The sequence below is a fragment of the Hordeum vulgare genome, chromosome 7H (assembly GCF_904849725.1).
Source record: "Hordeum vulgare subsp. vulgare chromosome 7H, MorexV3_pseudomolecules_assembly, whole genome shotgun sequence".
Classification (NCBI taxonomy): Eukaryota; Viridiplantae; Streptophyta; class Magnoliopsida; order Poales; family Poaceae; genus Hordeum; species Hordeum vulgare.
This window is the reverse complement of record NC_058524.1, coordinates 604,890,098-604,961,397: the sequence shown is the minus strand read 5'-3', so window position 1 is coordinate 604,961,397 and position 71,300 is coordinate 604,890,098. Positions and strand designations below refer to the sequence as shown.

General features: G+C 46.5%; 4 protein-coding genes and 1 non-coding gene across 6 annotated transcripts; 4 read left to right on the top strand and 1 right to left on the bottom strand.

Moving 5' to 3' along the window:
- The first annotated feature begins 10,721 nt into the window (after positions 1-10,721).
- On the top strand, positions 10,722-16,205 carry LOC123409469. The gene is made up of 10 exons (XM_045102361.1): positions 10,722-10,998; positions 12,171-12,220; positions 12,328-12,440; positions 13,690-13,972; positions 14,085-14,214; positions 14,372-14,508; positions 14,623-14,719; positions 14,843-14,912; positions 15,554-15,822; positions 15,912-16,205. The coding sequence occupies exons 1-9, from the start codon at positions 10,722-10,724 to the stop codon at positions 15,786-15,788; spliced, it is 1,392 nt and encodes a 463-aa protein (XP_044958296.1). The 3' UTR covers positions 15,789-15,822; positions 15,912-16,205.
- Positions 16,206-16,300: 95 nt separating this feature from the next.
- Positions 16,301-19,246, top strand: LOC123409613 (pentatricopeptide repeat-containing protein 10, chloroplastic). Its single transcript, XM_045102466.1, has one exon. The coding sequence runs from the start codon at positions 16,588-16,590 to the stop codon at positions 19,003-19,005; it is 2,418 nt and encodes an 805-aa protein (XP_044958401.1). The 5' UTR covers positions 16,301-16,587; the 3' UTR covers positions 19,006-19,246.
- A 19,625-nt stretch (positions 19,247-38,871) lies between these two features.
- On the top strand, positions 38,872-39,300 carry LOC123411986 (vicilin-like seed storage protein At2g18540). Its single transcript, XM_045104945.1, has one exon. The coding sequence runs from the start codon at positions 38,872-38,874 to the stop codon at positions 39,298-39,300; it is 429 nt and encodes a 142-aa protein (XP_044960880.1).
- A 5,757-nt stretch (positions 39,301-45,057) lies between these two features.
- On the top strand, positions 45,058-50,111 carry LOC123410571 (probable homogentisate phytyltransferase 1, chloroplastic). 2 transcript variants are annotated; one of them, XM_045103516.1, is made up of 12 exons: positions 45,058-45,218; positions 46,124-46,410; positions 46,545-46,628; positions 46,705-46,779; positions 46,891-46,974; positions 47,468-47,557; positions 48,278-48,379; positions 48,543-48,638; positions 48,839-48,910; positions 48,988-49,083; positions 49,495-49,599; positions 49,764-50,111. In XM_045103516.1, the coding sequence occupies exons 1-12, from the start codon at positions 45,158-45,160 to the stop codon at positions 49,803-49,805; spliced, it is 1,194 nt and encodes a 397-aa protein (XP_044959451.1). In that variant the 5' UTR covers positions 45,058-45,157; the 3' UTR covers positions 49,806-50,111. The 2 variants fall into 2 exon arrangements, with proteins under 2 accessions (XP_044959451.1, XP_044959450.1); XM_045103515.1 differs by lacking the exon at positions 45,058-45,218 and adding an exon at positions 45,465-45,546.
- A 748-nt stretch (positions 50,112-50,859) lies between these two features.
- TRNAP-CGG lies at positions 50,860-50,931 on the bottom strand. Its single transcript has one exon. It is a non-coding gene; the product is annotated as a tRNA-Pro (tRNA).
- Between the last annotated feature and the right edge of the window lie 20,369 nt (positions 50,932-71,300).

The window sequence follows — 71,300 nt, the reverse complement described above, 5'->3', positions numbered from 1 at the left end:
CTTTAACCACCTCCATAATCGAGAAAAAAATCCTTAGTGCATTAGTTACTAAGGATAACTTTGACCGTGATCAATGATTCAATCCTGGATCATTCTGTGTACCTCTTAACAGACTTGTAGCAAGGCACACATCAGGTGCGGTACTCAGCATGGCATACTTTACAGTCTACGGCTAAGGTATAGAAGACGACCTTCGCCTATTCTCTTTATTCTGCCGGGGTCGGGTTTTGAGTCTTACTCAAATTCACACCTTACAACAGAGTCAAGAACTCCTTCTTTGTTGATCTATTTTGAACTCCTTCAAAAACTTGTCAAGGCATGCATCTTGTTGAAACTTCTATTAAGCGTTTCGATCTATCTCCATAGATCTTGATGCTCAACGTTCAAGTAGCGCAATCCAGGTATTCCTTTGAAAAACTCCTTTCAAACAACCTTTTATGCTTTACAGAAATTCTACATTACTTCTGATCCACAATATGTCAACCACATATACTTATCAGAAATTCTATAGTGCTCCCACTCACTTCTTTGGAAATACAAGTTTCTCACAAACCTTGTATAAACCCAAATCTTTGATCATCTCATCAAAGTGTATATTCCAACTCCAATATGCTTGCACCAGTCCATTGAAGGATCGCTGGAGCTTGCATACTTGTTAGTATCCTTAGGATCGACAAAACCTTCTGATTGTATCACATACAATCTTTCCTCAAGGAAACCGTCGAGGAAACAATGTTTTTGACTTCCTATGTGCAATATTTCACAAATAATGCAGCAACTACTAACATAACTCCAACGGACTTTTAACATCGCTACGAGTGAGAAAGTCACATCATAGTCAACTCTTTGATCTTGTCCAAAACATCTTTGCGACAAGTCGAGCTTTTCTTAATAGTGACTTATCACCATCATCGTCTGTCTTCCTTTTAAAGATCCATCTTTACTTGATAGTCTTACTACCATCAAGTAGTTCTTCCAAAGTCGACACTTTGTTTTATACATGGATCCTCTCTTGGATTTCATGGCCTCCAGCCATTTGTCAGAATCCGGGCCCACCATTGCTTCTTCATAACTCGTAGGTTCATTGTTGTTTCAACAACATGACCTCCAAGACAGGGTTACTGTACCACCCCGTAGTAGTACGCGGCCTTTGTCGACCTACAAGGTTTGTAGTAACTTGATCCGAAGCTCTAATGATCACTTATCATCAGCTTCCACTTCAATTGGTGTAGGCACCACAGGAACAACTTCCTGCGCCCTGCTACACTCTGGTTGAAGTGAAGGTTCAATAACCTCATCAAGTTCCACCACTCTCCCACTCAATTCTTTTGAGAGAAACCTTTCCTCGAGAAAGGATCCGTTTCTAGAAACAAACACTTTGCTTCCGGATCTGAGATAGGAGATGTACCCAACTATTTTGGATGAAGATGCATTTATCCGCTTTGGGTTCGAGATTATCAGACTGAAAGTTTTTCACATAAGTGTCGCAGCCCCAAACTTTCAAGAAACGACAACTTATATTTCTCTAAACCTCAGTCTATAATGTGTCATCTCAACGGAATTACGCGGTGCCCTATTTAAAGTGAATGCGGTTGTCTCTAATGCATAACCCATAAATGATAGTGGTAATTCGATAAGAGACATCATAGTATGCACCATATCAAATAGGGCATGGCTATGACGTTCAGACACATCATCACACTATGGTGTTCCAGGCGGCATGAACTGCGAAACAATTTTCACTTTGTCTTAACTGCGTACCAAAAAATCGTAACTCAGACATTCATCTCTATGATCACATTGTAGACAGGTTATCCTCTTGTCACGACGATCTTCACTCTGAAATTGCTTTGAACTTTTCAATATTTCAGACTTGTGATTCATCAAGTAAATACTCCTGTATCTACTCAAATCGTCAGTGAAGTAAGAACATAATGATATCCACTGCGTGCCTCAACACTCATTGGACTGCACACATCAAAAATGCATTACTCCCAACAAGTTACTCTCTTGTTTCATGTGGCATGTTTTGCATGTCTCAAGTGATTCAAAATCAAGCGAGTCCAAACGATCCATCTCTATGGAGTTTCTTCATGCATTTATACCAACAGGTACGGTTTGCATGTCTCAAACGTTTCAAAAATGAGTGAGTACAAAGATCCATCAGCATGGAGCTTCTTCATGCAGTTTACACCAACATGACTCAAGTGGCAGTGCCACAACTAAGTGGTACTGTCATTATTACTTTGTATCTTTTGGCACTAATATTATGAATATGTGTAACACTACGATCGAGTTTCAATAAACCATTGAGGGTAATTATTCAAGCAAATAGAATAACTATTATTCTCTTTAAATGAATAATCGTATTGCAATAAACACGATCCAATCATGTTCATGCTCAATGCAAACACCAAATAACAATTATTTAGGTTTTACCACCAATCCCGATGATAGAGGGAGCGTGCGACGTTTGATCATATCAACCTTAGAAACACTTCCAACACGTATCGTCACCTCGCCTTTAGCTAGTCTTCGTTTATTCCGTAGCTTTCATTTCGTGTTACTAGTCACTTAGCAACCGAACCGGTATACAATACCCTTGTGCTACTAGGAGTACTAGTAAAGTACACATCAACATCATGTATATCAAATATACTACTTTCGACTTTGCCAGCCTTCTTATCTACCAGGCATCTAGGGTAGCTCCGCCTCAGTGACCGTTCCCCTCATAACAGAAGCACTTAGTCTCGGGTTTGGGTTTAATCTTGGGTCTCTTCATTAGTGCAACAACTGTTTTGCCGTTTCACGAAGTATCCCTTTCAGCCCTTGCCTTTCTTGAAACTTAGTGGTTTTACTAACCATCAACTATTGATGCTCCTTCTTGACTTCTACTTTCGCAGTGTCAAACATCGCGAATCGCTCAAGGATCATTGTATCTATCCTTGACATGTTATAGTTCATCACGAAGCTCTCACAGCTTTGGTGGCAGTGACTTTGGAGAACCATCGATATCTCATCTGGAAGATTAACTCCCACTTGATTCAAGCGATTGTCGTACTCACACAATCTGAGCACACGCTCAACGATTGAGTTTTTCTCCTTTACTTTGTGGACAAAGAATCTTGTCGGAGGTCTCATACCTCTTAATCAAGGGCACAAGCATGAAATCACAATTTCATTTCTTTAGAACATCTCTTATGTTCCGTGATGTTTCAAAACGTCTTCGGCGCCTTGCTTCTAAGCCATTAAGTATTTTGCACTGAACTATCGCGTAGTCATCAGAAACGTGTATGTCGGATGTTCACAACATCCACAGACGACGCTCGAGGTGCAGCACACCGAGTGGTGCATTAAGGACATAAGCCTTCTGCGCAGCAACGAGGACAATCCTCAGTTTTACAGACTCAGTCCGCAAAGTTGCTACTATCAACTTTCAACTATAATTTTCTCTAGGAACATATAAAAATAGTAGAGCTATAACGCAAGCTACAACGTAATTCGTAAAGACCATTAGACTATGTTCATGACAATTAGTTCAATTAATCATATTACTTAAGAACTCCCACTCAAAAAGTACATCTCTCTAGTCATTTGAGTGGTACATGATCCAAATCCACTATCTCAAGTCCGATCATCACGTGAGTCGAGAATAGTTTTAGTGGTAAGCACCTCTATGCTAATCATATCAACTATACGATTCATGCTCGACCTTTCGGTCTCATGTGTTCCGAGGCCATGTCTGCACATGCTAGGCTCCTCAAGTTTAACCCGAGTGTTCCGCACGTGCAACTGTTTTGCACCCGTTGTACGTGAACGTTGAGTCTATCACACCCGATCATCACGTGGTGTCTCGAAACGACGAACTGTCGCAACGGTGCACAGTCGGGGAGAACACAATTTGAGCTTGAAATTTTAGTGAGAGATCACCTCATAATGCTACCGTTGTTCTAAGCATAATAAGGTGCATAAAGGATTAACATCACATGCAATTCATAAGTGACATGATATGGCCATCATCATGTGCTTCTTGATCTCCATCACCAAAGCACCGACACGATCTTCTTGTCACCGGCGTCACACCATGATCTCCATCAACGTGTCGCCATCGGGGTTGTCGTGCTACTCATGCTATTACTACTAATGCTATGTCCTAGCAATATAGTAAACGCATCTGCAAGCACAAACGCTAGTTTAAAGACAACCCTATGGCTCCTGCCGGTTGCCGTACCATCGACGTGCAAGTCGATATTAACTATTACAACATGATCATCTCATACATCCAATATATCACATCACGTCGTTGGCCATATCACATCACAATCATACCCTGCAAAAACAAGTTAGATGTCCTCTAATTGTTGTTGCATGTTTTACGTGGTGACCATGGTTATCTAGTAGGATCGCATCTTACTTACGCAAACACCACAACGGAGATATATGAATTGCTATTTAACCTCATCCAAGGACCTCCTCGGTCAAATCCGATTCAACTAAAGTTGGAGAACCGACACTCGCCAGTCATCTTTGAGCAACGGGGTTGCTCGTAGCGATGAAACCAGTCTCTCGTAAGCGTACGAATAATGTCGGTCCGAGCCGCTTCGATCCAACAATACCGCGGAATCAAGAAAAGACTAAGGAGGGCAGCAAATCGCACATCACCGTCCACAAAAACTTTGGTGTTCTACTCGAGATAACATCTACGCATGAACCTAGCTCATGATGCCACTGAAGGGGAACGTCGCATGGGAAACAAAAAAATTCCTACACATACGCAATTCCTATCATGGTGATGTTCATCTACGAGAGGAGATTTCTGATCTACGTACCCTTGTAGATCGCACAGCAGAAGCGTTAATAAACGCGGTTGATGTAGTGGAACGTCCTCACGTCCCTCGATCCGCCCCGTGAACCGTCCCGCGATCCGTCCCACGATCCGCTCCGATCTAGTGCCGAACGGACGGCACCTCCACGTTCAGCACACGTACAGCTCGACGATGATCTCGGCCTTCTTGATCCAGCAAGAGAGACGGAGAGGTAGATGAGTTCTCCGGCAGCGTGACGGTGCTCCGGAGGTTGGTGGTGATCTAATCTCAGCAGGGCTCCGCCCGAGCTCCGTAGAAACGCGATCTAGAGGAAAAACCGTGGAGGTATGTGGTCGGGCTGCCGTGGCAAAGTTGTCTCAAATCAGCCATAATACCTCCGTATATATAGGTGGGAGGGGAGGGGCCTTGCCTTGAGGCTCAAGGAGCCCCAAGGGGGTCGGCCGAAGGGGGGGAGGAGGAATCCTCCTCCAATCCTAGTCCAACTAGGATTGGAAGGTGGAGTCCTTTCTTCCTTCCCACTTCCCCTTCTTTTTTTCTCTCTTTGATTTTCTCGTATCCTGCGCAGTGGCCTTCTTGGGCTTGCCCACCATCCCACTAAGGGCTGGTGCGGCACCCCTAAGGCCTATGGGCTTCCCCGGGGTGGGCTGCCCCCCCGGTGAACATCCGGAACCCATTCGTCATTCCCGGTACATTCCCGGTAATTCCGAAAACCTTCCGATAATCAAATGAGGTCATCCTATATATCAATCTTCATCTACGTACCAATCCGTAAACCCTCTTGACGTCCGTGATCTCATCGGGGACTCCGAACAACATTCGGTAACCAACCATATAACTCAAATACGCATAAAACAACGTCGAACCTTAAGTGTGCAGACCCTGCGGGTTCGAGAACTATGTAGACATGACCCGATGGACTCATCGGTCAATATCCAATAGCGGGACCTGGATGCCCATATTGGATCCTACATATTCTATGAAGATCTTATCGTTTGAACCTCAGTGCCAAGGATTCATATAATCCTGTATGTCATTCCCTTTGTCCTTCGGTAGGTTACTTGACCGAGATTCGATCGTCAGTATCCGCATACCTATTTCAATCTCGTTTACCGGCAAGTCTCTTTACTCGTTCCGTAATACAAGATCCCGTGAATTACACTAAGTCACATTGCTTGCAAGGCTTGTGTGTGATGTTGTATTACCGAGTGGGCCCCGAGATACCTCTCCGTCACACGGAGTGACAAATCCCAGTCTTGATCTATACTAACTCAACTGACACCTTCGGAGATACCTGTAGAGCATCTTTATAGTCACCCAGTTACATTGCGACGTTTGATGCACACAAGGTATTCCTCCGGTGCCAGTGAGTTATATGATCTCATGGTCATAGGAATAAATACTTGACACGATCAACATGCTGCGTTCATTAGTTTGGGTCTAGTCCATCACATGATTCTCCTAATGATGTGATCCCGTTATCAAGTGACAACACTTGCCTATGGTGAGTAAACCTTGACCATGTTTGATCAACGAGCTAGTCAACTAGAGGCTTACTAGGAAAGTGTTTTGTCTATGTATCCACACAAGTATTGTGTTTCCAATCAATACAATTATAGCATGGATAATAAACGATTATCATGAACAAAGAAATATAATAATAACTAATTTATTATTGCCTCTAGGGCATATTTTCAACATCAACGCCCCCTAGAGCAGTGAACCAAAAAGTTACCTCGCATAGCTTCTTCGCGCCTGAGGGGCGCCTCGTGAGGCCCGGCCCTTGGCGCCCACACGAGCACCGTAGTCGCCTCGGGCAAGCCGCACCACTTGTGTCTCGTTGCTTTGTCTGACTCGTCCTCCTCAGGCCGGGGACCCGGTCCTTCGCAGTTCCTCCGTGGGGGCGGCGGCTGGCATCATGCCCCGCGACTTGGGGGCGGCTCCCTGTCCGCGCCTCTTGGGCCCAGTGCTTCGCCGTCACAGCCCTAGGCCACGGCTCAAGGGGGACCCCCGGAGCTTTCCTTACTCCCAAGGGGGACTGGCGCCTGGGGTGGACGCGTGAGGCTCTTCCTCGTCGGGAGGATCAAGTGGTGTTACCTAGCACGGTACGTAAGGCTCCGCATAGGTGTTCGATCGACCTCCAAAGCCGTTCAGCAGCGCGACGGTGGCGGGGGGAGCCCCCCGGGTCGCGTTGCCCGAAATTCTTCTTGGGACGGGCCTCTGCACGAAGTCGCTTGTTCCCGTTGCCTTCATTGGGTTGTCGTGGCATTGCTCGGTGCCGACTCCTCCCTTGGTACCCTGGCGTGTCTCCATTGCCGTGATTCGCCCACGCCACCGCCTCCGCCGCGCCGCTGCTAGCTACGCCTGAGGGAGCGCTCCTGCCTGGCTGCCCCGGGTTGTCGGGGGCCGACCTGGTCTTGGTGATGCGCGCCGGTGCGAGCATCAAACGTCCTGCCGCTCCCACCTCGCCTCTGGTGGTTGCCGGCATGCTGCACCTCGAGGCCGGCCACCGGAATCTGGAGGAGGTGGTTTCCTCATGGCCTTGTTGCACCAGAATGGAAACCTTTGGAAAATGTCTTGGGAACCCGTGTACTTCCTTGCCCTCTTTGCACTAAAGGGGAAACTGCTCCGTCCTACTATCCGCTGCTCGCCTGTCCTTTCCCGCGTCATCCTTGACTCCTGAGGCTGGGTCTTGCCTTGGAATATCCGCCGTTCCGGAGGGGTCATGAGGAGGCCCCCTGCGGGTCTTGAAGTTGTTCCTCCTCGCGAGGCTTGGCCCCCTCGCGAGGGCCTTGCCTCGAGCGGTGCCGGGCCTGTTGGTTTTGGTCGATGAAGTGGGCCAACCCTGGGCCGCACGCAGGCAGGTGAGGGTACCCCCATTTCCAGAACGCCGTCAGGGTTCAATCTGGCGGTGCTCTATATCCGAGCGACAGAAAGGGACTAGACACGTCTTTGTATTGTTGTCACTAAGGATAAAACAATGGGGTCAATTCATATTGATTGAATCTCTTCGTATATATCATGTCATTGTTTTCCAACCATTATTCTGTTTTACTTAATACTCTAGATGCATGCTAGATAGCGGTCGATGGATGGAGTAATAGTAATAGTTGCAGGCAAAAGTCGGTCTATTTGCTTATGGACATGATGCCTATATACACATGATCATTGTATGCGTTTTTATCAATTGCCCAACAGTAATTTGTTTACCCATCATATGCTTATTTTATGAGAGATATCACTAGGGAAAATTATGCCCCCGAGTCTATTCACTAATATCTTTACAAATGCTACAATTATCTCGCTGCCTTATTTTACTTTTGATATATTTTCCAATTATTAACTATCATCTACACAATTCACTTGCTTGCAAACAACGAGTTTAAGGGGATTGACAACCCTCTTGTCCGTGTTGGGTGCAAGTGTTTGTTTATTTGTGTGTAGCCGCTGAACACGGGGGTTGCGTGTTACTCCTATTGGTTCGATAACATTGGTTCTCACTGAAGCAAATACTTATCCATACTGTAATGCATCACACGTTTCTTTTCACAAAAAACCCAACACAGATCACAACTTTCAATGAAGCAAAAGCAGGACAATGTCGTCTGTCAGATGAAGGGCCTCATCGTCCTCTCGGACTCCAATTCCGACGACGGCGACAAAGGAACCTCGTCCTCCGACCCTTCTCCAGCCACGGATGGCTGCAGCTGCGCCTGCGATCAGAAGGTTCGACGAGGAAGCGGTGATCTTCCCCCACTCCCCCACGCAATGTTTATATAGTTTTTAGTAGTAATTTAAGAAGTATGCCCGTTGGCTGATGTTTGATGGCCGTTTGAAGTCAGTTTTGTGTTTATGTGCTTTCAATTTTGTTGTCCGGTGTTTGATCACGTAGAGTAGGTGAAGCCTTGCATGAGTAGTATGGATATAGGACGCCGGATATAAGATACACGGGTGTGGAAAGAAAAATATGAGATGCATTCGGTCAGACGGGTTGGCGGGTGTTTGAGATGCCGGATTTGCAAGTCATCCGCTGTAGATGGACTAAATGACAACGTTCGAAACACATACTTTCTTCGTTACTAAATATAAGTCTATTTAGAGATTTCTACATACGAAGCAAAATGAATGTAATCTACACTTTAAAGTATGTCTATATACATCCATATGTATTTCCCTAATACAAACTCTAAAAAGACTTATACAGTACCCCCTCCGTAAATTAATATAAGAATGTTTAGATTATTAAAATAATGTTCTAAATGTTTTTATATAATTTACGGAGGAAGTATTTAGAAAGGGAATCGTTTCCCACCCGCGCGCCGGCCGAACCGACGCGCCAGTCAACCCCTGGCGCGCGCGGGCCCTTGCAACATTTTTTCCATCCGCGCGCTTCTTTGGTCAATGGATGCAACATTTTTCGTCTAAATATGTTGCAACCTGCGTCATTTTTGTTGCAAGCGTTTTTTAACTATATTTTATCTCAGTAAAAAAGCTGCATATAAGTTTGGTTGCAAGTCTAGTTCGTCGGATTTTTGTTACAATCGATGTTTTTTTTTACTTTTTGCTACAACCGTGTTAATTTTTGTACAACCGGCATCATGTTTTGCTGCAACCGTTCACTAAAAAGTTACATACACGCCACGTAAATTTTTGTTACAACCGGCGTTTGACTTTTGCTACCACGTACCATCAGCTTCGTTTTTTGCTACTATCACGTAGATATTTTTTTGCTACAAATTTTTGTTGTTGCAACCGTTGAAAAAATTGTTGCATGGCATCGAAATTTTGCTGCATAGGGAGAAAAATGTTGCATGCGGATCCAACGGTGCGGACGACGCGGGGTTGGTGGATCCTGCGGCCCGCGCGCGGCCGACCGAAAATCTGGGCCGGCGCGCCGGCGCAGATCACCCCCCATTTAGAAACGGAGGAAGTACATAGTTTAATCAAAGGGAATCGTTTCTGGGCGGCGCGCCGGTCGTCCCTCGCGCACGCAGGCCCATGCAACATTTTTCTCGCCTGCGCGCTTCGCTGGTCAATGGATGCAACATTTTTCGTCTAAATTTGTTGCAACCAGCGTCATTTTTTCTGCAAGCATTTTTTATTTCAATTTGTCCCAGTATAAAATGTGCATATACGTTTGGTTGCAACTCCAGTTCGTTGGATTTTTCATTACAATCGATGTTTTTTACTTTTGTTACAACCGTGTTAATTTTTGCTACAACCGACATCATGTTTTGTTGCAACCGTCCACTAAAAAAGTTGCATACACATCACGTAAATATTTGTTACAACCGACGTTTGACTTTTGCTACCACGTACCATCAGCTTCGTTTTTTTGCTACGATCACGTAGATATTTTTTTTGCTACAAATTTTGTTTTTTATTGCAACCGTTAAAAAAATTGTTGCATCGCATCGAAATTTTGCTGCATAGGAAAAAAAATGTTGCATGCGGATCAAACGGTGCGGATACGCGGGTTGATGGATCGTGCGGCCCGCGCGGGGCCGGCGGAAAGTTTGGGCCGGCGCAGATCACTCCCCTTAATCAAACGCCGGAGAATGCGTGGGCATGGCTCGGCGCAGGCCTCGTCGTTCGGGAATCGGATAGAGCCGCGTACCCAGCGGAACAGCGGCATCATCGGCGACGGCCACAACCATCTCCACCGCCGCTCCCACATAAAACACGCCCACTGTCACGTGGGCCCCCGAAGAGAAAACGTTGGCACATGGCGATAGCGTTTCCGAAACCGCACCGCCCCGAATCCGCCACACACACACACCAAACGGACGTGCGGCGCGGCCCGAAACCGCCGGCCCGGTATATTCTCGGGCCCCAGTTTCTATTTTCCCACCCTCCCTCCACTCCCCCCCGCCCCCGCGCCCTCCTCGCTCGCCTCCCATGGAGTCCTCCGCCGCGGGCGGCGACCCGCGCCCGTCGCCGTCCGGGGGCGCCTCCCCTCCGCCCCCGCCCCCGCCCCCGCCTCCCCGCGGGTGGCTCGCGGGCCTCGTCTCCGGCGCCGGCCGCCTCCTCGCCTCCGTGCTCGGCCCCGACCCCACCTCCTCCTCCCCGCGGGGCTCCGCCTCCGCCGCGTCGGGCGGGTCCGCCTCCTCCTCCCCGACCTCGCTCCGGCCTCCCCGCGCCCGCCGCGAGGGCCTCCACGGCGGCGCCGACGCTGGTACGCGAACCCGAACCCGACCCCCCTCCTCCTCGAATCACGAACCCCGTGTCGTCGCCGCGGTTACCGTGCCGCATTGGTTTCCGTCCGAGTTTTCCGCGTGGACCGATGCCTCGGCGCACTTTCTCGCCGTGATCTCGCAGGCGTTGCTGGCGCATTTTCCAACCCTCTTCGAGTGTCCCCTATGGCGAACCGCCCTCCTCAATCAAATTACGAATTCCGAGTTGGCGCCCTCGGCCGGGGCCGTGGACGCAGTGCCGCATCAATTTCCGTCCAAATTTTCTGCGTACCTCCGTGTTTGGTCTAGTTTCCGTCGTGATCCCACAGAAATCGCGACGAATTACGACTGAAACCAAATGATTTCACATTTCCAGTCATTAATTTCTTACACGATATTTTCGTGGAGCCTTCCACACTGCAACGAGTAAATGCTCCATCATTCAGTCGTTTCGCCTTTCGGCAGTGCTACTGCATTTTGAACTCCGTTTGCAATGCTCCCTGATAGAAGTCAATCAGTGTTCACTACTATAAAAAATGGCGTCGGGTCGTGAGCCTAAGTGCACTGGCACTAAGTCACTAATTAACTGGTTTAGAGGGCCAGTTTATATAACCCGTAGATTCCTGTGCTAAGCGTTTATTTGGATGCATGTATTTTTTGGAGGCCATCCAATGTTTGCCAATAACTTGGCCCTCAAAGGCCATACCAGGCTACCAGCATTCATAGTGCTAATCCAAAATACTACTTGCATAATGTTGAAGCCATCAAATGTCATCATCTATCGCATTGTTTTGAAGCCTCTCAGTTTCCCCATATTTATTGCACAATCTTCTAGCACTCTGTTCTCAATTATGATGAAAATTAAAAAATGTGGTTGAAAAGAGAATTACCTAAATGAGTGAGCACTCAGATTGTTTCTCCTTCATTTTCTATTTTCTGAAGATACACTTTATTTTCCCCCTTTGGTGCTTATTACTTTCTCAGCTCTGAACAACATATTTTCGCACTTGCATGTTTTGTTTTCCGTAAGATTTTCAGGCAAATTCCCAAGTGCTCTGTGCTAGTTATTTTTCCTGTAAATAAAATAATCCCTAACTTAGTTGGCATTACATTCAGCAACTCGTGTGAATAAATTATTTGATGTGCCTACCTGGCGATTTCTTGTATTTCACAGATTTTGATGATTCTATGCGTGTTCCATCGAAAAATAACATGTTAAACCAGGTATCCCACATCCCTTTTTCTTAACATCCATTTCTCACTTCTAGGAGTGATTCCTCAGTTATCTAAGGACTTCCTATGGTGTCATCTTTTTTTTTTGCTTTCTCTAGAGTGGGAAGGAGACTGTCCTGAAAGACTATACGCAGGGATCCCTAGCAATTGTATCAGAAATTGAGCCAAAAGATGCCATAATGCAGTTGCTTATGCAGGAAACCTACTCAAGGTATTATATATCTTGTTTACTTCCATTGATGCCCACCTGGAAAGTACCCCCTCCGTTCCTAAATATAAGGTGTATTAGTTTTTCAAAAAGTCAAAGGGTGTCTCTGTTTGACCAACGTTGTAGCAAAATATATAAATATTTACAATACTCAATATATCAAATATAAAAGCATATTTCATGGTGAAACGGTGAAAATGATTTGGTATTCTAGACATTAATATTTTTGTCCATAAACTTGGTCAAAGTTAGGGAAGTTTGACTTTTTGAAAAAATAATACACCTTATATTTAGGAACGGAGGGAGTACTGTTTAATTTGCATTTTTCTTTGTGGTGCCAGCACATGGCTATTCTTATCTCTGGACATATATTTAAACATGGGGCTTTATTTGGACTATGTTTCACACTGATGAAACAAAATGAAGTGCAGTCTTTTTTTTAGTTAACGCACTCTGCATTTTTTGTGCTACAATATGAAAATTTGGCCTATGCAAAAGGATTATTTGGTTTGACCATTGTGAATTGACTATGCAACTCTAATTAACCTCCTAATTTGAACAGTGGAATGCGTTGGTGCATCACTAGCTCATCCTTCATAAGCATAAGTGAAGGATTGTGTCACCCAACGATGAATGAGCTGATTCCTCGATCCAAGCAATCCCAGTGTTTCTAGAGTAACTCTTTTCTCTTGTCTTGGCATTCGTGTAAACAATAGATCCAAGACTATCTGTGCCTAGCTCTCAAAACTTGTATGTATATTGATTACGCATGCACAATCTGTAGTTCTGTACATCATTAATAATGCTTCAGGGCAAAGCAATTAGCGCATGAAACATTATTTACATACACATATTCTATATTTCATTTTGGGAAATGGGGATGAATATCAGGACACATGTCGAATTGTGATCTACAATCGAATTGGTGTTAATTTTTTCCTTAGTTTCATGATTATCTTGACTTTTTCTCTCATCAATGCACCAATAAACAAAGCTTTTGTGTTTTCTCGAAAAATAATGATTCTCTAGCTATTTTAGAAGTTGCTGGATTGTTTACCCTCAAGAATCAATTATGCGATGTTAAACTGTTAGTCCAGCTTGCATCCTGTATAATAGCAACCAAAAGTTGTGACTGAAGATTCCTTTATCGTATAACATATACCTCTATTCTGGACAAACTAACGTCTATTCATTGCTGAAGATTTAAATTACACTACTGATACATTATTTCGATCCTTAATTTTAATGTTAGGTCTGAGTGCAGTACACTAATAAAGATAATTCAAGATCGGGTTGTGGATCCAGATTCAGGTGGAATTGCTGATGGTGAGATTGCTCTTCCGATCAGTTGGAAGGCTGACAAACAACCAACCCTTGGATATTCTTCATTTAGTCCAAATGTGTCCTCACCTTCAACATCAAGCTTTCAAATCCATGGCCATGGTGTTGATAATAGTGCTGCTGCCGACACAGTTCCAATATTAACTCCTGCCAGTCGTAGCCTTTTCAATGATCAAGCTGACAATATTCAGTCTGTGAGTGATCTTGCTTGTACAAAAAATAATTTTCATGTGTATGGTATCTCAACTTTCAAGCCCATATGGTTGTATGCCACCCCTGTTTGTCTAAGGGAACACTGGACTGCAGGCTTTCAAACGAAGATACTCTGTTGTGCGGGATACTCCCGAGGACCTTCGAAGAGTCAGGACAAAGCCTGATGGAAATCCGATACACATCACAAAATTTAAGAAAGTTGATGTTGTTAGAAATCGTCCAGGTATAGATTACAAAAGAGCTTCTGCAATTCTCTGAGAATTGCCATTAAGTTTTTGTCTTACTAACCATCTGCAATTATCTATGCACATATTTCTTCATCAGCTACAAGTTCTTGCGAAATTTTTAATTCCAATAATATGTACTCGAAGTTTTTTCAGGAGAAGCCAATAAGCTGTTATCAGATGTTTCCCTTCTTGGGGCAAACAACTTGGCACATTCTAAGAGTGTCTCGAAAGTTGAAAGAGCTAATGAAAAGTTGGATGTCCCAAGCAAACCTCCGGCAGTGCCAAATAAGGTACTAGAACCCCTCTAAACAATTGATATTTTGGTTATCTTTCTATTGTGTCAGTCAAATAACAACTGTAGTAATGTGTGCTGACATGAAAGATAATGTCAACCTTTATGATAGGATCTGAAGAACGGCCTTCCTTTGAAGGTGGAAACTTTGGATGGTCTTATTCCTCTTGAGCAGAAGATGATGGACTTGTCGCACCAAAAGCATAAGGGTTTGTGATCTTCGATTTGCTATGTTTGCTGATTTGTAATGAGCATGATTCCTAATTTCTGATGCTGCTGATTGGTAATGAGCATGATGCCTCATATCCGATGCTGTTGTTGCTGTTGCGCAGATGCTGCATATGATGATTCAGGTTCTGTTTCAAAATTAATGTTCATGGGGGATATTGAGGCCACACCTAGGTACGCCATATCGCGCCCCACCCATTTCATTATTGTTGTGACTGTTCTTTGTCATTAAAACCTGGTATTTTCATCTAGATCATTCTACTATTTGCCGGATCGAAATTTATGCTTGCTGTTGCTATCACGCAAAGTTGTCAGCTGATATGGTGCTTATTAGGATAGCCGATATCATCACCATCTTTTTTACTCCCTCCGTTACTAAATACTACCTCTGTCCGGAAATACTTGTCCTAGAGATGAATGTATCTAGACTTATTTTAATTGTAGATACATCCATTATATGCATTTTTAGGACAAGTATTTCCGGATGGAGGGAGTATTTGTCTTTTTAAAGATTCAACTACGGACTACATACGGAGCAAAATGAATGAACTTACACTCTAAATTATGTCTATATACATCCGTATGTAGTCCGTAGTGAAATCTCTAGAAAGACAAATATTTAGGAACGAAGGGAGTACTCTATATCAGGAATACAGCAATGCCTCACTCATAAGGAGCTACCTCATTGATCACTTTTTTAACTACAATTTATAGTTAAAATATGACAGTACGCTGACTACTATTAGCTCCCGTTTGGTGTATGTGATGTTAAGAGGTTACTAGGGAAGTAAAGTTAATATGACTGTCCATTTCAGCTTGCAGCTACAAAACGGGTCCAAGAACCGCAGAAGAAAACAATCCAACTCTCCGAGGACAACCCCGAGAACCACGGACTCGCCCGCCATGGTTACGCGCCGCAGAATCAGCGACGCCACGGTCAAAGCAGAGATCGACCTGCTAGAGCACACGACGCCGGTAACGATCGACAAGGAAGATCCAGACTATGTCCCGGAGAGGAGGCCTCTGGGGAGGCCGAGGAAGGCGAGGTGAACGCGAGGCGACTTGTCCTGGATCCTGTTCATGGGTACACACCTCTCTGTAAACCACCTTTACGCGGGAGGAGGACCTTGTTACCATTGATCCTCACCGAGCATATTTCTCGCTGCCATTCAGGCTTGCCGCCGCGCGTCTGGAGGTGAAAGGATTCGGGAAATCTGCGGTATGGGAGGATGATGAACTGACAGGCCACAACACTGCCATGGAATTATTGCAATGCTTTTAGTCTTGTAGAGACATGCGTGTTGGACATGCGTGATTAGGTGCCTGCCATGTCACTAGTATAACCAAGTGGTTTAGTAAACTAATTCTGCTACATACGTACATCATGGCATGGCCTAGGGTGCGCTGTAAATCGTAGGAATTCAGTTCCATGTTATTCTTGTGTGAAAGACTCGCTTGGTTCAGTTCTCTGACACTGTCATCTCATAGGCTGTTTTTAGCTTGGATTTGCTCTGTCATCTGATACTACCGATAGAATAACCAGACCACAGGAGTGGTAGTTCAGATTCAGATCAGGTGGCGGTCAGGCGCGGGTGGGGTGGACATTCCGAGCGAAACGGCAGGCGGGAGGGCGTGCGAGTGCGACGCTGCAGGCAGGCAGTGGCGGATCAGATGGCGCTGGTGTCCTCGTCATCCTTTGCCGCCAATCCCCGTCCACCCGCTGCCGCCACCGTATCCCCAAAACCCCATCTCCCCTCACCGACACGCTGCACGGTCCACGCCCCGTCCGTACGGCCGCTTCTTCCTGAGCTCGCCGCAGCTGACTGCCACCCACCCAGCGGCGCCGGCGATGGAGGCCACCGGCCGCGGGGTGTTCCAGAACAAGCCCACCCGCCCGCCGGGCCCCAAGAAGCGGCCGCCCCCGTCCCAGCAGACGCTCCTCCCGGCCGCGCCGCCGCCGCAGGCCCCCTCCTCGCTCCCGCTCGACTCCTTCCTCCTCCACCTCACCGCCGCGCCGGCCCCGGCCCCGGCCCCCGTCCCGCGCCGCAACCACCACCCCACCCCGACCCCGTCGACCTCCTTCCTCTCCCCGGCCGCGCAGGCGCTGGTGCTCGACCTCTCCTCCACGCCGCTCCCGGCCCTCCCGTCCTTCCTGGCCTCCCGCCGCGACGACCTCCTTCGCGCCGCCGACCTGCCGTCCCTCCTCAAGGCGCTCGAGCTCTCCGGCCACTGGGAGTGGGCGCTGGCGCTCCTCCGCTGGGCGCGCGCCGAGGGCGCCGCCGACGGCCCCGCGCCGTTCGAGATGGTCGTGCGCGCGCTGGGCCGCGAGGGCCGGCACGACGCCGTCTGCGCGCTGCTCGACGAAATGCCCCTCCCGCCCGGCGCCCGCCTCGACGTCCGCGCCTACACCACCGTGCTCCACGCGCTCTCCCGCGAGGGCCGCTACGACCGCGCGCTCCGGCTCTTCGACGAGCTCCGGCGCGAGGGCGTCGCGCCCACCCGCGTCACCTACAACGTCGTGCTCGACGTCTACGGCCGCATGGGCCGCTCCTGGCCGCGCGTCGTCGCGCTGCTGGCCGACATGAGGGCCGCGGGGGTCGAGCCCGACGGGTTCACCGCCAGCACCGTCATCGCCGCCGCGGGCCGGGACGGGCTCGTCGACGAGGCCGTCGCCTTCTTCGAGGACCTCAAGGCCCGCGGCCACGCCCCGTGCGTCGTCACCTACAACGCCCTCCTGCAGGTGTTCGGCAAGGCCGGGAACTACACGGAGGCGCTGCGGGTGCTCAGGGAGATGGAGGACGCCGGCTGCAAGCCTGACGCCGTCACCTACAATGAGCTCGCCGGGTCGTATGCCAGGGCTGGGTTCTACCAGGAGGCTGCCAAATGCATCGACACGATGATCGGCAAGGGGCTACTGCCCAACACGTTCACCTACAACACCATCATGACGGCGTATGGGAACGCCGGGAAGGTGGACGAGGCGCTCGCCCTGTTCGACAGGATGAAGAAGAATGGGTTCGTCCCGTACACGAACACCTACAATCTTGTCCTCGGCATGCTGGGGAAGAAATCAAGGTTCGCGGCGATGCTAGAGATGCTCGGGGAGATGTCGAGGAGCGGATGCACGCCGAACCGGGTGACATGGAACACACTGCTGGCGGTCTGCGGGAAGCGAGGCATGGAGAGCTATGTCACTCGGGTGCTCGAGGGGATGAAGTCCTGCAAGGTTGAGCTGTGCCGAGACACCTACAACACACTGATATGTGCTTATGGCCGGTGTGGTTCGAGGGCCAACGCTTTCAAGATGTATGATGAAATGACCGCCGCCGGCTTCGCCCCTTGCCTCACCACATACAATGCGTTGCTGAACGTGCTGTCTCGCCAAGGGGATTGGACCGCCGCGCGTTCCATCGTAAGCAAGATGAAGAGCGAGGGTTTCAAGCCAAACGACATGTCATACTCGCTGCTGCTCCAGTGCCACGCAAAGGGTGGCAATGCCGCGGGGATCGAGGCCATCGAGAAGGAAGTCTACCAAGGTAACATCTTCCCGAGCTGGGTCATCCTGAGAACCCTCGTGATCGCCAACTTCAAGTGCCGGCGGTTGGAGGGGATCGAGAGGGCGTTCCAGGAGGTGAAGGCCCGGGGTCACAAGCCTGACCTCGTCATCCTCAACTCCATGCTGTCAATCTATGCCAAGAACGGGTTGTACAGCAAGGCGATGGAGATGTTCGAGTCGATCGAGCAGTCGGGGCTGAGTCCGGACCTGATCACCTACAACAGCCTGATGGACATGTACGCCAAGAGCAACGAGCCCTGGGAGGCCGAGAAGATCCTGAACCGGCTCAGGAGCTCCCAGTCCCAGCAGCAGCAGCAGCAGCAGCAGCTCAAACCCGACGTGGTGTCGTACAACACGGTCATCAACGGGTTCTGCAAGGAGGGGCTGATCAAGGAGGCCCAGAGGGTGCTGTCAGAGATGATCGCCGACGGCGTGGCGCCCTGCGTGATCACCTACCACACGCTGGTGGGAGGATACGCGAGCCGGGAGATGTTCGCGGAGGCCAGGGAGGTGGTCGGGTACATGATCCAGCGCAAGCTGAAGCCCATGGAGCTGACCTACAGACGGGTGGTGGACAGCTACTGCAGGGCCAAGCGGTACGAGGATGCCCGCGACTTCCTCGCCGTGGTCGCGGAGGCCGACACGAACTCCGACGAGAAGCTGCTCGGCGCCCTCACGGCCCGCATAGAGAGCGCCCAGTTCGGGAGATGAGACGACGATGACGACCAAGGTGCTTGTTGATAGAGCTGTGTTGTTGTGGCAGATATGTTGGGTAATTTCCAAGTTTTGGCAGGGGAGCGTAGCTTATTTACTTGTGAAGAAGAAGGACAGTGCTGCGAAATGGCACAGGACAGAATTAGTTTTGCTCGCATTCTTACAAAGTTATTACTATGATGAAAGTCGCATTCGGCTGTACAGTTGTTGGTCTGAATTTTGAGCTGCTTCGGATGTACTCCTTCCTTTTTACTCCGCGTATAAGATTTAGTCAAAGTCAAACAACATAAAGTTTGACCAAATTTATATAAAAAAATATGAATATCTACTACATTAAAATTATATAGTATGAAAATACATCTCGTGATGCATCTGATAATATTGATTTTATGTTGTGAATGTTGATATTTTTAATATAAAGTTAGTCAAACTTTATAAAGCTTGACTTTGATCAAACCTTATGTGCAGACAAAAAGAAACGGAGGGAGTATCGTTTGGTTTTGCAGAAGCCTGAACGGAACCCACATGCAGTCAGGAGCTGTCTCTGACCCGTCCGTGCAATCTTTAGGGAGAGAGATCAAACTCTGTCAAGTCACTCACTTGGCTACACAACTGTACGCCGTCAAGTCAGTCGCCTGGCTGTGTGTTTGTCACAGATATTCTGGGCGTATTCTGACAAGCGTCTGAATGTCTGAGTTGCTATAGAGGATGGATGCGTCTATTAATTCGGATTGGAGGGGGTCCATCATTTGATTCGGAGCTGGTTTCCAAAGTGCAGAGCATCCTCAGTTGCTGAAGCCTGAACTCAGATCGTGCCGCTTTTCTCGATCACGGCCCCTCCCCCTCCGTGCGTGTACTCTTTGGCTACGCAGGCACTTGCACACATCCAGTGTCAGGTCACACTTGTACGCTAGTACGTACTTGGACAGTTCCAAAGCCGAAGTGTCCCCTGCGTGCACGTACGCCACGGCCTCGCAGCCACGCAAAAGGGACACGCACCCGCGCACGGCTCGGCAAGCATCCGAAATGCGCCCGTCCGTGGTTCGCGAACATTTTCCTGAAAGGGTGTTTTTTTTCTGAAAAATTGGAAACATTGTTTTGAAAGCGTGAACATTTTTTAGAAAACGAACATTTTTTCGAATTGCGACATCATGCCGAAATTTTTTGAGCGTTTTTTAACATAGACAAATCGTTTTTTTTAAACGCGGGCATTTTTTACAAAATGAGGACAAATACTCATCAAAAATTAAAAGTATAAAAATATCAATAGAAACAGAAAAATGAAAAGAAAAACCAAAGAACTAGGTTGCTGCGCTTGAAGTAAACCAGCAAACTAGGCAGGGCTAAACTTTTTCCCCGAACGCAGCGCAACCAACCTCGGCCGTTGTTTAAAAAAAAAAACAATCCCGACCATTTTTTAAAATCCCGGTTTGCCAAACAATCGCAGGGTTTGATTTAGACCGGGATTAGATAGTTCAGGATAGGATTTCGATTTTGGGTTTTATTTCGCCAAACCTCTACGAGTTTAAGGTTTCAAATGGACTTTTTCCCTCTGCTCTGCTCCGTGGTCACGTGCAGAGCCGGCCCTTGTCCGTTCTACCAGCCGTCGTCCTAGTGCTCGATCAATCTCGTTTTCCCGCACCAGTCCTCTCATCACTAGTCAGTACTTCATCCGTTTTTAAATATAAGTCTTTTAAGAGGTTTCACTAACAGACTACATACGGATGTATATAGACATATTTTACAATGTAGATTCATCTATTTTGCTTCGTATGTAGTCTTCTAGTAAAATCTTTAAAAAGACCTATATTTAAAAACGGAGGAAGTAGTACCGTCCATGGCACGGTTAAGGATTCCAGTCCAACAGGGAGGTTGCCTCCACGGCTCTCGCCGGAGCTGGAGGCCGGTCTCCGGTGTCGCGTCACTCGCTCGGCCGCGACGCACGCTTGTACCACGCTGGTTGGACGGTTGCCGGCCAGTCTTTGTCCGTTTGAGCCGACAGAGTTAACGTACCGTGGAAGCTTAAGCTGGACGCGACGTGCAAATAGACCTGCTGTGATGTACACTACGTTTTTTGCACTGTAATTGTCAAACGGACATGAGCTTTCTTGTTTTGTGTGTGTGGAATTAAGCGGGAAGAGAGTTTAACCGAGGAAACGAGCACATCACGGTCTCGTTTTCCATCAGATCTCTGCGGCTTCTTGTGCCGTTTGGTCACGGGCTCACGGCAGCTAGCTAGCATCCAAAGGTTCCACTTCGACCTGCAAAGCCCCACGAGGGTCCAAAGGACTAGTACACGGCTCCCACACCGTTGTCGTCGCTTCCACGGCTCCATCCATCCATCCATCCATCCCTGCTGATTTTGCTGCCAAAAGGAAAATCCATCCCTGCCGATTTCGGATTTTCCATCACAAGTGGCACCTTCGCAATGGGAGTGCAAGTCTTGCCTAGTTGCCTTCAAACTGCAAAACAGATTTCACAGTGAGATGAAAGACAAAAGACAGAGGGGGGAAAATGGCATATGCCTGGCCGGTTTTTCCTTCTTCTTTCCATATACTTCCTCCATTTATTTCTATTGCGTATATTAGGTTTGTAATGAGTCAATCTTTTAAAAGTTTAACCAAGTTTATTAAAGAATATAATATCAAATCAATACAATTATATCCATCATGTAGTGCATTTTCGTATTGGATTAGTTTGATAATGTGAGAAAAGTCTAGAGTCTTAGGGCAAGCCCAACCGGACTGGGCTAATTTGGCCCCTCATTTTTCCACGATACGTCTAGGCAATGACTAGGTGTGCCTCCTTCCAACCCTCATTTATCCATGCACGGAATTATGTCATTTAAATCATCCGGTCACATACATATGATCGGTGCGTATGAAGAAAGAGAGAAATGTAAATAAAAAAAGAGATGAAATGGTCTGGGTATGACAGACTACTCGGACACCCCATACTCTCTTCACATATTGGGACAACCTAAACAAATGGGGCAACTTGTCGGTTGGGTAAACTTTTTCCTCATGTCTCCTATCCAGGTTGCCCCCCTCGACAAAGGGGGCGAAGGGGGCGTATGAACCGGGCTAGTGCGCATGCTCACTATTGTTGGCTCGTCCAGTCTTTGTTCGTGATACTTCGTCTCTAAGGTAGTCCAATTTTTTTCATATAATCTTGTTCGGCGATGGTTTCTAAGGTCCAGTCTTGTTGGTTTGTTTCTTTGTTTTTCTTTGGCTTTTCTCTTTCTTTCATTTTCATTGGTTTTTTGTTTCTTCTTGGTTTTTATGATATTTTTTGCTGTCTTCCTTTTTTCTTCATTGGTTATCAGCAGTTTTCATTGTTTTCTTTCGGTTTTACTGTTTCCATTCTTTTGCACTGTTTTAATTGTTTTTTCATAAATATTTTATGTGTTTTTTTCTTTTGGTTTTTACTGGGTTTCCTCCTTTTTCTTTGTTTATATCATTTTTAATCGATTTCTTTTTTCTTCAATACATGTTAAATTTTGCAATACACATTCAACATGTTTGCTATACATCAGAATTACTTCTATATAAACGTTTACCATTTCTTTAAACAAGTGCATAACGTTTTTTAAAACTTATGTTATTTTTATTTTTTATTTTTTTTCGTAGACATTGTACATTTTTGGTATATATCGAATACATTTTTCCTCCATGTGTTTTTCATTTTTTAATACATGGTAACCACTAAAAAAATACGTGATTTTTTTAATATGAGATTAATTTTTTTAAGTTGAGACACACACTTTCCTTTTTCTATTCCCCTGAAAACTCCGATCGCACACCCGGCCCCTCTCCCTCTCGTCCCTGACCGCCGCCACCTCTGCCGCGGTCGTGTAGCTGTAGAGAACGTGTGCTCGTCCACGTTTTCTCCACACCACAAACCGTCCAACCCTCGCCTCGCCTTCAGCGCAACCAGCGGTCGGATTTTGAAGCGGATCTAGTCGGATTTGTGCGTGCCACTCGAGGCCACGTCGTGCCATGGACTGCCCGGTGCCGGTCCGCACAGCCCACGCAACGCCCCCATGCCGCATGCAGCTTCTGAGTCCGTCTCTAGTCGTTCGGATCTACCCTGTCGACGATTCGGCAAATACACCAATGGCCGCCGTCGCGGCGAGGTGCTGACTCAAATGCACCTCGGATGCATCGATGCCACTCGTAAAGTCTTTTTTATAAATATAAGTCTTTCTAGATTTCATTATAGACAACATACAAAGCAAAATAAATAAACTTATACTATAAAAGACGTCTACAAACATCCGAATATAGTCTGTATACTATCAGTGAAAGGAATTATGTTTAGGAACGAAGGGAGTACCTCGAAAATTTGATTGGATTTATCTGAACCCTATGGTACAACGTTGGCTTCGCTCATGCGCCGAAGTCCTGCCACACGAGCGCCTCCTCCCGCCATCCGCTGTTTTCGCTCCTTCATGAAAGACCGCTCTCGTCAGAAAATGTCGTCGAGCGCCACATCCGCCATCGGCCTACTCCGCAAAGGTAAGAGCATCTCCAGTCGTCCAGCCGCGCCCCCAACAGCCCCCCCCCCTCCAGCCATTTTTTCGTCGTGGGAAAAAACGACCCAGTTGTGCCCTCAGGAGCCCCTTTTTCGCCGCCTCGGGCCGAAATTGGCCTCGGCGGTCTCAGGCCGAACCTAGCGTGCTCGTGGTCGCCCGGCGGCGCTTGTGGAAAGTTTTTTGGTGCGAAAAAATGATGGGCCCGCTGAGTCAGTGACTGGGCACGCGGTCGTCGTCCTCATCGCCTCATTTTCCGCGGGAATCCATGCGAAGGCTACGCCGCCGATCAACCTTCCATTGATTCCCGAGCGGCGTAGTGAAGGCGTGGCGACGCATGTCTCGTCGGTTCCTGCCACGCGTTCACACGCCGCCGCTTCGTATGCCCGCCCGCCCGCGGCTATAGAAGGCGACCCCCCCCCATCGGTGGCCACACACGTCTTCCGCTGACGCTCTCTCCTCTTCTTCTTCGTCACCGGCGCCTTCTCTCCCTCTTCTCTCCCAAAAAAGATGGCCGAACGCTACCCCGGTGACGGAGTGGCCGCCAATGGCTTCGACCGTCGGCACCTCCGCGAGGACGAGGCCTGCCTCCTCTACGACGCGGACCAGCCGACGTCGCCAGACATGCGGGTGCCAGGGTCCTGGAGGCTGAACGTCGGCGGCATCCCGGTGCCAGCACCGCCCACCGGAGCTGACCGGCGGGCGGAGATCGTGTGCATCCGGAGCCGGAGAGCTCCCGCAACCTCCCCCGGTACACCCCTGACATCAACACGCTGTGCACGGCGTACTTCAGTCGCCGTCACGCCGACCAACTCGCCGACACTAATGGGGTCGAGCCCCGCAGCCGCCACAACTCCGAGGGGCGCGCCTGTCACGCCCAAGATGCGACCCTATCATCAATTTGGCACGAAGGCCTCGTCAGGGATAGAAGCGCATCTCGTCGTGACGCAAGAATGGATATCGTTACAAGTACATGTACTGAAAGGAAGAGATATATATATATAGAATTGGCTTACACTCGCCACAAGCTACATCAGAGTCACATCAGTACATTACATAATCATCAAGAGTAAGAGCAGGGTCCGACTACGGAAGAAAACAAACGAGAAAAGAAGAACGACGTCCATCCTTGCTATCCCAGGCTGCCGGCCTGGAACCCATCCTAGATCGATGAAGAAGAAGAAGATGAAGCAACTCCAAATTAACAATCAACGCGCTCGCATCAAGTAACCTTTACATGTACCTGCAACTGGTGTTGTAGTAATCTGTGAGCCACAGGGGACTCAGCAATCTCATTTCCAAAGGTATCAAGACTAGCAAAGCTTAATGGGTGAGGTATGGTTAAGTGGTGAGGTTGCAGCAGCGGCTAAGCATATATTTGGGTGGCTAAACTTACGAGTACAAGAAATAAGAGGGGGAAGATCTACGCATAACGGACGTGAACTACTGTTGATCAAATGAATGATCCTGAACACCTACATACGTCAGACATAACCTCACCGTGTCCTCGATCGGAGCAAGAACTCGCGAAAGAGACAGTCACGGTTACGCACACAGTTGGCATATTTTAATTAACTTAACTTCAAGTTATCTAGAACCAGTGTTAAACAAAGTTTCCACGTTGCCACATAACCGCGGGCACAGCTTTCTGAAAGATTTAACCCTGCAGGGGTGCTCCAACTAGTCCATCACAAATTACCACAAGACGCATAGAAATCCTCAATCACGAAGCTCGCGATCTCGTCGGATTCCCTAGTGGAAAACCTCAACTCTGAGATTACCCAAAGCATCACCGGAATCCTGATGCACAAGATATCTCGTCAAAGGTAAAACTAATCTAGCAAGGCCGCCCGGCGTGTCGACGATCCCGATAGGAGCCGCGTATCTCGTTCTCAGGACACGACGGATAAGCACAGCGTACGGTGGCCTGATAGAAATCTCCCGAGTTGCCCCAGGTTGGCCCCGCAAACGGCTCTAGTTTTGGACCAGCACCAACATCACTGCCCCCCTATATTATGTGAAATTACTCCTCGGGTTCATGACACCCTATGCTTTCAGTATTAACAAGTTATTATGTTGGGAAAATGTAGTACCAATGTTGGGCCTTGCCGGACCAGCTTTAATCTAAAACGAATTATCAAGGGGGTCCCCATAACAACCCCGATTGTGTTAGGAGCGCTCGTTTATGGAACATAACACCGGTAGCCGAAACTAAGGGGGCAAAGGTGAAAAAAAACACCAGGCTAGAAAGGCCGAGCCTTCCACCTTTTACCAAGTATATAGGTGCATTAAATTAAATAGCATTTAATATGGTGATATAACAAAGAACCCATGTTTTCACATGGAAGCATCTGCACCTGCAACTAGCAACGCTAATACAGGGTTAAGCAAGCGGTAACATAGCCAATCAGTGGTTTGCTAGGTCGAACAGGTTGAAGGTTATCATGGCATTGTTGAGAGGTTGATATTTAACATGTGGCAGGCAACGAGACATAATCGGTAGAAACGGTAAACTAGCATGGCAATGATAGTAATGGTATCTGAGGAAATGGTCATCTTGCCTGAGATCCCGCTTGGAAGAAGAGTGACTCCGTGAAGCAGACGAACCGACGTAGTCGAACGGTCCTCACATCCGACACGCTTGCAGAACTCTATCGAGACGGAGCAAACCGAAAACAAACATCAACACAAATATTCACCACAGCAAAAGCAAGACATGATGCATACCCTAGTATGATGCATGATCAGTTCAATGATGCAGACATGACATGTCAATTCACCTCACACAAACACTACACATTAAGTGAAGCTCGATATGCAACGGGTTGCATACCGATGAAACTCCATGATTAATTATTTAATTCACTCCCGTTTATTAACACGACAACGTTTAATGTTGTTTAACATGGCAAGGGGTGAAGCGGTGATTCTACCTGTCATACTAGTCGGTTAACACAGGGGACTTAGAACGGAGCTACGGCACAAGAGGCATGCAACACAATAAGTATATGCCATGAATGCATCATGCATGCGAGTTCAAACATCACGGGCAAGAAGAGAAAGAAACAGGTGTCGCCACGGCGAGCGAGAGGGGACCATGGCGGCAAGTCGAAAACGAAGCCACGGCAACTTCCTATCCCGATAACTCGTCGAGATATCGGTGCCAACGAACTGGAAGCGCGTGCGGGAACGTTACATAAAGATGGGGTGATCCCGTATCTCGGGTTCCCATGTGTCGGGGCACAACAAAAGTGAGACAACGTGCTACGGCAACATACGACGCAAAAACATACATTCATCTCATACAACACATGCATTCGTTACACGACACGTCTCATCGATATACCTTCGACGCGTGCGATTCGAAGCGGATCGGTTCGTAGCGGATGTCGTGGAAGTCGTGGAAGTAGTCGTACACGGTCTCGTCGACGTTAGTCGTTCGCTCGGCGTCGTGGTTCTCGGTCTTCGGCGACGTCGACGAAGTCGAACTCATTTCCGGGGGTCGTCGAGGACGTCGTGGTACTCGGCGAGCTCGTCGAAGACCCACGACGGCGGTGATCGTGCACGCGGCGACGGCACGCGACACAACAACAACTTCAACTAGCAAAGTGGCACTAGCACTAGCAAGCATGGCAGCAGGGCTACCACCTAGCAGGCAAGCAAGCAACAACATACAGCAAAAATACCAGCAGCAAGCAACAACAACAGCATTAGCAACGGCGTCAGGCAGCGGCAACAACCACAAGCAGCTGCAGCTAGCAATCTACAGGGCCACTAGCTAGCACTCACAGCCGAGCAAGGCATCTAGCCTAGCAAGCAAAACGGCAAGCAAGCAAGCTGGCATGCATCAGCCTCTATAGCAGCAGCAACAACAACACAGGCAGGCAGCAAACTACAGCTCCAACAACAGCAATAGGCAACGCCACACTACTGACATCAACAGCAAACTACAACTCCAACAACAACAACAGCAACATGCAATAGCAACAGCAAGTGCAGCGGCAAGCAGGCAAGCAGCATGCCGACAGCAACAGCGACGCAGCAACAGGCAGCCTAGCAGCAGCTCGGTACAGCAACATGCACGGCGACATGGTGCAGGCGGCGCGGCGAGCACGGCAATGCGTCGGGCCACGCGCGGAGGCGGCGCAGCTGAGGGGAACGGCGGCGAGGCCTGGCGGGCGGCACGACGGGGCGTGTGGGAGGCCGCGGCACAACGGGGAAGAGGGAGGCGGCGACGCGGGGACTCGGCAGGGCGGCCTCGAGGCGAGGCAGACGGCGACGGGGCGGAGCAGGCAGCGAGGTGGGCGCGAGGAGGAGCTGCCGACGGGCGGGCATGACGAGGTGTCCACGGCGGGGCAGCGCCGGCGGACGGCCATGGCTAGGGCAACACGGGGAGGGAGAACGACGAGGTCGGGGTGCGGGCGGCAGCACGGGGAGTAGAGAGGTGCGCGAGGGGGCTCTGCGGGCGCTGGGGACGGCGGCGCTCAGAGGAGGAGCCACGAGAGAGAGAGATGGGGATCGAGGCAAGGGGAGGCGACGACGCTCGGGGGGAGACAGGGGCGAGGGGGTGCTGGGCTGTGTGCGCTAGGGTTGGGGGGGGGGCTGGCTGGTCCTGGGCCGGCTCCTCCTTCCCTTTGTTTTTTTTAAATCCTTCTAAAACAGAAATCTTAAAATAAAGAAAGGCTTTTAACAAAAAAAATATGATAAATGCTTTTGAATCCTTTGAAAAAAATATATTCCCAACTACAAGAAATAGTTGGGCATTTTTAGAAGAAATAAAATAAAACCTTTTGAAGAATTAAAATTAAAACCCGTTTACAAAAGAAATAAAAAAAATCAAACCCCTTTCATAAATAAAAGGGTCACTAGTTTTAAAACAAATAACAAAGGGAAAAATAAAGCAAAACCTAGGGGTTGCCCCCACATTTAATAAAATGATTTTCTTTAAAAGAAGACAAATCTATATTTTTAAAAAGAGGGGTTAAAATGGAACTTTAGCAAAACCACAAAATGAAATAAGAGGAGAGAGAGGGGGAACTACTATCGCTCTACGACTCGGTGATCACTCGAAGCACAACACTCAAAACACCACACGCGACAGATGATGCAGATGCCATGCATGATGCGACGATGCAAACTAAATGATGATGCAACAAAATAAAATAACCAGACGACGGAAACGGAAATAAAGGGAAATCTTCTGGGCGTCGGTCTCGGGCTGTCACAGCGCCAATGGTGGGGTGCCCCCGGCCGCACCTTGGAGGCCATCCTCAAGCACATCGAGGGCGGTAACATGCTCAGGTACGACTATCCATCGCTGCTGGCCTTCTCCTGCCGCCACAACAGCTCCTGGAGGCCGAGGGGGATGGAGACGGTGACGTCCTCATCGTCCGGCTCCCGCTCCCGTGTTCGAAATATGCCCTAGAAGAGAGTTGTCATTTCATAACGGGATCACACCATTAGGAGAATGATGTGATGGACAAGACCTAAACTATGAACATAGCATGTGATTGTCTCAGTTTATTGCTACTGTTTTCTGCATGTCAAGTATCTGTTCCTATGACCATGAGATCATGCAACTACCGGACACCGGAGGAATGCCTTATGTGTATCAAAACGTCACAACGTAAATGAGTGACTATAAAGGTGCTCTACAGGTATCTCCGAGGGTGTCTGTTCATTTGGCGTGAATCGAGACTGTGATTTGTCACTTCGTATGACGGAGAGATATCTCTAGGGCCCATTCGGTAATACAACATCACAAGAAGCTTGCAAGCAATGTGACTAAGGAGTTAGTCACGAGATCTTGTATTACGGAACGAGTAAAGAGACTTGCTGGTAACGAGATCGAACTAGGTATAAAGTTGTTCGGAGTCCCGGATGAGATCCCGGACATCACAAGGAGCTCCAGAATGGTCCGTAGGTAAAGATTTGTATATGGGAAGTCATATTTTGGTACCAGAAAAGTTTCGGGTTTTTCCGGTATTGTACCGGGAAGCTTCTAGAAGGATCCGGAAAGTTCCGAAGAAGTCTGGAAGTCCACCAAGGGTTCCACCACGTCCAAGGGTTTGCATGGGATGAGGGGAGATGTCGTGACCTTATTGGGCCAAGCGCACAAGTCCCTCAAGGCCCATGCAGTTGGGAAAGGTGGAAAATCCACCTTTGTATGGAAGGGAAGGAAGGGGACTAGGATTCTACCTCCTCCCCCCTTGGCTGCGCCCTAGGGCTTGGAGGGGATGTTCTCCACGCCCCTCCACCTATATATATAGAGAGGAGGGGGCGCCCCAAGAGCACACAAGAAGCCCTTGACGCCCCTCTCTCCTTAGATCGATTTCTCCTCTAGTTTTTTTTCCGGTAGTGCTTAGGCAAAGCCTTGCCGGGAAAACACCACCACCACCACCGTCACGACGTTGCGCTGCTGGGGAATTCATCTACCACTCCGCCCTCGCTTGCTGGATCGAGAAGGCGGAGACGTCATCGAGCTGTACGTGTGCTGAATGCGGAGGTGTCATCCGTTAGACACTTGATCGGGAGTTCGCGGGACGGATTGTGATAGGATCACGAAGACATTCGACTACATTAACCCCTTTTCTTAACGCTTTCGCTAAGCGATCTACAAGGGTATGCATATACAATCTCTCCTCTCATATATGTGCATCTCATAGATTGATCTTGGTGATCAGCGTAGGAAATTTTTTGTTTCCCATGCGACGTTCCCCAACATCTCGCTCCTCCGGATCGTCAGCGTTGCTCCTCGTCAAGCCGGAGCCACAGGATACGCCGCTGGGGCGGTGCACGTTCAGCCCTGGCATCATCCTCAAAGAGCCTGACGCTTCCTCCCGCCTCGTCAAGCCGAATACGGAGCCAGGGCTCCTGCCCGTCAAGCAGGAGCACCTCCCATGGCCGCCGCCGACGAGGCCGCCGTGAAATGGGCGCGGGAAGACTACGTCCGGGAGGAAATGGAGCGCCGCGCCTTGGAGGAGATCGCCGCCTGTCGCCGCAGCCGCGAGGAGGGCGGTGACGTCATCCTTGACGAGAGCGACGAGGAGGCGTCGGTGCCTTCGAACCCCGTTCGCCACGATGACCCACGACAGGGGTGCAGCAAGGACGGCGATGGAGCGGGCGGCAACGACGAGTACACCAACTTCTACAAGCTCCTCAGCATGTAGAAGGCGGCGGCGTCGGGCGGCAGCCGCGGGCGACGGCGGAATAATCTAGTTTTAGCTTAGTTTAATGTTTAATTATGTTTTTATTTCATTTTTTGTATAAGTTCTAACACAAACTGTGGATTTCGTTTGAATTTGACTTGTTTTTTACCGAATTTGGGACGACTTTTTTTTAAATCTTTCGGGCGACCTTTGGAGGGACGACTCTGAACCCGAACCCTTTAGGACGATTTTTTCGCTGGCGCGCCCCCAGGCGACGCTATCTCACGCCCCTGAGACACCGAACGGCCATGCAGGCATGACTTTTGGAGGTCGGAGTGAGGGCGAGAGAGAACGGTTAGGGCATCTCCAAAATAGTCATATGATCATCGCTGGTAAAATTGCCACATAGACGATTTGGATGACATGCACATAATAAAAGAAGAGAGAGAATGAAACCGTATGAACTTGAAGCAATAGTTGAGGCACAAGCTCCAAGTCAAGCATGGCAATCTCTTTAACATTTAGTGGACCCGTTTAGTTATTTTACATACGGCTAACATGCAATCCATTGAAGAGCTTGAATGATGTGTTGTTGGTTGCTCACGTGGATATTTATACCAATGATTAAACATACTACACACTGTTGGAGATGCTCTTATGGGCCTCCTCCGCAAAGGGAATCGCCTGCCATGGTTTACAATTTATGATTCAACTTCTTGTGGCAGCCAAACAACCAAATTTTTGAAACCCAGTTCTTATATCCTCCTTATATGAATTTTGGGCCTAATCAATTCATGAAAGCCGAACGGGCCTCTCGCGCGAATCTTGTCTGCACACCGCCGACGGGGCTGCACACTATTGAAGATGCTCTTATCGGCCTCCTCCGCAAAGGGAATCGCGTGCCATGGTTTACAATTTATGACTCAACTTCTTGTGGTAGCCAAACAACCAAATTTTGGAAACCCAGTTCTAATATCCTCCTTATGAATTTCGGGCTTAATCAATTCATGAAAGCCGAACGGGCCGCTAGCTTGCCGGCAAAATTGACAAAAATGACCCCTAGGGGGAAAGAACTCACGGAGTGACCCCTCAGGGAAAATATGTCACCCGGCTGACCCTTTTGTGTGGCGCCCGACATCTAGGCGCCACACTACACTGTGTGAGGCCTAGCCGTTCGGCGCCACACCCCCCGACCACCTGGCAGAAAGGGCCCACCCCCAGGCCGTGTGACGCCTAAGCCTTAGGCGTCACACATTGTAATGTGTGACGCCGAACGCTTAGGCGCCACACATTGACTTAACAGGCCACGAGCCAGCCCCCCTCCCCACCCCTCCTCACCCCCTCCTCATTCCCCTCCCCCAGCCCCCTCTCCCAGCCACTGGCCCCTCCCTCAAATCCTTCTCTAAATCACCAAATCTGAAGGTTTGGACCGGGCATTTGTTGTCCAATCACTCTCCTAAGGTAATCCCCACCTCTCCCCTCATTCTCATCCAAAGAAAAATCTTTTGTGGTCTTTTTTTTGCTAATAAAATGAGAAATTGAAAGATTTCGTTGAAATTGTTCGTTTGGAAATTTCCCGAAAAGGCCCGAACCCGCAGCTTCCGCCTTGACAGGGCGGTGCTCTGACCAATTGAACTACAATCCCCGTGGAGTAATTAATGAAAAAAATATTGAAGAATCAAAGGTAGCTCTAGTCTATGGCCAAATGAATGAACCACCGGGAGCTCGATGAGAATTTCTTGACTTTCCATATATAGAAAGAGATAGACTATAAATGACATCTCTTATGTCACCCCAATCTGATATTATAGTCCCGGTGTAGATAGAAATTCCCTTATGATCTAATTCCGAGCGGGCTTTTTGACCCCATATTGTAGGGTGGATCTCGAAAGATAGGGGATTAGTAGTTCTTTTTCGAAATCGATTTCGAATTTTTTTTCCAGAATTCATTTTTGCATTTTTAGGTATAAAAAAAAACCATCCTAGTGGATCCGTAGAAAAAAGTAATTTCCTTTTTGAATGGCAGTTCCAAAAAAACGTACTTCAATGTCAAAAAAGCGTATTCGTAAAAATAACCAATAATTTTGTATTTGTAAATGAAGTGAGTAAAAGTTAAAAACTTTGCCCCTCCTTGGGCGGATGTCTCCTTTTGCTCCTCAGCCTACGGGCCGGGTGCAACAAGATCCAGTTGGTAAGGATAAAATACCCTTTCGTATTTGAGGAAACCCTAGTTTTTCATGAAACGTGGGATGTATATGATATTGTTGTATTTGTTTGTATGTTAGGATAAGGGGTATGATGGGGTTAGGATTAGGGTTGTTTGGATGTTTGCATTATGGTTGTTTTAGGGTTAGGCTAGGGTTAGGCTAGGGTTAGGCTAGGGTTAGGGATGTTTGGTTGTGTTAGGGTTATGATGGGGTTAGGGTTATGGTCGTTTGGAAGTTAGGCTAGGGTTATTGTAATTGTATGATTGCTTATAAAAAAGGTTCTATGTTTTGTTGTTTAGGGATGGGAAGAACATGTGTTTATGTTCATCACGTGGACAAGGATGCCTTTTTAAAAGGCAATATTGATCCGGACCCGGATGAGCTTGACATGGTGTTCGATTTGTGTCCTAGCTATGGTGAATTGTTGGAACAAGTCCGAAAGGATTTGAATTGGATGGACCCTAGTGATGTAGTTGAGTTTGATGGTAGGCATAATGTGGGATTTGGAATGCACATTCGTTGGAAGACCATGCGTGTCAACTCCGAGCAACGTTGGCTTGCATACAAGGATACGGTGGCCAAATCACTAGACAAGGCTCTAGAGTTATTTGCCATCAAAACAAATGTTCCTAACTTGTTGGATTTGAACCGGGTTTCCTCTCCGATTGTTGAAGCTATTCCTGCACCCATCAACGAAGAGTCCAACATTGAACCTCTTTCTTATGTCGATGAGGCCAACGAAGAGGTCAACATTGAACATGAACCATTGGTAGAGGCTAATGATGAGCACGATGATGATGAGAATGATGGTAATGTTCTTCATGACAACAATCTTGCTGATTTGGACAAATATAATTTGCAAGAGACAATGGACCATTCTATTCCGTACTCACGTGGCTATGCCTCTGAGTCTGATGATGAGGGTCCCGATGAAGAAGTTGATGAGGAAGGGTTCACGACAAAGGAGGCTGAAGCTTTCACGAAGGTATTAAAGCGTGATCACCGGACACCATTGTTCGAGGATCTTAGCCTTGCGGATGAAGCCGTGGTTGACGGAGGCGAAGGCATATTGTTTGGAGTTAGACCACCTTCTCATCGGGACACACATGGAAAGAATATTATTTTGCCGGGGTCAAAGTTCGAAACATTCTTTGAACTGAAGATGTGGTTGGATGAATATTCTGTTACGCATTATAGGCCACACAAAGTTGTTCATTCAAACGTGAAGCTGTGTTACACGGTTGCATGTGAGGACAGAGGGTGTCCTTGGATTGTCCGTGCAAGACCATGGAAAGGAGGGCCGGGATGGAACATTGTCAATTGTATGCCTCACATGTGTCGAGGCAAGAGGGTTGATGGTGCCCTTTCGTCGCAAAGCCATAGAAAACTCACCTCCGAGTTCATCGCTTATAGGCTTTCCAACTCCATCTCCTCTCTTCCTACAATGAGCATAAAAAGCGTACAAGACCTTGTGAAAGCCCTCTTTCACTACACGGTGAAATATGGTAAGGCATGGAAAGCAAAGCAAGCCGCATTCAAGATGTTGTATGGTGATTGGGAGGAAGCATACAACCGCATACCTAGGTTGTTGGGAGCTATTGCCCACACTAACCCGTGCATGGTTCATGTGGTCGAGCCGTATGGGGAGAAAACAAGGATTCTCAATGGAAATAGGGTCCGCGTATTTGGCCGTGCATTTTGGGCATTTGAGCAATGTGTGAGGGCTTTCCAGCACTTTTGTCCTATCATCTCCATCGATGGCACGTTTTTGACCGGACAATTCAAGGGCACTTTGTTGGTTGCAATAGCAAGTGATGCCAATAACCGGTTGATGCCTTTGGCTTTTGCTTTGGTTGAGGCAGAGAACAATGTTAACTGGGAATGGTTCTTGCATATTTTGAGAACCAAAGTATTACCGTTTGAGAGGGAAATATGTGTCATATCGGATCGCCATCAAGGCATACTTAACGCGGTTGACATTGTCATTCGCGGCTATGCTCCTTTGCATCATCGATGGTGCATGAGGCATTTCTGTGCAAACTTCTACCGGGCATGTGGTAGCAAGGATTTGGCGGATGATCTTCAAGATTGTTGTCAAGCATTTTCGGACAAACGATTTGCAAGATTGTACAATGCTTTTCTTGTAAACAAAAACTTGATGTAGGTGGGCTTGAGTTTCTGAATAGGCACATTGAACTTCAGGCCAAGTGGGCACGAGCTTATGATGAAGATGGCCGAAGATATGGTCAAATGACAAGTAACATGGCAGAATGCTTCAACCGGGTGTTGAAGGGTGTCCGTGCGTTGCCGGTGACGGCAATAGTTCAATACACATTCGACAAGTTGAGAGCATACTTTCTAAAGTACTCACAAGAAACAGATGATCAGATTGCGGGAGAGAACAAGAAAAAGTACAAGTACCAGTTTCCACCAAAGGTTGACAAATGGATGGTATTTCAATCACGGAAGGCTGACTCCCAAACGGCTACCCTGTACAACAACGAGGATTGGACATTCCAAGTGAATGAGCCCGGAGGAACGACAAACGATGGCCAGCAACACGGAAACAGGGCGTTCAAGGTATCTTTATCCTTGTGTGATTGCTCTTGTGGGAGGCCAAGGTTGCTTCATCTCGCATGCTCGCATTTGTACACGACAGCTCGCAGTAGGAATGTGGACGTCAACCATCCACTAACCGTGAGGGAGTCCGAGTTCTCGATCATGACCACGAAGCATACATGGGCTCCTAGATTTGAACCATACTTTGACCAATCACAATGGCCGGGAGTATCATGGAGTACAACTATGGCCCGACCCAGAGTGGAAGGTTGTGAAACTGGGAAGACGAAAGACAAAGCGTTTTAGAGGAGACATGGATGGATGGGGCCATGGTGGTGGCAAAGAAATGGGGAACAACCAATTTCAAGAGCCTACCGAGAGATCACATTGTGGAGAGTGCGGTGTAACAGGGCACAACACAAGAAGGTGTACGACGCAAAAGAAGAAGTCCAAAAACAATGATTCCAGGTCAAGCCAACCAAGTCCTAGCCAACCAAGTTCAAGCCAACAAGGGACGGGTCAAGGAAGCACGAGCCAACAAGGGACGGGTCAAGCAAGCACAACCCAACAAGTTCCTACTCAACATGTTCCTAGCTGACTTGGGCTTACTAGAGGACGTGGTGGTAGAGGCAATGGTGGTGGTAGAGGCAGGGGTGCTGCTAGAGGCAGGGGTGGGATAGGTCGTGGTGGTGCTAGAGGCAGGGGTGGGATAGGTGGTGGTACTGCTAGAGGCAGTGGTGGGATAGGTGGTGGACTTACTAGGTGAAAGGACGTGGATGTCGCCTAGAGGGGGGGTGAATAGGCGCTTTAAAATAATTAAGGTTTAGGCTTGAACAAATGCGGAATAAAACTAACGTTTAATATGTCAAGCACAAAACCTACAAACAACTAGGCTCACCTATGTGCACCAACAACTTATGCTAAGCAAGATAAACAACTAAGTGATAGCAAGATATATTACAATAAACAATATGTCTATCACAAAGTAAAGTGCATAAGTAAAGGGTTCGGGTAAGAGATAACCGAGGCACGGGGAGACGATGATGTATCCCGAAGTTCACACCCTTGCGGATGCTAATCTCCGTTAGAGCGGTGTGGAGGCACAATGCTCCCCAAGATGCCACTAAGGCCACCGTAATCTCCTCACACCCTCGCACAATGCAAGATGCCGTGATTCCACTAAGGGACCCTTGAGGGCGGTCACCGAACCCGTACAAATGGAAAACCTTGAGGGCGGTCACCGAACCCGTACACGTGACAACCCTTGGGGGCGGTTACCGGTACCCGTACAAATTGCTCGGGGCTATCTCCACAACCTAATTGGAGGCCCCGACGCTTGCCCGGAGCTTCACACCACAATGATTGAGCTCCGAGACACCACCAAGCTTCTAGGATGCCAAAGCATCCACGAAGAACAATATCTAGGGTACTAAGTACCAAAGGTAGTAAGCTTCTCAACTTCTCACTTCCACGTATCACCGTGGAGAACTCAAACCGATGCAACTAATGCAATGGCAAGAACACACGAAGTGGTCAAGTCCCTCACACTCAAATCCCTCCACAACAACAAAATCTATGGAGAAATATGAGAGGAAGAACAAGGAGCTCACAAAGAATTCCAAGATCTAGATCCAAGGGGTTCCCCTCACATAGAGGAGAAAGTGATTGGTGCAGATGTGGATCTAGATCTCCTCTCTCTTTTCCCTCAAGAACAAGCAAGAATCATTGGAGGGATTGAGAGTTAGCAAGCTCTAAGAATGTCAACAATGGAGGTAGAACAAGAGCTCAACGGATGGATAAAGCCAAGGGGGAAGAAGACCCCCTTTATATAGTGGGGGAAGGAATCAGACCGTTACCCCCACTCTCTGCCCGAGCTCCAGCGGTACTACCGCTGGCTGCAGCGGTACTACCGCTGGTTGCGGTGGTACTACCGCCAGCTAGCGGTACTACCGCTGGCTGCAGCGGTACTACCGCTGACACTCCAGCGGTACTACCGCTGGGCCCCTGGTAGTGCAAAGGCACTACCACTGCCAAGAAAGTCTTCGCAAAAAGGTCCGTCCACGAACAACCGCTAGGCAGGCGGTACTAAGCTCCTGGAGCGGTACTACCGCTGACCAGGGGCGGTACTACCGCCAGCCAACGCTACTACCGCTAGGGCCAGCGGTACTACCGCCAACTCTAGCGGTACTACCGCTAGGTCCAGCGGTACTATCGCTCGCCACTGAAACAGCCATAACTTTCGCATACGAGCTCCGAATCGAGCAAACCCAAGCTTGTTGGATTCAGGACGACAAGAGCTATCCAAACAACGACCTCTATGGAAATATTAAGACCATGCAGATATGAAAATGCCAATGATATAGAGATGTGAGTCCTCTATGAATGAAGAACTGGCAAAAACTCCAACATCGAAAACATCATAGTAGATGCATATGGACTCCGTCTTCGATGAACTCGAGCTTGTGACGAAGATGACCATAAGATCTAAAACTCACAAAGAGAAACACCAAACAAGAACCAAGAAGTATGATGCAAGGATGCAAATGGTTTGAGCTCTCCTTGATAGTATAGCAATCTATCCTAAACAGAAAACCTATCAAGGGCAAACCTATACCTTGCACCTCGTCCTCTTGAGCTAGATGATGATGATCTTGGCTTCCTCAAGATGGACCACCTTTCTTGATTGCGTTGGCTTGATGAAGACTAATTGATTGCTCCGCCATACTCACTATGGGTGAGCCACTCTTCAACATATCTTCACAAGTCCATTGCCACCACAATGGACGGCAAGCTTCAAGCATGATATCTTCGTGCTGATCCACTTGAACTTGCACATCGCAATCTTGATGACGATCACAACTTGACATCATACTTCATGGGTTGTATGAGATCTTCCCTTTGACGCAAGCCCATGGAAACACACCTAGCCCCCACATGGAACTCTCACGAAGACCATGGGTTAGTACACAAACACGTAATGGACAATGCTTACCATCCCATGGGATCACTTGATCCCTCTCGGTACATCTTGTACGCTTTGTGTGTTGATCATCTTGATTTACTCTCTGTCTGAGATCTTGATCAACCATGTGTCTCTATGACCATTCTTTGGATAATACCTTGAATACCATCTTGGTCATCATATAAACTCCTTGAACCCAACAGATGGACTTCAAGAAGTGCCTATGGACAAATCCTATAAATGTAACTTAAGGCAACCATTAGTCCATAGGAATTGTCATCAAGTACCAAAACCACATATGGAGATATATGCTCTAACACTAGGATTGGTATGCGTGGATACCTACGAGGACCATTTCCGTATGTCACATATTTGACTTATCTTTATCATTTTGTTTTTCATGCTCCTTTGTGTGTTATTTTACTAACTATGAGCTTTGATGCCTGTTTTGTAGGTATGGCTGCTTCTCAACCCAACAAGGCAAAAGCAGAGTGGGGGGAGGAGAAGGATGCAGCCAGTGAGGAGCAGCGGTTGATGGAGAGGGCTGCAAAGAAGTTGAGGGAGGAGGATGCAACCGAAGCGCGAAAGAAGAAGGATGAGGAGCATAAGGCAAAGATGGATGAGCAGTGGCAAATGGAACTTGAGCGCCGGAGATATGAGGCTAGGATAAAGGAGAATGACAGGAAGACGCTAGAGAAACGTAAAAAAGAATATGAAGCTAACTTTAAGAAGATGATGACAGAGGGCGCATCAAAGAGAGAGCGGGAGCATCAACGCTTCACGGAGAGGGTTAAGGAAGAGGCTTCAAAAATGCGCAAAAGGGAAGAGGAAGAGGAAGAAGAGAGGAAGAAGAAGAAGGGAAAGGGGCCTTGCTCGACCCAATAGAGTCGGATGCTTCTATTCTCATGCGCGCTTTCATCTTCGAACCCTATGTATTGTTGAACCCTATGTGTTGTTGAACCTTGTTCGCTTGCGCACTTTCTTACTATGAAACTCCACTATGTATGCACTTTTGGACGTATGTTCTTTAAGAACCCTATGTATGTTTGAACTCCACCCTCTTTGTGTTGTATGTTTTAACTCTAGTATTATTGTGTTGTATATTTGTGCATATTTGTGATGTATATTTGAACTCCTCCACCACTATGTGCTGCAGTTTTCAGCATGCCAGAATGTGTGGCGCCTAAGCCTTGGGCGTTGCACATGTGTGGCGCCTAAGGCTTAGGCGCCACACATGTGAAACAGAGTAACAGAAAGTCCACATGTGAGATGCCAGTACGTTTTCAATTGTGTGGCGCCTAAGCCTTGGGCGTTGCACAGCCTTAGGCGCCACACATCACATGTGTGGCGCCTAAGGCTTAGGCGCCACACAAGTGAAACAGAGTACCAGATAACTTGGCTACTCTTTTGATGAGTAATGTTCATCCTTATCTTAGTTTCACTTTGTTCTCATTTCATCAAGACTATGTTTCTCATTTAATCAAGACTATGTTCATGAGGATATGTCTTGCATTCTGTTACTCTGTTTCATCAAGACTATGTTTCTCATTTCATCAAGACTCTGTTGATCCTTATCCTTATCTTAGTCTTCTCAAGTGCTGATACAACTTGCTGAAATTAAGATACAACTTGGTGAAATTAAGATACAACTTGCTGATACAACTTGCTGAAATGAAGATACAACTTGCTGAAATTAAGATACAACTTGCTCATACAACTTCGTGAAATCTACTGAGTCCAACGTGGATATTTTCCTTTTCCATCACTGGCTTCTTCTGCTGCCTTGGCCGCACGAGCTCTTTCTCTCTTTCTCTCCCTCTCAGCTTCACGGGCTTGTTCCCGCTGTCTATAAACCTCCTCCAGCCGTAGTTTCTCTTCTTGGTTTTTCCTTATCATCTCATCAAGAAAAGCCCTCTGCTCCACACAGTACTCTTCCCACTCTTTCTTATGCGCTGCTTTCTCCTCTGCTTGAGCCTTCTCGCGGCGCTCTTCAAAGTCCCAGCTAGCCCATGCACGGCGACCTCTTTCACGAATCTCGGTCACCGCCCAGTCCGACATTTCCGTGTCAATCCAACGATAGTACATGCAGAGAGGAGGAGGAGACTACCGGATGGATCAGATTCAAGTAAACAATAATCTGGATGACTTGAGCATACCGGAGGCCTGATGTACGCAGAAATAGATTCGGGTGGATCAGATTCATAATTGGCGCACATGAAAAACTTCATGCCCAACCAATCTGAAAAATCCTCCACCTCCTTCACCTTGCAGAGATCACCGCACCAACATCGAACTGCTTCCACCCCCCGAGGCAAACTCGCACTCTTCATTTTCTTAGGCCTGATGCTTTGATCCGAGCAAGGCAAACTCATATTGACTAAAGCGGTGGTAGTGTTCTCAAGTGAGGCTGGATGACGGAGGAAGGCAATCCAATGCCTCCTTTTATAGACCGGAAAGGAAACGTCGAAAATTTGGCGGGAACGGAGGAGGGAAAGGTGGCGGGAAAGAAGACGTGGAAATTTTGGCGGGAACGGAGGATGGAAATGTGGTGGGAAAGAAGACGTGGAAATTTTGGCGGGAACGGAAGAGGGAAAGGTGGCGGGAAAGAAGACGTGGAAATATTGGCGGGAACGGAGGAGGAAAAGGTGGCGGGAAAGAAGACGTGGAAATTTTGGCGGGAACGGAGGAGGGAAAGGTGGCGGGAAATAGTGTGCTTTGAGATGCCAGTAGGTTTTCACATGTGTGGCGCCTAAGGCTTAGGCGTTGCACATGTGTGGCGCTTAAGGCTTAGGCACACCCCTGTGAAAACCTGTTGCAAGCTGAATTTTGACAGGTATGCAGCATTTTGACAGCATATATTTTGACAGAAATTTAGAACATATGACATCAACACAAACAACCGAAGTTCACATTTATATTTGAATATAACACCAACAACACAAGTGCAAATGATTGTTCACAAGTGCAACATCAACACCAACAACACAAGTTCACAACTCCTAATGGTTCACAAGTGCAACATCAACACCAACAACAAAAGTAAAATGGTTTGCAAATGATTGAAAACTCCAAATGGCTCCGGTTCACATCTTGGGGCCTCGTCCCCTCTTAGAAACTAGCTTCTTTCTTCTCAAAACTACAAATTGCTCCGGGTCATCCGACTCATCGTCATCCTCATCGTCATCCTCATCGTCCATGCTTCTCATCCTTAACAAACGAGAGCCCCCGGCGACCGGGTTCTTTCCTTTCGCATAATCATCCGGTGAGTACCGCCTAAATTCCTTCCTAGGCTTCAACATGTAAGCGGAGCATTGGAAAGCCTTCAACATCATCCCGTCCGCAACCTAATACATATGAAGGTTGAAAGTTCAAAGTTGAAGGTTGAAAGTGCACAATGTTTTATGGCTATGTCATACCTCAGGAGTGTCAACATCATCCTCTACAGTATTTCTTTGGGTATTAGCTGCCGAGGTAATGTCACCATCGTCCATACGAGCGCCCGAAGAAGCTGAATCGTCTAGAGTATTTCTTTCGGATGAACCGGATCTCGAAGGTGAAACATATTCAGGGTCACGACAACCTAAAATGTTGGATAGGCGCCGTAACTTCTTGCCCTGTTCCTGTTAGATTCAAATATAAATGACATATATAAGGTACCGTATGTTGCATTCGTGGGCAAAATAATAATAATGACACAACACCTTTATGAAAAGACGAAGTGCAGATTCTCCCTTTTTTCCTTCAGGTGTCTTATCTAGAATATCTTCGGACTCATCAGCTTGTTTCTTGACCTCTTTGCGCTATGATCACAAGACAATGACATGCAAGTGAATAGGTGTACTAGCATTCATACTTAACATAGGTGAGCACACTTACCACAAAGTTCAGGACAGGGGCGAAGGAAGTTTGGTACCCTTCGCGAATTAACTTGTTGTAATCGCCTTGGGCAAGTGCATCGTACTCGGTGGGTTCTTCCAATATGTCCTCCTCGTAAGCCGGCGGACAAATCTCGACACGAGTACTCTCCTGAAACCATCTTAGGTAGTTGTTGAACGCAAGCGGACAATGCTGGCGGTACTGGGTTCGTTGTATGCTCGAAGCTGCCTGCACACTTTGCTTGAACATAATGACATAGCTCTTATGATGCTTATGCCAATCCTTGATCTTTCGCTGCCTCCTCCTATCCAACCTGCTTTTAACAAAACCCATCAGTAGCTCGCTCAGCACGAAGAACAAAACTAATTAGTACTTCTTTTTTGTTACCTGTGAAGCTGTTTGTCCATGTCCACCCACTCCGGTGGGTGTGGCTGAAAGAACCCAAATTGATGCATCACACGATGCAGGAGATGAAACTCAACCGCCCAATTGCATATAAGGGGACAACACATTAGCCAAAGATGTTTTTCCTGCACGCATAGTGGATTGAGCTCGAACGTGTGTGCATCATCAAAGTTTGGCCAGACACCATATGGCTGCCATTCCACCTACAACACAACATAAAAGGCACAATTCATTTTACTCACAACATAAAAGCTGGAAGTCAACTCTGAAACCATCTTACCTGCTCGGGGGTAAGCGAATCCATCTCGTTGGTGTATTGCTTGTACAATAGGTTCACTTCGCTTGCCACCTCCGATACCAAGTCCCACTTGTAAGCCCATGTAGGTTGTCGTACAGGGTTGCGTGGTCATCCCAAGTATTCCACTTTGAGCTTTTAGGGCATCCAACAGGTAGGCGTTCCCAGCTCCATACTGAAAGTAGGAGCATACAACCACCAACTCCACCGTCCTTTGTGGTCCTGCGACAAGCATCGTCCAACTACAAGTAACAACAAACATGCATCAGTTTAGCAGAAAAAGATAACAGAGAGTACTTAATATTAACAATTTATTACCTGTCGATACAAGTAAGCCAGTGCGGCCGAGCCCCAACTGAACTTGTTGTCGAAAACAGTCAACGCCTTCAGCCACATCCATGGAGCATTCTTGCCAGTGCCGTCAGCAAAGATAGTCCTAGAGATGACGTACCACATGTACACATGAGCATACCTCTGGATCACCTCGTCATCTGCGTCCTCAGGACAATGAGCAAAGTTCGCGGCAATCCAAGTGAAAGGAGCGCCGGCCGGGACTCTATCTTTCTTCCCTCCATCTTCTACCTCCGTCTCCTGCGGCGACATACCAATAAGAGCCTCCATTTGTTGCCGCCATCCCTCGGAATCAGTGCTCATACAAAGAGGCTTCCCCTCGATCGGAAGTGCGGTGATCATGGAAACATCTTGAAGAGTAACTGTCATCTCTCCGGTCCGGAGGTGAAAACTATGTGTCTTCGGCCTCCAACGATCAATAAGTGTTGTGACTGCCGCAACGTTTAGATTGGGCGTTGACCGACTCACAAGCTGAATGAATGGAAGGAGTCCTGTCATCTCGATGTATGGGGTGTACCGCTCATTGTACTGCATTACAGACGATGCCCCATGAGACCGGATCTTCAAGGGCGTAAGCTCCTGCAAACAGATAGGAGAAGAAGATATCAAGTGCTTATTAAATACATGTGTTTTTTATCATATGATCTACTTACCATTTTCTTCTCCGACATGAAATAGGCCGGGTGTTCAACGTCATAAACATTATTCAGAAGCCACACCATCCTACAAATCACAAAAAAATACTCATATTCAAAAAAATTACTCATCTACTAATCCACTAATCTACATATTCTAACTACTAAAATCCTAAGAACTCAAATGAATCTACTCATATCCTAACTACTAAAATCCTAAGAACTCATATGAATCTACTCATATCCTAACTACTCAAATCCTAAGAACTCATATGAATCTACTCATATACTAACTACTAAAATGCTAAGAACTAATATCCTAACTACTCATATCAATCTAGTCATATACTAACTATTAATACTAACTACTAATATGAATCTACTAATATACTAACTACTCAAATCCTAAGAACTCATATCCTAACTAGTCAAATCCTAAGAACCTACTCAAATCAATCTACTCAAATCAATCTACTCAACAAAAACCTATTCCACTTGGATAGAAGGATGGGAAACGGAAGAGATTACCTTGGGGGATCAATCCAAGGAAGAAATCACCAGATCTGAAGGAGATGTGGGAGGGGATTAGGGATGCGAAGAGAGCCAGCCGCCGCCGTTGCTGTTTCTGTTTGAATGAGGGAGGGGAATGGGGAGGGGGTGGGGAGGGGGGCTGACCCGTGGCTAGTTAAGTCAATGTGTGGCGCCAAAGCGTTCGGCGCCACACATTACAATGTGTGATGCGTGAGGTTTAGGCGTCACACGGCCTGGGGGATGGGCCCTCTCTGCCAGGTGGTCGAGGGGTGTGGCGCCGAACGGCTAGGCGTCACACAGTGTAGTGTGGCGCCTAGGTGTCGTGCGCCACACAAAAAAGTCAGCCGGATGACATATTTTCTTCGAGGGGTCGTTCCCTGAGTTCTTTCCTCAAGGGTCATTTTTGTCAATTTTGCCTAGCTTGCCTCTCGTGCGAATCTTGTCTGCACACCGCCGACGGGGCTACACACGATGCACCACGTGTTTACGTCGCTGTCAAGCTCAGTCATACAAACAGTCATTGAAGTTTGGACTATTCCGAGCTGCCCCCCCTACATTTCTCCTCTCCACCACCACTCCCTCCTCCCCCGCTCGCTCCCCGTCCCACTGCCCGCTCCCACCCCGCGCGCCGCCGCCGACGCCGCGGCAGATGGACTCGCTCCGCCTCCGTCCGTCCTCCCTCCGCTCCGCGCCCGCCGCCCGCCGGCGAGGTGAGTGCCTTGACTCCCCCGTCCTCCGCCGCGTGATTGGCACCTTTCAGTCAGTGGCTTTGAACTTTTGACTAGTTGCTGCTGGCGCTGTACGAGTGGGTGTGGTTAAGCGGGAGCAAGTGCGAGCCGACCTTACCGGATTCGGGGAGCGAAAGCGATGCCGCCCGCGGGATGCGGTTCGGTGGGATAGGGTAGGGGGTAGGGGTAGGAGTCTCCTCCTCCTCCTCCTAGTACGCCGCCCTTTTCCGGAATAGGAACAGTATGCCGAAACGGGGCCGGTGTTTTTATCAGTCCACGGAAAATGAACCAGCAACGCCTCTTGTAATTGGTAATCGATTGGAGCATGTTTTTGCTCGCTAGCTCTTTGTTTCAGGGATCGGAGCCGACGCGATGTTGATTTTTTCCTGCGGTGAATTTTAGCATGCACCAGGAGGATAGCTAGTTAGGGAAGAACACATATTTATTTATGAGAAAAAAACTATGCTACAGGTTGTCAACTTGTTCGGGCACAAATGGATGCACTGATGGATTTCCTCATATGTAAAATTAGTCCATGCACAATTCCTGTCCTTATGTAGTACTAGGTCTTTGCGGGCCGCGTGGAATTCATCTCTGTGGCAATCAAAAGAAGTTGTGCCACAACAAATCTACCGTCTCTGTGTTTATCAGGCGCTTCCCATCTTCTAGCAGTGAACATAACGAACCAACCTGATGGAGATGAATTAGGCAAGACGTAAATGTCATTTTCTTTGACTGGTCCTATTCAGCAGTAAAAGGCCCAACCAGATAATAGATCTACCAACATTTTGAGCTTACATATTGTCACGTATCTTGCATTATGGATGAAGTTCTTCAATCTTTGTTTCCTGATTGCTTGACGTTGTTTTGAAATTTTGATTTTCCAGATCATATTCTGCCATCATTTTGTTCTATCCAACGAAATGGTAAAGGGCGAGTTTCTTTGTCCATCCAAGCATCCAAAGGCCCTACCGTTAATCCCTGCAAAAAGTTCTTGGATTGGAAATATTCCAACCATAGGATATCACATCAATCAATAAATACTTCTGCAAATGCTGGGCAATCACTACAGCCTGAAACTGAAGCACACGATACTGCAAGCTTCTGGAAGCCAATATCATCTTCTCTTGACGCGTTCTACAGGTTTTCTCGGCCACATACCATCATAGGAACAGTTAAGTCATGTTGATGTTGTTTCTTTTGGATGAATCGCCAGCATATAAGATCTCTTAATGAAGCTAGTAAACTTGGGCCGTGATGCACTTTTGACTCTCCCTGGATCTAAGAGGAAAATTCTTATTTAGGCAGGCACTAAGCATAGTCTCAGTTTCCCTACTAGCTGTCGAGAGCTTATCTGATATTTCACCCATGTTCCTTACTGGATTGCTGGAGGTAAAACTTTGAGCAGCACTTTTCTTCTACAGTGATGGAATTGTATAAAAAATGATACACTTTTACTCCTATGTAGGCAGTGGTGGCCGCTCTTTTTATGAACATCTATATTGTTGGATTGAATCAGTTGTTCGACATTGAAATAGACAAGGTATCATACATTGATTGTAATCTCAAATGTCTCAGTTTTGATTTCATAGTGCTTCTTTTTATTATATTTTGTTTTGAACTTCTGTGGGAGCTAATGTTGGTGACTCACCAGGTTAACAAGCCAACTCTTCCATTAGCATCTGGGGAATACTCTCCTGCAACTGGAGTTGCAATAGTGTCAGTATTTGCAGCCATGGTAACGTTTTTTTAGACATTTATTACTGCTAATGATTTGTTTGGAAAGAGATTTGGCAATTTATAGCTTACTTTGACATTTCCTTTCGATATACAAGAACGATGTAATACTTGGAGTTGGGTGTTAGAGTAATTGACTTGTTTTCTTAAGCATTTATCTTCTATATTACTCTTTGCATCTAATGTCACTCCCAGACAATGAAATTAAGTAGCACAATAAGAAACAAGTTCCTGCATGGGACTTCTGAACTTTGATGGATATGCATTGAGCACCTGCACTTAACAAAACTTCCATTTCTCTTAAATATAGTGAGGGTGTAGATTATTGTTGCAATTCTCCCATTTCTATTTACTAGTTACACGGCAGCGAATAAAATATGTTGCCATTCATTTGTAGTTGCGATAATCTTGGAAGAATAATTTAACAGTTCATTTACTTGGCTCTTTGCTGTCAATCTGTCTGACTAACAGGAGTGTTGCTGTTTGAATTGCAGAGCTTTGGCCTTGGATGGGTTGTTGGATCACCACCTCTGTTTTGGGCTCTTTTTATTAGCTTCGTTCTTGGAACTGCTTATTCAGTCAATGTAAGAGCTTACGTCTTTATGATCATCAACTCACCACATATGACTTGAGGTTCCCGTATATTCATATTTTCTGTGATGATGTTGTTACCTACTCCCTCCGTTCACTATTATAAGATGTTTTGGATATCTAAATATGGACTACATACAGTTGAAATGAGTGAACAAACACACTAAAACGTGTCTATATGGTATATACATCCGATTCAGAAAAAAGCTAAACCATCTTATAGTAGTGAGTGGAGGGAGTATTTTGCTGTAATAAAAAGCTTTAGTAGGACTTCCTATAGTAATAACAATCTACTTTTGAACACTACTATTATAATCTAAGTGAAATGCTTATGCCAGCCTTTTTTTACATTCACATGGGCCTGAAAGATGTGGGCAACTGACATGTGTGGAACCCACCTATGAGACTAACCAGATCTGCAGTTTTAATTGCCTAACATGTTACAGTGGAACACCATGCTCTGCACTCTGCAGAACACTCAAATTTCATGGGCTAAATGGGCCTTAAAACATTTTGGGGTTGGCATGTGGCAGAGCCCAAAATTGACAGATAAAAATCACAGTGATATGGAAATATTTGATGTGAAAGCATTTCGTCCATTAGTTCATATTCCTGCATAATTATCTGGAATATCATGGTATTTGGTGTGACCTATTGATACCCTTTATTACCTAATTAAACAGAGCTGACATTGCCTTTTTTGTATTCTACAGCTGCCGTACTTTCGATGGAAGAGATTTGCTGTTGTTGCAGCACTCTGCATATTAGCAGTGCGTGCGGTGATTGTTCAACTGGCATTTTTTCTCCACATTCAGGCAAGTCTTCTTCTGATGATCTATTTGAAAACAGAAGCAACTTGTAGTAAGACATAATGTTCTGTTTGCAACTGTAATTACATTTTGATGTGGCTTGTCCTATGAGCATCAGATGATAAATGCTACATATGATTTATGCTGTCTTGCCTTGTCTTTCTTCCAGACATTTGTTTTCAGAAGGCCAGCAGTCTTTTCAAAGCCATTGATATTTGCAACTGCCTTCATGACATTCTTCTCAGTTGTAATAGCATTATTCAAGGTAACGAAATCTAGTTTATGTACTGCATTACTGCAGCTAAAGTGGTTTGATAATTGAATGCTCATAAATATCCTTTCATGGTTTTTTAACACAGTGCTAATTTGTTGCATTGCTTTTGATACAAACCATGAAAGGATATTTATGAGCATTCAATTAGATGCGGTGATTGTCCCCTTAAGAAATTTTCTTTTTTCCTGCAGGATATACCCGATATTGAAGGGGACCGCATCTTTGGAATTCAATCTTTTAGTGTTAGATTAGGTCAAAGCAAGGTTAGTAGTAAATAATAAGCATTGCTATTTTGCTAAGACACTTACTGTTGTAGTTGCTGATTTAAACTCCCACACAGGTTTTCTGGGCTTGTGTTGGTCTACTTGAGGTTGCCTATGGTGTTGCGATACTGATGGGGGCAACTTCGTCCAGTTTGTGGAGCAAATCTATAACCGTACGCCACCACATCTCATAGATTTCCACCGCAATGCCCATCATTAAGTTCAAGTTATCCATTTTTTGCCAACCAAAACAATTTGAGTATTAGGCTATGTTCTGAATCACTTACCACCATGGAGCTAACATCTCTAGTGATCTGTAGAAGACTTTTCTTTCTCTTACGATTGAGAACTAGTTATGGAAATTGTTATGGCTTTGTTATGGAAATTTAGCCTCTCTCAAATTCAAGACAGATCTGAACTTTTTTACCTTTTGTGCTGTTTTAGCATTACAAGGCGAATCGAATTTTTTGTATCCATTTAAGTTTGGCCGAAGCATAAAAAGGATAATTACAAGGCATAGCCTTCTATAGGCTGTTGTATAAGTGGTTCTTCACAGCCCCGTTTACGAGCATGGGTTTTTGCAGGTCGTGGGCCATGCAATCCTCGCCAGCATCTTGTGGAGCTGCGCAAAATCCGTCGACTTGACAAGCAAAGCTGCGATAACATCCTTCTACATGCTCATCTGGAGGGTAAGTGCCAACATCAACACCAACTCCCCGGTCTTTCGCCGCGTGCTCCTTAAAATAAAATTCCTTGTACTGTCCAAATATATTCAGTCAGTTGCACCTTGTGAAATCCTGGTGGAGTGATACACCCTATTGAGCTCACATTCACTCCTCACATGACCCTGCAGCTGTTCTACGCGGAGTACTTGCTCATCCCTCTGGTGAGATGAGGACCGACAACGACGAGCAACCCCACGGAAGAACTTGAGTGCCGGAGTAAAGCAGCGCAAATCCGTTTGAAAAATCGAGTGGCCACCGACGGCGCCCAATAAAATTCCCTGTCCTCGCCAGGGGTACACCGTTGATGTTCCAGCCATGAATGATGAGATGATAAGATTCACTTACCCAGAGACGGACAATCTCCCAACCTCCCAATGTACCAAAGCTGGGCCACCAGGCGAGCGAGCTGTATGTGGTTGGTTGATCCTGCGCAGCAGGCACGCGCTGCCTGGGAAAATAAAGGCACCTTGCCCACACTGCATCGTGTACGTTGTGGCAGCACGTTTCATCCGCACATTGACTTTTGTGGTGGAACCGCACGGCCGTCCTCACCAGATGCATTGCATTCCGTCGAAAACCCGGTCGTTTCCGTAGGGCGAATTTCGCTCCGGGTTCGTAGTAGTCGTCGTCCTCCTCCTCCTCTCCACGCAGATGTGTTGAATTTTAGCCCATGGATGGATTTTGGAATTTTGAATCATGTCATGTGTGCAGCAAGAGATCGAGGAGGGCCGGGCCGGGCCGGTACAGATCTCTTTTGGGAGATTTGACCCCATGCCATGCAATGCGTGCGCAATGCAAAGCTTGTCCTGCAGCGTGGCGCCGGCCGGAGCCACCGGCCAGTCTGGGCGCATGGTCCTACGGGGTCTCCGGCGTATCGTCGAGGCTTGATTCTGCCTGCGCTGGGCATGGACCATGTGCGTGCCAGCGAGCGGCATGGCAATGGCAATGGCATGGCTGCCGTTGCCGGTGGCGACGCTCAAGTCAGCACTGATCAGATGATGACGCATGGCAGGGCCGTTGGCCGGCCCCTCTCGTCCCTGTTTCTGGTTCTCCTCATGTGAGGGTGAATATTAATTAGCACGGCGACTCGCTGATCGCAGGACACAAGATCAGATCGGCCTCGACGATGGAGCGGCAGCGGCAGTGCGCTTTTGGGCTCAGAATCCCTACAAAAAAATCAATCATCAATCAAAGTGGCTAATGGACATTATAAAAAAATAATTGGGGGTGTTGCGAGAATCGAACTCACGACCTCTCGCACCCGAAGCGAGAATCATACCACTAGACCAAACACCCGACATGCCTTATTTCCTCTACATTCATATATTGGATATGTTCCCTCGAGCCTAATAAATAGCCCTGGTTTATCGATTTGTTTTTCTGCCTGAATTTTGATTGATCTAGGTTATGGAACTGTATTATTGGAAGAAAAATCAGTTATCATATCCAGATAATGACACAGCCAGACCAATATCATCCATTAGAGGTTGGTAAAGTGCATCAAATATCACTGCACCTAGTCTGCCAAAGCCTATTATCCACACAAAAAGTTAACTTAAATGATTTGCCGTATGATCCAGTTGATCGGAAGAGAATTTCAAAGTACACAAAAAATTCAAAGAAACAAGATGAGATTAGGCACATATATATATTTAATGAGGAAACTTTTCATGCCACCCTCCAATTTTGATGATCTAATTCGTATGTCTTGCACTCTTTGTTTTTAATGCAACACAATTTATGATATATGATACCGTAGCTTTATTACAAAGTTATGTAGGATCAAAAGTATGTCTAGAGAAGGGGTGATTAGACTACTTGACAAGATATTTTTTTTGCCTTCTCCCAATTTTACTTGAGAGGCAACTACGACAGTTATAACAAGTCAAGTACACTCCCAATTTTACTTGAGAGGCAACTACAAACGCATGAGGTTGACGCCGTGATTTTTGGCATGGTTCTGATAGGTGGCGCTATCGTACGTCCATGTTAGTGGAGACTTCAACCCACAGAGGGTAACGACTGCGAGAGTCCACGGAGGGTCCACAAAGAAGCGCCTTGTCTATTCCACCACGGCTTCCATCCACGGAGGACTAGCCTTACTCACGGTAGATCTTCACGAAGTAGGCGATCTCTTTGCCCTTACAAACATCTTGGTTCAACTCCACAACACGAAGTAGGAGGCTCCCAAGCGACACCTAACCAATCTAGGAGGCACCACCATCCAAAAGGTAATAGATGGGGTAGATCAATGAACTCCTTGCTATTGTGCTTCTAAAGATAGTCTCCTCAACACAAATCACTTTCTCACAGAATATGCATGGGTAGGAGAGGTTGATTTGGTGAAAAGCAGTTTGGGGAGGCTAGAGATCAAGTTTCAAATGATTGGATTGGAATTTCTTAGTCTCAACACATGAGTAGGTGGTTCTCTCTCAGAAAATGAATCTAACAATGAAGTGTGTGTTCTGAACGCTTCTCCCACGAATGAGAGGTGGGTGAAGGGGTATATATAGGCAGCAGCCAAAATCCAACCATTACACACAAAAGAGCAAACTCGGTGACACCGAAGTGGACAACTCGGTGGTACCGATTAGCACTAAAGTGGTGAACTTTTGAATCTCGGGGAGACCGATATATAGAACTCGGTGGCACCGAAAAGGTGACTAACGGTAAGATGGCCAAACTCGATGGCACCGATACTCAAACTTGAAAATTCTGATTTTGTGTATCTTGGCAACAGAATGTTGGTCACCCAAACTCGATAGCACCGATGCAGTTTCGGTTGCACCAATTTTGTGGGAATGGCTAGGGTTTTGTCTGAGGTTCAAACTCGGTGGGTCCGATGTGGCAATGTTGGTGACACCGAATTTGTGAATGTGGAACTTGATAGAGTGGATATGAGGGAAAAATGACCGAGTGTTTTGGTGGCTAACTTTGAGCATTTGAGCAATCAGTTCATTTTACTACCTCTCCCCCTTTTAATAGTATTGGTTTTCCTATAGACTCAAAAGTGATTTCTCACAAATATAAAATGAAGAGTCTTCTAGCTTGAAGCTTGATCCAATATTATTCCTTTCTTGCATCAAGGTGTATGTCCACATAAACCTTAAGCCATAGCATCTTTTGAACTTTTCGGAAATATACTTGGAAAACATATTAGTCCAATGATGCATATGTTGTGATCAATTATCAAAACCATCCTAGGGAGCAATTGTGCTTTAAATCTCCCCCTTTTTGGTAATTGATGACAACATATATATCAAAGCTTCGACAAAAGATATAATCAATGATTAGCATCGACGCTTTGAGAGGTATGTGAAAAGCAAGAGCTCCCCCTAAATTTGTGCATTATTTGGAATTTGCGTTCGAATGCAAATGCACAATCGATTAGGATCATGGGATACTCTTCCATGTCACATACATCTTGGTGGTGCGTAAAAGTAATAACAATGCACATGACACCAACAAGATAAGTGAATGATCATCACATGGATAGCTAAAATATAATATCGTAGCATCACTCAGGATAAAGCATATGATCACACAAAGATAGGATAAAGTCATCCAACAAACAAAGTTTTTAAAACAAAGCGAGAGCAAATAAATTCAAAAGCTCTCTCTCTCACAGAGTCTATAATCTATACATTTCTCCCCCTTTGACAACAAGTTACCAAAAAGTTCAAAAGTATAGAACTACTCATCTCTCTGGACAGCTGATGATGGAGTCGATAGAACGGCGTCTGCGAAGGTGTTTGCTGAAGTACTTGGAGCTGGAGGAGTTGATACTAGAGGTGCTTGAGTTGGAGCTGGTCCTGAAGGTGCTAAAGCTTGTGTTGAAGATGTCTAACCTGTCTCCTGAGCAGGAACAACAGCTAACCGAGGCCTGGTGCTGTACCTAGTAGTAGTGGGAGGAGGAGACTCATCCTCGTCATCATCATCATCTTCATGTTCATCTTCTGCCTCTGAGCGTGGAATCTCCATAGAGTCAACTTCATGTTGAAGTTGTCTGACAATGGTGGTCAACTCAGTTACCTTCACATCCATGTTGTGGAATTTTGTCTCCACAACCCTCTCAAGACTCTTCTGCTTCTGCATGATTTCATGGATGTTCTTCTCCATGCCTGGGACAGTGCTCACTAGAAATGCCATTTTCTCAGTTGAGTTCTGAGGTGTGGAACTGGAGGTGGCATGTTTCTAGCAGCTTCAGCCTCTGCTGCCTCTGCTGCCATTCTTGCTGCAGCTGAGTTGGGATCATTGTCATCCATCACAACCTCATTATCTTCAAACTCAGGCTGAAGAGGTAGATGGGGACGATCAAGTAGATATGCATGCTTGCCTAGCTTTGCATTGATGAGCATATGAATATAGGGTGCATATCCACAAGATCTCTTTTGATCCGCAGCAGTTCTCTGGATAGTCTCGACTATCAAGTCCATCACTCCAAATCTGGTATGTGTGTCTATCAGGTGCAACAGGTTGATAGAATATCCCGTGATCATCTTCTCATCACCTGACTTAGGCACGAGGGTGTATCGCAGTATAGTGTTTGTCGTGGGAATGCCAGTTTGAAGAAAATATATTGATCCAAGCTTGTGACTGGCCAAGTACTTATGTGGAATGGTCTTGCACATGTTGTCCATGGAGTTGCGATTCTTCTTAGCTTCTGCATACACATCCACATATGACTCTTCCTGCTTGGGAGCACCAATGATAGTAGCCCATTCAGCAATTGTGGCGTCATATCTGTGTCCATCGGTCATCCAAACTAAATAATCTTCATAGAACTGCACAATTGCATAGAATTGCATGATCAACTCGTCATTCCAAGGGGTCATCTCTTTCCCAACAAATTTGTCAATGTCCACTGCCTTGAAGTTATCTCTGGCATGTGGAAAGAAATCTTCATTATCCTTAATGTATGCCCAGTTGACATACCTCATATCACTGACAGCAGGACTTTTGTCAAATAAGACAGTCTCATAAAAGTCTTGTTGTTCCTTGGTGTGAAACCATGGATCAACATCAGTTCTCCTTCTGACAGCATATGGATCAAGAGCTCTCCACTTTCTCAATCCGACATGCTTCCTCTTCTTCATGTCTTCTGCAACAGGATGAGCAACATTGGAGTGGAATGAATGGTCTGAGCTTCCTAAGAACAGGAGCATTCTCATCTGATTCTTCCTCTGCAGCAGGGGCACTGGATGTAGGGCCTTTTGCTTTAGCAGCTGCAGGTATATCCTTAGTGGTCTTCGTGGAAGCAGGAGCCTTCTTTGCTTTAGCAACAGGCTTAGGAGCAGACTTCATGGCGTCAGCCATCAACTTCTTCTTCTTGGGAGGAACTGTGATCTCCTCAGGAGCTTATTCTTCAGCAGCTTCCGGATCTTCATACATGGAAGTCTTTCTGCCAACAAGATGGATAGTTCTCTTCCTTGGCCTCTTCACACCAGCTTTCTTTGCAGGTGCATCCTTGGAAAGTTCAGTGCTCTTTCTGGCATATTCAGGTGCTCTCATATCAGCTGGAGTAGCAGTGAATTTCCTGACATCCTTTTTGGTAGGGGCCTTTGAAGGAGCTGAAGTCTCTTCAGGCACAAAGTCTAAATCCTCCTCATCAGAATTAAGCTTCCTTCTCTGCCTGTTGGCTGCTTTGGGCAAGCCATGGGAGCTATAAGATCTAGGGTCAGAGTTTGTCCCTTCTCGACTAGTGCCAGTTTCCAAGTCAACACTTGGTTCCCTGAAGTCATTCTGACTGTCATCTGATCCATACATACTGACAGACAAGCTTAGCAGCAAACAGTAGAACATGTGAAGTGGATATAAGAAAGATAGACTAGATGAGCATCACAAAATTCAGATAATTTTCGAAAATTTGAAGTCTGAAACTTAGGGTATGATCTTCAGCAGGATGTAAATCGGTGGCACCGAGTTGGCATTTTCGGAGTCACCGAGAAAACAGACTCGCTTAACAGAAACTTGACAGTCATTTTCGGAGGCGCCAAAAATAGCTGCTCGGTCTCACCAAGTTGCTTCTCACGACCCCTAAAACAAGAATAGGTGGAACCGGTTTTTCAAACTCGGTCTCACCGAGTTGCATACTGCGGCAGATCAGATCCGAAAGTTCCTACTTCTCCTAATATAATGATTTTATCTGGTGGACATGAGGTTTGTACATAGTGGAAAGAAGAGTAAAAGATCCAATGCGTGTGAATCAGATGGGGAAACACAAAGGAGATCAAACCGTACCCTAGCTCAGTGGCGGTTCGGCTATGGCGGAGCAGATTTCATCGACGGCGGCGAGTCCTAGTGGTGGCCGCTCTCGGGGAGTCAAGGCGATGTCCTGGGGTCTCGGGGGGTAGCGAGGGTTTGGGAACAAACCATTTTGAAGATGTGAAATCAAAAGGTCCGGTCCGCATGCATATATACCCGTGCGCTATCGGTGTCACCAAGATGGCAAAATCGGTGGCACCGAGTTCCTCAACTGCCAGTAGACAGGGAAACTCGGTGTAACCGAGTTGGCGATTTCAGTGGTACCGAGATGAGAAAACCTGATCAACTTTGGAAAATCGGTGGCTCCGAGTTTGTGGAGTTGGTCACATCGAGTTTTTCAAAGAGGTTTTGGAAGGCAACCTTTGACGACACGGAACTCCGAGTGCACCTTCACACACAGGATCGACAAGTGCTTGTTCAAGTTTTGTGATGAAGCATGGATATAACTTGAGAATAGATAGCATAGATAGCTAGAGAAGGGTCCTATGCATTCTTTTCCATCCAATTTGCAAAAGATAAAACAAAAGCCAAATAACAACAATTGGATATCCTCGAATGATGAAATACATGCAGACCAACATGCTCACACAATAAGAATGATGATACAAACATGGTGAACATGCACGGACATCCTAGCAGCTATCAAGCTCTTGGGTGATGACAAAGTCATCTATATATGAGTATATTGACATAGGAGCCAAGCAAGAATACTTGATCATAGGTCATACTCATCGTTAAGCACCAGCGTGGTTACCAATTTTACATAAGCATTAATGTGTTCAGATCCTTAGGAGATGCTTATACTCAAGTCTTAGAGTAAAGCTCCCCCTTGATATGATATCCCCACAAAGAGGGATCAACTAACCTTGTGTTTTGTCGTAGAAGACTTCAAGTAGATGAAGTAGTGGTGGATGCTCAATGTTGATGAAGATCATCTTGAGTTGGGAGCAATCCTTGCTGTTTTCATACTCTTCTCACCTACATGGTTTAGTCCCAAAGCAAAAAGAACATATGCAAGAATATCTACGGACATGGAGTGAAGCACACACGGGATGATGTCCAAAGATGCATTGATTACCTTGTTCCTTGCTTACCTTTGAGGGAATGTGTGACTCCTTGAACTAATGCATAAGGTTGAGGTTGATTGCATATAGTTCTTGCCAAAATGAATAAGAGTGAATTTCATTGGCAGAGTCACCCCTAAAGAACTTCTAATTCTTCCTCTTGGGAATCCACACCAAATTGATGGGAATCCTTGGAGTTGTTGTAGCACTTGTTGAGGTAGAGCTAGTAGTATCCTTGGAAACTCACTTGACCTTGGCTTGGGGTTCTTCTTTAAATAGGTCAATGTCATCTTGAAGCTTTCCCTTGCCTTTGTGGTCTTGTGGTAGAAGGTCATCTTGTGAGCTTGTTCCTTCGGAAGGAGTGGACTTCTCCTCTTGCGGAATAAACTTGGGAGTGGGATATGGACCTTCTTCCCAAACATCTCCGTTGACGTTGAAGTAGCCAACACCTTGTTTCTTCTGATGTCCTCCTTGCTTGCGCACAATTTCCTCAAATTGCTTACTTCCGGCAAGACTCTTGAAGACACCTCTCTCTATAATCCCTTTCAATAGATCATTTTCTTGCTCAAGTGTAACTTAGCTAAGAGAATCGTTAGTGGAATCAATAGAGTTACTAGCAACAACATTATGTTTAGCTTTAGCATTGTTGTTACTAGATGAAGAAACCTTCTTGCCTTTGTTACTAGTATTCCTAGGCTTAACTTGTGGAACAAAGTTAGACAAGAGTAATCGTTTGGCTAGATAAGAACTCTTCTTTCGAAGATCATCATTGATTGCTTTTAAGAACTCATCACTACAAGGAATATGCTAATACACGACGCTATTTTTTCGTTGCTACATCGTCACGGTTTTTAATTTACGACGATCTCACGACGAAAAACCAAGCGTAAAAAATGGAGCGTCACAAATGAACAGCAGCGACGTTTTGATCAAAATCGCCGTAACTTTTACGACAATTCCTGGATTGTCGTAACCTTTACGACGATCCTAAATCGTTGTTGGCAATCAAACCCAGTCCTACGTGGCAGTCCTACGTGGCAAAATTACGACGAAATCAAAATGTCAAGGTTGAAATTAGCCCAACCCATTTCAACTCATCACATGGGCTGGTTTTATTTTTTTGGGCTTTTTCTTATTGGGCTTCTTTTTGGGCCTTAGCTTACAGCCACTTTAGTTATTTTTTTTGAATTTTTTTATCATTATAATTTGGGCCCTGGCCTTTTAGTGCCCAAATACATTTGGTCCAGTTTCAGTTTTGGCCTTTTTTTCATTTTTAAATTCAGCAACTTTTTGTTCCAGAACTTGGTTTCATTTCTATTTGTTGGGCCTTTTCAACCCAATTATTTGTCCAGTATTAAATCCAACACTATTTCATATTCAAATCAAGAAAACTCCAAGTCGAATTAAAATCATCCATCATATAACATCAGAAAGTACATATCCCAGGTTTACATAACACAATAAGTCATCTCATGAATACATTTTCTTACACAGGAATATAGCAAGAACGAATAGAATTGCACAATAGAACAATGACACATCTGCTACTGTCCGAACAATACAGTGGACTTCATTCCGCTCTCCCATGAGGCATGCTCGAGGTGCGAAAATTTGTCATCCTACAAGAACATTACACTGCACATGTGTGACAGCCCGATGCCGACGTTCCATAAGATTTCCCCTTTTATTTCCGTTTCCGTCGTGTGATTAGTTTTATTTGTCGCATCATCATCGCATCATGTGCATCATCAACATTGCATCGGCGTCTCCGTTGCCGCCCGTTTTCAAAACTTGCGTCCGTTGTTAGTTGCCGGTTCTCGTCGTTGTTCGTTCCGAGTCCGACCGCACACGCACGCGCCCGCGGCACCGTCAAACCCTGTTTTAAAAGTGTGCGTAAAACTTTCTCTGATCGGGTTGAGATTTGACGTGCGGTCTTATTTTAATATAGCTAGGCCGCCTGTCAAGTTTTGTCGCGATCGGAGTTCGTCTGGTACCCGAACGGTCGACCGTAGCGGTACCGTATTCGGTATATCGTCGGACGTTTGTCGGTGTTTTAAAAATCATTGCCGGGTTGCCTGTTTTTCCGTGTCATCTCCGCCTAGCGCCTCTGCACAGTGCACCGACCCTATGCGCAGCCTAGTCCGAAAACCTCTCGGTACCCGAAACATACGGTCGTGACCGTTGTATCCGGATCAACCCCGTTTTATCGCAAACAGTCATCAGTTTGTCCATTGGATTTCCTAGACTATTCATTCTTGACCGTCCGATTTATATTGAAGGGTCCAGATAACCCTAGATCTAACCTACCTACTATATTTATAGATGTATCCCTAGCCTAAACCTAATTTCTAGGGATCCTACACTAGCGCCGCCACCCACATTCCATCGTAGCTGCCACCCGACCAACCTCCTCCTTCCTCGGGATCTAATCCCGATCCAGATCCTCCCCAACCAGCGAGCTCTCCTGTGCGCGAGCAAACCCCCGTTCGCGCATCCACCCACCCAACCAGCATCCCGTAGCTGGCCCAACCCAGTGCACCCTCATGCGTGTGGATGGGCTCGACCCGGAGCTCCAGCAGCCTCATGGCGATCCCGAGCTCCACATGGAGTTGGCCTCGATCTCGAGCAGCCAGTAGCAGGTGCAACTGTCGCCATCGTTTAGAGCAACGTGACCCCGAGCCTCGCTGGAGATGGCCATCGTCCCGGTCTGGAGCTCCCCTGCTCTCTCATTCATGTACAGGAGGCAGCCATGGATGACCTCGAGCATGAGCTTCTCCCGTGACCGACCCTGTCGGATCCTGCCGTCTGCCGCCCGGAACGGACACCCATCGCCCAGGTTCGTTCGTTCCCACCACTGGCTCTACCAGATCCTGCAAGGACCGGCCTGAAATTGCGCTGCTATCTGCTATGCACGTTGCCCTGCTACCCCTCTTATTCTGTCTCTCTTCTCATTTCTTTAGATAACAGGAGATGGCATGGCGCCATCGGCCATCTCCACGCAGCCGAGTCAATCCGGCCACCGCATGCCTAGATCCGATCGATCCGGCGCCGCCGTGGACCTGCCGGCCCTCGAACCCCCTCCGCTCGCGCCATCTCCGACCGCGTCCTGCACTCCACAGGTCTGTAGGTGCCAGATCCGCAGGGTCGTTGTCTGTCTGTGTTCGTGGGAAGAAGGCCCGCATCCTGTTTTGTATTTGTGGAATACGGGCAGTAATTTAACACTCAGCCATGCATATCCGAGTTGGTAGCGCAGTCATGTTCCAAGCGAGGGATCTGGGGTTCGAATCCCAGACAACCCTGCTTATTTTTGCTGTTTGTTTGATTTTTGGTTCAGGTTCGGCGTGGTGCTTGTTCATGTAGCATAGGAGTCTCTTTTTCCACAAGACATCCACCTAGCCCAGCTGGTTAGCGCACTCGGTAGCAACTGTGAGGTCCAGGGATCAAATCCTGTCGGCGCCCCTTTTGTTTATCCCGTTTTTTTCCCCTGTTGCAGTAGCAGTAGAGTTAGTTTATCTATGTTAAGTCCTCATATGGGGTTAGCTGCATTGCCGTAGCTTAGTGGTTTGGAGTTTTGCATAGGGTACCCTAGGTTCAGGGTTCAAATCCCCGTGCACTCCATTTTTTTTTCTTTTAGGTGTGTGGTGCAGTAGTTGGGGTGTGTGTGTGTATTGTGGGGTTTGGCCTACTTGCATACACCAATTAGGGGCCCTAGTGAGTATGACCAGTGGGACCCCCCTGATGTTTATATGTTTTTTGTTTTGTTTAGTTTTCTGATGTATTTCCAAATCTGGGATATTCCAGAAGAGGAATATGCCAAATCAGGCATATCAAGAACAACCCCTGTTCTTGTTATTAGCGTAGTTTGATCCTGTGTAGTTTTTCCTTTGTTGTTTCTGGTGTTTTTCTGCGCGGGGTTCAAATCCCCCTGCACTCCATTTTTTTTTCTTTTAGGCGTGTGGTGCAGTAGTTGGGGTGTGTGTGTATTGTGGGGTTTGGCCTACTTGCATACACCAATTAGGGGCCCTAGTGAGTATGACCAGTGGGACCCCCCTGATGTTTATATGTTTTTTTTGTTTTGTTTAGTTTTCTGATGTATTTCCAAATCTGGGATATTCCAGAAGAGGAATATGCCAAATCAGGCATATCAAGAACAACCCCTGTTCTTGTTATTAGCGTAGTTTGATCCTGTGTAGTTTTTCCTTTGTTGTTTCTGGTGTTTTTCCGCACGCCTTTATAGCAGTGTTATATATGGATTTGGGGTAGGAGAACCCAAGGAATCCAATGGAGACACTAGTTTTCCAATTCTGAATAGTTCCGCAGAAGTGTCACTTTGTGATGAGGTGGCACTTGGTTACCTTGTAGGTTGGAGTAAGAGCATAGTTAGGGATTGAGCATCCATGCATCATTTATTTAGTGCTTCCTGTTGTGCATGTCTCTTGAATGTAGCTCCGTTCTTTGTTCCACGTGTTAACCGTCTAGGATGACATGTAGAATCACCGCTTCACCTCTTGTCATGTTTAACCACATTTAATATTGCCGTGTATCTAATCGGGAGTGAACTAAATATTTAACGTGGAGTTTCGTCAATATGCAACTCGTGCATATTGAACTTCACTTAATGTGTAGTGTTTGATTGTGTGATTTGTCATGCCGTGACTTGCATGTATTCAGTAGTTCATGCATCATATGTGTTGTGCATCGTGTGGTGAATATCGTGTGTTGATGCTTGTTTCCGGTTTCCCCGTCTCGATAGAGTTCCGCACGCGTGCCGGATTGTGAGGAACCGTTCGACTACGTCGGTTCGTCTGCTTCACGGAGGCATACTTCTTCCAAGCGGGATCTCAGGCAAGATGATCATTTCCCCAGATACCATTACTATCATTGCCATGCTAGTTTTATCGCTTCTGTCGATTATGTCTCGTTGCCTACCACCTGTTAAATATCAGCCTCTCAACAATGCCATGTTAACCTTCAACCTGTTCAACCTAGCAAACCACTGATTGGCCATGTTACTGCTTGCTTAACCCTGTTGTTAGCGTTGCTAGTTGCAGGTGCAGTTGCTTCCATGTGAAACACGGGTTCCTTGTTATATCACCATATTAATGCTATTTAATTTAATGGACCTATATACTTGGTAAAAGGTGGAAGGCTCGGCCTTTCTAGCCTGGTGTTTTGTTCCACCTTTGCCCCCTTTAGTTACCGGCTACCGGTGTTATGTTCCATAATTGAGCGCTCCTAACACGATCGGGGTTGTTATGGGGACCCCCTTGATAATTCGTTTTAGATTAAAGCTGGTCTGGCAAGGCCCAACATTGGTACTACATTTTCCTAATCACCTAATAAAATTGCATAGGGACCCGCCGGCACCCGCGGACTATTTTAATCAACCCCTGGGCCAGTGCTCCTCATGAGTGTTGGTCCAAAACAGAGCAGCTTATTAACGCTACCCGGGGCAACTCGGCGTTTGGCGTGGTAACCATAGCTCATCCGTCGTGTCCTGAGAACGAGGTACGCGACTCCTATCGGGATCGTCGACACGTCGGGCGGCCTTGCTGGATTAGTTTTACCTTTGACGAGATATCTTGTGCATCGGGATTCCGGTGATGCTTTGGGTAATCTCAGAGTTGAGGTTTTCCACTAGGGAATCCGACGAGATCACGAGCTTCGTGATTGAGGATTTCTATGCGGCTTGTGGTAATTTGTGATGGACTAGTTGGAGCACCCCTGCAGGGTTAAATCTTTCGGAAAGCCGTGCCCGCGGTTATGTGGCAACGTGGAAGCTTTGTTTAACACTGGTTCTAGATAACTTGAAGTTAACTTAATTAAAATATGCTCACTCTGTGCGTAACCGTGACTGTCTCTTTTGTGAGTTCCTTCTCCGATCGAGGACACAGTGGGGTTATGTCTGACGTAGGTATGTGTTCAGGATCATTCATTTGATCATGAGTAGTTCACGTCCGTTATGCGTAGACCTTCTCCCTCTTATTTCTTGTACTCGTAAGTTTAGCCACCAAATATATTGCTTAGCCACTGCTGCAACCTCACTACTTAACCTTACCTCACCCAATTAAGCTTTGCTAGTCTTGATACCTTTGGAAATGAGATTGCTGAGTCCCCTGTGGCTCACAGATTACAACAACACCAGTTGCAGGTACAGGTAAAGGGTACTTGACGCGAGCGCGTTGATTGTTCATTTGGAGTTGCTTCTTCTTCTTTTTCTTCTTCATCGATCTAGGATGGGTTCCAGGCCGGCAACCTGGGATAGCAAGGATGGACGTCGTTCTTCTTTTCTCGTTTGTTTTCGTCCGTAGTCGGACCCTGCTCTTACTCTTGATGAATATGTAATGTACTGATGTGACTCTGATGTAGCTTGTGGCGAGTGTAAGCCAACTCTATTTATATATCTCTCCTTTTTAGTACATGTACTTGTAACGATATCCATTCTTGCGACACGACGAGATGCGCTTCTATCCCTGACGAGGCCCTCGTGCCAAATTGAGGATAGGGTCGCATCTTGGGCGTGACAAGTTGGTATCAGAGCCAGTACCGACCTAGGAGCCCCCTTGATTGATCGAACATGGCCGAGTCGAGTATAGTGAAAAACTATTTGAGTCTTAGTTATATATCGGACAGTAGGATTCTTTTTTCTCCTCTTCTATGCTCTGGTGAGGAATCTTGACGTAATAATTTATTCTACTCCTCTCCTCACTCAAAATTTTTTTAGGATCACGCGGATATTTTTGGAATCTATATGATGCCGATGTGACGGAGTTCTGTCTTGGTGCCTCCTGTCTGACTTGATTTTCTTCCGGGGAGTTGAGCTCCAGGGGATTCTTGAGCACATCGTTATCATTCAGATTTCTTAGTATCTAAGAACGAAGGATGTTCGTAATTGCTTCAATACTAGTAGTGGCGAGATAACCCCGATGTCCCCAGTACTGGTGCAGATTGTTCGGGAGTACTGCCATACTTTGTATCGTTGTGATCACGAGGGTCTGTTGTAGATGAAGGTCCGAGATTCTGGTTGTGTGTTGACGGATGTGATACAGGTGACGGGTTAGTATAGGAGTTGTGTGTTATTACTCCTTGTATCCGTGTACCAGATTGCATGACCAGATATTTTGGGAATTCATAGGTGGGAATTCAAGTAGTTGCTTATAGGACAATCTTCCAACAAATGCATGATGTTAGGTTGGGGTTCGACATCTAGTGGATTCGTTTGTTCACGGTCGACTTACAGCGGTACACGTTGTGTCTTAAAGAGTCCTTGTAGCTTGCTACGACTCGGGGACGCTTCGTATGTCGGGTGCACTGCCTTGCACTTGATGACTACTGTAAATCGTGCCCGTGCGATCCTGTCCATGAAAATATCGGACGAAAATCTTTCTCATGAGTTTGTTCAGGCTTGTTTCATAAGCCTCACCCTTTGTTTTGTTGGAATATGGTAATTCGTGTTGCTTCGATGTCAAGTGGTGATTTCAGATCTTTTCTAATCTGTGTTCTCATATTTTTATGTGAATGCAATTCTTTGCTCAATCAGGTTGTAGTATCATTTCCTGTCAACCGGAGTCGTCGAGCTAATTCTTTTTCAACCGGTGTGCTTCTCTTCAGTGAATTCCATCCTCTCCTATTTTGCAAGATCGTTCTCTCATTTTATTCCGGGGTTCATCTCATCTGTCCCAAGTCGTCTTTGTTTTTCCCCGCCCTCCCGCCCTTTTTCTCAGTGATTCAATTTTTATCCAGGAGTTTTCTTTTCATTGTGCTTCCATTGTCTGTTTCTTTTCTCTCTTACCCGATGATTCATTGTGAAGATTCTCAGGAGCTTCGTGTTCATATTTGTTCATTCTTGTCATCCTTACCGGTGAATTTAATTCAGTTGTCCGTGTTCATCATATTCCTTTCGTCCTTGTAATTCTTTCCCGTGTTGGAAATTCTTATCTAGTCTTCTGTTGGCATTTATCTATTCTTTCCGGAGCGTTGAAGATATCCCAGTAGTTTCTTGTTATCAATTCCTTCAATTATTTCGAGGTGCTACCTCATCTAGTTCTCTTCATACCGGTGCAATATCAATCTTTCTAGCAATCTTTTCTAACGGTGGTTTCTTTGAGTGGGCCCATAACCCACGGGTTCTTTCCCAGGATCTCTCCTGGCTCTTTTAATCTTTTCTCGGAGATCTTTAATTCTTTTCAACTATGACGTAAGTATGATTTTCATCAGTCATATTCTTTCTTCAAGATAAATTTGAATTAATTCTCATATTTGGCTCAACCTTGCAATTTTCTTTATTCCGGAGTGTCTCATCAATTTTTGGTGTTGTTGTTCTCGTCATCATTCTCACCTTGCAATCCGAAGGAGTGTTTCTCTCAATCTTGGTCCGTTCTCTTGGAGATTAATCATTTCATCTTGGTGCAATCATCTTAATTGTTCCAATCATGAGTAATCCCTTTTCTTGCTATCCGGTGCTTTTCTGAGTTGTTTTTATTTCTCGATCCTCCGAAGGCCATCATTTTAGAAGATTTTTCGTTCTCAGCTTTCAGCTTTCATCCTCAATTCTTCTCCATTGTTGTCTCTTCGTTCGTCTCTCGATTATCCGGTGCCTTGTTCAAGTTTTCTCTCAGGTGGCTTATGATCTCTTCATTCTCTTGTATCTCCATTAATTCGTGGTGTTCCTATTTATTTGTGAATTCTTACCGGTGCTTCCTTCAATTTTGCTTCAAGTGGTGTTTTTCCTCTCTGTCTCTCCAAGAGTCTTTCAAGAAGAATAAGTGATATGCTAAATCCGTTGCTTGTCATCAATTTAACTTGATGAAGGATAAGCATAATATAATTCTTATTCTTATTCATAGTAATCTGAATTCTTCTTCCGGAGTGGCTCATGGTTTCAATTCTTTTCTCGTGTGCTTATCTTTATTTTCCAGAGTTTCAACTTCTGTTAAGTATCTTTGTGAGGCTACATCTAAATCCTGGCAAGGTCATAATCTTATTCTTTTCTACCTTGTTATCTTTGCATCATTCATTCGTATACGGAGGTCCTTCATGGTGATTCATCAAGGTTTCAATCCATTCTCAAGTGTTCTTCAAGATTCTTGTTGGAGAACCTCAAGCATTCTTTCCCTTGCATTTCAGTGCAATTGTTCTTCCTTTATCCTTTGAGGTGGTATTATAGCATTCTTGTTAGTGTAGGAGCCTCGAAGAGTTTTCCTCTCAAGAATGAGATAATTAAACCCACCAATTCTATGGTCATGAGATATTTCAACCCATGATTTCTTCATTGAGCTATCTTGGTTTGGATTTCACCTAAAGCTTTTCCTATGGATTGTTGCTATCATGGTGCTTGTCATTAATCCAAGTTCTCAATGTGTCCTCTTGGTGTAAGAGTGCTCATTTCTTGTTGCTCCCAAGCTATCCTTGTTTCTCTCAGTGGTTGGTTGTCACCTCATAGTTGTTGAGATGATTTTTATAAGCCCACTACTATCTTGTTCTTTTCGTTGTTGGTTTTTCCAATTGCTATGTCAATTCTCTGTCCGGAGGCTCTTCAATTCTATTGTGATGGTAGTTGTCATTCTTTTCTTCATTCTCTTCTTCCGCTTGAGCTAGTTCATATTCTATTGTTCCGGAGGCATTGTGATGTTGCTCATTTGGGTCAATCTTGTTGTTCTATCAAGATCATGGTGTTCCCTTGCTCTATTTAGTTGTTTGATATGAATATTGTCTATTTTTCCCATCTTATCGAAATTTTGTCCCTTTTTCCTATCGAAGTGCTGCCGAAATTTTCCGTGAATTCTTACCTTTTCATATCAGTCCTCATCTCTTTGCAACCTTCAAGGATTGTTGGTTTCACTCGTTTGTCAAAGAAGCAACTAAGTTTTTACCTCTTGTTCTTTCTCATCCTCTCCCCCTTTCATTCTTGGATCTCGGGGCGAGATCCTCTTGTAGTGTAGGAGAGTTGTGACAGCCCGATGCCGACGTTCCAGAAGATTTCCCCTTTTATTTCCGTTTCCGTCGTGTGATTAGTTTTATTTGTCGCATCATCATCGCATCATGTGCATCATCAACATTGCATCGGCGTCTCCGTTGCCGCCCGTTTTCAAAACTTGCGTCCGTTGTTAGTTGCCGGTTCTCGTCGTTGTTCGTTCCGAGTTCGACCACACACGCACGCGCCCGCGGCACCGTCAAACCCTGTTTTAGAAGTGTGCGTAAAACTTTCTCTGATCGGGTTGAGATTTGACGTGCGGTCTTATTTTAATATAGCTAGGCCGCCTGTCAAGTTTTGTCGCGATCGGAGTTCGTCTGGTACCCGAACGGTCGACCGTAGCGGTACCGTATTCGGTATATCGTCGGACGTTTGTCGGTGTTTTAAAAATCATTGCCGGGTTGCCTGTTTTTCCGTGTCATCTCCGCCTAGCGCCTCTGCACAGTGCACCGACCCTATGCGCAGCCTAGTCCGAAAACCTCTCGGTACCCGAAACATACGGTCGTGACCGTTGTATCCGGATCAACCCCGTTTTATCGCAAACAGTCATCAGTTTGTCCATTGGATTTCCTAGACTATTCATTCTTGACCGTCCGATTTATATTGAAGGGTCCAGATAACCCTAGATCTAACCTACCTACTATATTTATAGATGTATCCCTAGCCTAAACCTAATTTCTAGGGATCCTACACTAGCGCCGCCACCCACATTCCATCGTAGCTGCCACCCGACCAACCTCCTCCTTCCTCGGGATCTAATCCCGATCCAGATCCTCCCCAACCAGCGAGCTCTCCTGTGCGCGAGCAAACCCCCGTTCGCGCATCCACCCACCCAACCAGCATCCCGTAGCTGGCCCAACCCAGTGCACCCTCATGCGTGTGGATGGGCTCGACCCGGAGCTCCAGCAGCCTCATGGCGATCCCGAGCTCCACATGGAGTTGGCCTCGATCTCGAGCAGCCAGTAGCAGGTGCAACCATCGCCATCGTTTAGAGCAACGTGACCCCGAGCCTCGCTGGAGATGGCCATCGTCCCGGTCTGGAGCTCCCCTGCTCTCTCATTCATGTACAGGAGGCAGCCATGGATGACCTCGAGCATGAGCTTCTCCCGTGACCGACCCTGTCGGATCCTGCCGTCTGCCGCCCGGAACGGACACCCATCGCCCAGGTTCGTTCGTTCCCACCACTGGCTCTACCAGATCCTGCAAGGACCGGCCTGAAATTGCGCTGCTATCTGCTATGCACGTTGCCCTGCTACCCCTCTTATTCTGTCTCTCTTCTCATTTCTTTAGATAACAGGAGATGGCATGGCGCCATCGGCCATCTCCACGCAGCCGAGTCAATCCGGCCACCGCATGCCTAGATCCGATCGATCCGGCGCCGCCGTGGACCTGCCGGCCCTCGAACCCCCTCCGCTCGCGCCATCTCCGACCGCGTCCTGCACTCCACAGGTCTGTAGGTGCCAGATCCGCAGGGTCGTTGTCTGTCTGTGTTCGTGGGAAGAAGGCCCGCATCCTGTTTTGTATTTGTGGAATACGGGCAGTAATTTAACACTCAGCCATGCATATCCGAGTTGGTAGCGCAGTCATGTTCCAAGCGAGGGATCTGGGGTTCGAATCCCAGACAACCCTGCTTATTTTTGCTGTTTGTTTGATTTTTGGTTCAGGTTCGGCGTGGTGCTTGTTCATGTAGCATAGGAGTCTCTTTTTCCACAAGACATCCACCTAGCCCAGCTGGTTAGCGCACTCGGTAGCAACTGTGAGGTCCAGGGATCAAATCCTGTCGGCGCCCCTTTTGTTTATCCCGTTTTTTTCCCCTGTTGCAGTAGCAGTAGAGTTAGTTTATCTATGTTAAGTCCTCATATGGGGTTAGCTGCATTGCCGTAGCTTAGTGGTTTGGAGTTTTGCATAGGGTACCCTAGGTTCAGGGTTCAAATCCCCGTGCACTCCATTTTTTTTTCTTTTAGGTGTGTGGTGCAGTAGTTGGGGTGTGTGTGTGTATTGTGGGGTTTGGCCTACTTGCATACACCAATTAGGGGCCCTAGTGAGTATGACCAGTGGGACCCCCCTGATGTTTATATGTTTTTTGTTTTGTTTAGTTTTCTGATGTATTTCCAAATCTGGGATATTCCAGAAGAGGAATATGCCAAATCAGGCATATCAAGAACAACCCCTGTTCTTGTTATTAGCGTAGTTTGATCCTGTGTAGTTTTTCCTTTGTTGTTTCTGGTGTTTTTCTGCGCGGGGTTCAAATCCCCCTGCACTCCATTTTTTTTTCTTTTAGGCGTGTGGTGCAGTAGTTGGGGTGTGTGTGTATTGTGGGGTTTGGCCTACTTGCATACACCAATTAGGGGCCCTAGTGAGTATGACCAGTGGGACCCCCCTGATGTTTATATGTTTTTTTTGTTTTGTTTAGTTTTCTGATGTATTTCCAAATCTGGGATATTCCAGAAGAGGAATATGCCAAATCAGGCATATCAAGAACAACCCCTGTTCTTGTTATTAGCGTAGTTTGATCCTGTGTAGTTTTTCCTTTGTTGTTTCTGGTGTTTTTCCGCACGCCTTTATAGCAGTGTTATATATGGATTTGGGGTAGGAGAACCCAAGGAATCCAATGGAGACACTAGTTTTCCAATTCTGAATAGTTCCGCAGAAGTGTCACTTTGTGATGAGGTGGCACTTGGTTACCTTGTAGGTTGGAGTAAGAGCATAGTTAGGGATTGAGCATCCATGCATCATTTATTTAGTGCTTCCTGTTGTGCATGTCTCTTGAATGTAGCTCCGTTCTTTGTTCCACGTGTTAACCGTCTAGGATGACATGTAGAATCACCGCTTCACCTCTTGTCATGTTTAACCACATTTAATATTGCCGTGTATCTAATCGGGAGTGAACTAAATATTTAACGTGGAGTTTCGTCAATATGCAACTCGTGCATATTGAACTTCACTTAATGTGTAGTGTTTGATTGTGTGATTTGTCATGCCGTGACTTGCATGTATTCAGTAGTTCATGCATCATATGTGTTGTGCATCGTGTGGTGAATATCGTGTGTTGATGCTTGTTTCCGGTTTCCCCGTCTCGATAGAGTTCCGCACGCGTGCCGGATTGTGAGGAACCGTTCGACTACGTCGGTTCGTCTGCTTCACGGAGGCATACTTCTTCCAAGCGGGATCTCAGGCAAGATGATCATTTCCCCAGATACCATTACTATCATTGCCATGCTAGTTTTATCGCTTCTGTCGATTATGTCTCGTTGCCTACCACCTGTTAAATATCAGCCTCTCAACAATGCCATGTTAACCTTCAACCTGTTCAACCTAGCAAACCACTGATTGGCCATGTTACTGCTTGCTTAACCCTGTTGTTAGCGTTGCTAGTTGCAGGTGCAGTTGCTTCCATGTGAAACACGGGTTCCTTGTTATATCACCATATTAATGCTATTTAATTTAATGGACCTATATACTTGGTAAAAGGTGGAAGGCTCGGCCTTTCTAGCCTGGTGTTTTGTTCCACCTTTGCCCCCTTTAGTTACCGGCTACCGGTGTTATGTTCCATAATTGAGCGCTCCTAACACGATCGGGGTTATTATGGGGACCCCCTTGATAATTCATTTTAGATTAAAGCTGGTCTGGCAAGGCCCAACATTGGTACTACATTTGCCTAATCACCTAATAAAATTGCATAGGGACCCGCCGGCACCAGCAGACTATTTTAATCAACCCCTGGCCAGTGCTCCTCATGAGTGTTGGTCCAAAACAGAGCAGCTTATTAACGCTACCCGGGGCAACTCGGCGTTTGGCGTGGTAACCATAGCTCATCCGTCGTGTCCTGAGAACGAGGTACGCGACTCCTATCGGGATCGTCGACACGTCGGGCAGCCTTGCTGGATTAGTTTTACCTTTGACGAGATATCTTGTGCATCGGGATTCCGGTGATGCTTTGGGTAATCTCAGAGTTGAGGTTTTCCACTAGGGAATCCGACGAGATCGCGAGCTTCGTGATTGAGGATTTCTATGCGGCTTGTGGTAATTTGTGATGGACTAGTTGGAGCACCCCTGCAGGGTTAAATCTTTCGGAAAGCCGTGCCCGCGGTTATGTGGCAACGTGGAAGCTTTGTTTAACACTGGTTCTAGATAACTTGAAGTTAACTTAATTAAAATATGCTCACTCTGTGCGTAACTGTGACTGTCTCTTTTGTGAGTTCCTTCTCTGATCGAGGACACGGTGGGGTTATGTCTGACGTAGGTATGTGTTCAGGATCATTCATTTGATCATGAGTAGTTCACGTCCGTTATGCGTAGACCTTCTCCCTCTTATTTCTTGTACTCGTAAGTTTAGCCACCAAATATATTGCTTAGCCACTGCT

Bases quoted from the DNA above. Each gene is read 5' to 3' on its own strand.
- LOC123411986 (XM_045104945.1), top strand. From the start codon at position 38,872: ATGGCTGCTTCTCAACCCAACAAGGCAAAAGCAGAGTGGGGGGAGGAG.
- LOC123410571 (XM_045103515.1), top strand. From the start codon at position 45,480: ATGCCGAAACGGGGCCGGTGTTTTTATCAGTCCACGGAAAATGAACCA. The intron at 47,558-48,277 runs GTAAGAGCTTAC...TGTATTCTACAG, and splicing joins GAACTGCTTATTCAGTCAAT to CTGCCGTACTTTCGATGGAA. The intron at 48,380-48,542 runs GCAAGTCTTCTT...TCTTTCTTCCAG, and splicing joins CATTTTTTCTCCACATTCAG to ACATTTGTTTTCAGAAGGCC.
- LOC123409469 (XM_045102361.1), top strand. From the start codon at position 10,722: ATGGAGTCCTCCGCCGCGGGCGGCGACCCGCGCCCGTCGCCGTCCGGG. The intron at 12,441-13,689 runs GTATTATATATC...TTTTAATGTTAG, and splicing joins ATGCAGGAAACCTACTCAAG to GTCTGAGTGCAGTACACTAA. The intron at 14,509-14,622 runs GTACTAGAACCC...CCTTTATGATAG, and splicing joins CTCCGGCAGTGCCAAATAAG to GATCTGAAGAACGGCCTTCC.
- LOC123409613 (XM_045102466.1), top strand. From the start codon at position 16,588: ATGGAGGCCACCGGCCGCGGGGTGTTCCAGAACAAGCCCACCCGCCCG.